The 72,089-nt window shown below is 36.8% G+C and overlaps 3 protein-coding genes across 3 annotated transcripts; 2 read left to right on the forward strand and 1 right to left on the reverse strand.

Annotated features, from left to right (window-relative positions):
- The first annotated feature begins 10,239 nt into the window (after nt 1-10,239).
- On the forward strand, nt 10,240-11,175 carry LOC143690565 (olfactory receptor 8S1-like). Its single transcript, XM_077168237.1, has one exon. The coding sequence runs from the start codon at nt 10,240-10,242 to the stop codon at nt 11,173-11,175; it is 936 nt and encodes a 311-aa protein (XP_077024352.1).
- A 25,955-nt stretch (nt 11,176-37,130) lies between these two features.
- Nucleotides 37,131-38,063, forward strand: LOC143689934 (olfactory receptor 8S1-like). Its single transcript, XM_077167964.1, has one exon. The coding sequence runs from the start codon at nt 37,131-37,133 to the stop codon at nt 38,061-38,063; it is 933 nt and encodes a 310-aa protein (XP_077024079.1).
- A 27,820-nt stretch (nt 38,064-65,883) lies between these two features.
- LOC143690566 (olfactory receptor 8S1-like) lies at nt 65,884-66,858 on the reverse strand. Its single transcript, XM_077168238.1, has one exon. It carries the CDS (start codon nt 66,856-66,858, stop codon nt 65,884-65,886), a length of 975 nt encoding a protein of 324 aa, XP_077024353.1.
- Between the last annotated feature and the right edge of the window lie 5,231 nt (nt 66,859-72,089).

Genomic DNA, 72,089 nt, shown 5'->3' on the forward strand with positions numbered 1-72,089 from the left:
GATGGGAAAAAAAATGATGGGGACAGTGGTCCTGGGGGGCTGAGTGTTTGTAGAGGGTCTTCAGTGATTCTAGGGAAGGAGAGGAGTGGGAGAAATGGGGCAGAGAGAGCAGGGTGGGTTGGATCAACAGTGATTCCCCCTGGGGTTGTATGACAGTACATGGGGAGGTTCAGATTGGAGGGAACTGACTTCCCTCTGCTCCAGATTGCCCCAGCTGCTGACTGAGGAAAATGTCCTGTGCAGGTCCATGGCTGGTGGTGCCCATGAGAAGCACAGATGTGGGCTGGAACATCCACAGTGAAAAGCTGGGCATCTGGGCACTGGGATCCATTGCCTGGCCACACATTGTGAATGGTCAGCTCCTCAGGCATGGTGTGTGGCATATTCACCAGGCACCAGATGCTGCAGATCAGCTGTTCCCCCGTCCTGCACCAGGACCAACTGTGCCACCATTGCAGGCCAGAAACTTCCCCACCAAATACATACTAGCATCTCAGCCATCTGCTGCAGCTGAGGAGTGGCGAGCCTGAGATGACGAGGTGCCTCAGTAGGGCTACCTGTGGTTGAGAAGTGGTAAGTGCAAGCAGAAAAACTCAGGGTTTTTTTTTTTTATTTCCATTTTTCTATGCTTTTCTGCTTTTTTAAATGCATTTTTTCTGTATGTATTTTTATTAGCAGTATTATTCTTATTCATATATATTATTATATATTTATGCTTTTATTGAGTTATTATTTTTATTTTTTATTTTATGGTTTTTTAAAATAATTTTCTCTCTCTTTTTCAGGTGGGGACCTGTCTGAGTTCATTCTCAATATATCTTGGGGTGTCTTCTTCTGAATTTGAAACTACTACTGTTGGAGTGTGGTTTTTCTTTTCTTTCATATTTTTATCATATTTCTATTTTCTATTCTTATTTTACTTAATTGATTAATTTCTTGAGGTGTACATGGGCTAGGAATTCAGCCCAAGTCTTCAGCATGGCAGGTGAAAGTTCAGCCACTGAAATACCCCTTCCTAGCCTTTGATAGACCTGAAGGTAAACTTTACCCTCTACATGAGATTTGGGCCTTGGATTGGTGGGAAATTACTGACAAGCCAAGTCCAAAAGAAAATCATCAATGCAAAGCCAAATGAATATAGGGCGTGCTATGATGGTTCAGCAGGCAGAGTTCTTCCTGCCATGCCAGAGACCCAGGTTTGATTCCTGGTGCCAGCCCATGCAAAAAAACACACAACAACAACAAAAAAAGGTGAATACAAAAGTTTAGATGAGTGAAGGAAATCAACTTGTAAAATTACCTTATTAAGATAATTAAATGCCCTGAACACAACCAAAAATCACAAAGCATGTGATGATCCAAGCAGGAATGGCACAGGCAAACAACCAAATCAAAACTCCAGGACACAGAATATGGAGAAAACTACTCAAGCATATTTATAAAAGAAATAAAGGATGAAAGGAAGACACTGGAAGACCATAAACAAGAATTTGAAAGATTAAATTAAAAAATGGAAGATCTTACAGGGATGAAATATATAGTAGACCAAATCAGAAACATACTAGAGACACACAATAGCAGATTAAAAGAATCAGAAGGAAGAATAAGTGAGCTAGAAGATCGAGCAAGTGAAGTAGGGTACACAAAAGAACGAATGGCAAGAAAGATGGAAAAATGGAACTGGATCTTATGATGTGTAAGTGGCATTTATTTTTTCTCCAATGAAATTGCCTCTTGCTAGGGGATAGGGATTGGGATCCAGTTCTATATTATCTTAAATCCCTGAAGTGTCACAGCAGAATGAGGGAAACATGGTGGGTTCCAATCAATATTAATTGATGAAGAAAGAACAAAATGATGACATAATGGGACTGACCATGCATTTCTCTACTTGAGTATTGTCCCCAGCTTGAAATTCCAATTTCAGAAATAAACAAAGCATGATGACAACTGGGAAGGGGAAGAGAAAGGAAAGGAAATATATGGATGAAGACTAATTTTGTAGTAACTGCAAAACTCATTTTGTGCCAGCTGTGTAGGGCTGGTAAAAGACTTGCCTTCTAATGCACTAACCAGCACCTAAAGGTTTCTTTCCAACAAGGAAAATCTTATACCTACTAGCTCCTTTATGATCACATGTGCAGGGTTGCTTAAAACTATGGCATTTACTTATAACTATGCTTTTAAGAGTCACCCCAGAGAACCTGTTTTGTTGCGCAGATGTAGCATCTCTCTCTACACCAACTCTGCTGGTGAATCCTCTGTCCTCCCTGGTACTTGGGACATGATTCCCAGAGATGTAAATCTCCCTGGTGACGTGGGATATGATTTCTGAGGATCAGCCAGGCCTTAGCAACATGGGAGTGAGAAAGTCTTCTTAACCAAAACGGAGAAGAGAAATGATATGAAAGAAAATGTCAGTGGCTGAGGGATTTCAAATTGAGTCAAGAGTCATTCTGGAGATTATTCTTTTGCAATATACAGATAACCTATTCTGTTTTTGGTTTGATGGAATAGCTGGAGGGAAATACCTGAAACTGTAATCCAACAGCCTTGATAATTGAAGATGTTTGAATAACTATGGAGCTTATAAGATGTGTCTGTGTGATTGTGACTGACACTCTCTGTATCTAGTTAATGGACAGATGAGTAAGGAAAAAAAGAAAAAAGAAAACAATACGAGGTACGGGAAACTTGGGATGTTCTTTTTTGCTTTATTTTTATTCTTATTCTTTTTTTGGAGTGATAAAAATGTTCAAAAATAGATTATAATTATGAATGCACAGCTTTATGATGATGCTATGAACCACTAATCATACACTTTGGGTGATTTATCTATAATATGAATATATAATATTTCTCAATAAAAAGAAAAAATTTTAAAGCAAAACCACAGCAATTATGCACCTCTTGATTTTATGATTTATCTATTGCTTCAAAAATTTGATTTTCCTATCAACCTTACAGTTAGCCACTTTCATCATCCATCCTATCTCACGATTCAGTTATCTTTTCATCTATGTCTCCACCACTCATTCATTCATTCTTTCATTTATCTAGTTATTTGGATATTGATGGTTTCCTGTTTTAAGGCCCTCTTATGACAGATGGGGCAAACAAACTTGGGTAAATTGGTTGAACTTTTCTGTAAATACATTTATTTGTTCTGTTTTCTAAATTGTACTTTCCTATATCCAGGTCTGATGTCCTTGCTATTTATTATTATAATTATTTATTATAATTATTATTATTCCTAACTAGCCAGCCTATATCTCATTCCCTGCTTTTCCTGGCTTTCCCCACTTTTCTCCTTAGTATATGCGCAAGTTTCCATAATCCAAACCCTAGCAGAGCCAAATTCAAATTACCATCCAGTTTAATATTCTCAATTATTTTAAGCACCGCATAGTGGCCAAAAATCAATTCAGATTCTGCTTTTGGATGAATGACCAGATGGAAAATCTAATTTTCTTTTCTTGAGATTTTAAAATCTGTTTAAATAAGCAAATTATCTATATTTTTCAGCAGGAAAACAGCAATTGAATTTAACCCTTTCACTTTAACTGAAGATTTCTCAGCTTCTGGAATTTACTGTCTGATTTTGTCCAGATATTTACCTTAGATTTTCAACATATACTCTAAATATTGACCTGGCAATGACTAATTTTTTATCATAGTAACCAGCCTGAGAATAATCCAATATCTCCAAGGGCTCTTTGGAAAAGCTGTGAGTCAGAGATCCAAAATTTTGGTCCCAATCCCATGCTAAAAAGCAAACAATCCATCAACAAGGCAAGCAGAAACCCAGCTTGTGGGATTCCATAATCTGCTCAGCCTGATTTTTAACAGGCTCTCTGATTATGACCAAGTGAAGACAGGATTCATTTCAAACTTACAGCAAATGGTAAACCCAAATTTATAAATTCTATTTATTTACCTTACAAGAGGGAACATGGTGGCTTCACTTCACGCTGAAGTTGAATGCCTATTTTGAAATTCAGAAAAGGGGGAAGAGATGTTTGCTTTCATGGTGAAGACTAAAAGAAAGGGAAGCTCTAAGTAAATCTTTTTAATAAGGTGTGCAAGTCACCAATCTGCCTGGGTAATCACGTTAGACACTTTCTCAACAGATTGTTTTTACATATCCTGTATATGTTGATGTCTGACATCATTGTGAAGAGATGTGGAACAAGAGATTGCATTATTGGGGTCACAAAGAATAGTCACAAAGTTGCCTTCCATCCTATGGCTTATGACTGACATGTGTATACTGAAAACTCATTACTCTTCAAATAATGTGCCTATATATAAATTCATAAACTATAAGACGCAAAGCACATTAATTTCATTATAAAGTATTAATTCCTTTACATTTCTTGATCACATATCAATTCCAAGGAGATAATTCTTGGAAGTCACACACGCCAAAGTGTGTGCGGAAGTCACACATGCCAAGTCACATACTCCAAAAGAGTTAATTACATAAATGGTTGAATTGGTACACTAAGGAAGATAAGATGAGAGACAGGTCTAGTGCTGGAAGGCATATAGGTCTCTGTAACTCATAAGGAGAATACAAGAAACTCAGAAAAGTATTAAGAACTTGGGGGAGCCCAAGGGTATCTAAGATGGGGAGAAGGACCACAATGCTTGGAAGACACATTTCATCTACCTCAATATTTTCCCTAGATATTTCTCTGGATCCTGCACTTCTCTCTTCTACTTTTAACACTAATATTTTTGGTGACTAAATTTTATAGAATCTTTAGCACATTTATTTAGGATCTAGAATAAGAGATTTCTATTTATCTCATGAACCAAATTTGAATCCCTACTCCACCACTTCAAAACCGTGTGAACGTAGTCCACTGCCTCAGTTTCCTCATTTGTAAAATGGGAACCATAAGAGCTTTAATTTTAAGAACTGTTGCATGGAATGAGTCAACACAATGAAACCAAGTAAATCAAAATCTTGCATCTGGTAAGTAATAAATATTGACTATTAACATTTTGTTGCTCTGCTCACAACCTCTTCCAAAATTTTGAAAACGTATCTCTTTCTCAACACCAGTCCACATCTAAATTTTCTTCAATCTCAATAATGAACCCACCATTCCTTATTGATAAAAATTAGACTCCACTTCCAAAATCCAATGGGTATTTTTCAGTTCTACATCTTCAAGACTAAACTACAGAATTTGTCACCGTTTATCACTCATTCCTGTGGCTTTCTTTCTCATGGCTTTCATCTTATGGTGTTCAAAAGTTTCTCTAAAATCTTATCTAATCATTGACACACTGACACTAAATTATTCTTCAGAGAGATGTTTATAAATCAAATCCTTTGGAAGAGGAAATAACCTGCAAGGCACTTAAAGATCAATGCACAGCCTTTTCGTGCTTTCCCTAATGAGGTTCACTGACAGAAGGATGTTGCCACTCACATACCCTCTTCAAAGAGCACCACCGTCCAGTGGTTTCCATCCTATTTCATAGCTTCAACATAGAAGTTCCAAAAGACCATTCTAAACAGAATTCCCTGAGGCCATGACAAATTGTTGTGTTAATGACTATAAACTTGGGCTTCAGGCCATGACTCCAGAGAATAAAAGACATCAATTCTTCTGTTTCTTGGGCTGACAGGCTAAGCCATCCAATTACTGACTTCCTAATCAGGGGTATATGTGTGAGTCACTCACTTCACAGATATTCTTAGCACAGTATTTAGGAAAAGAGAGTGAACTCGATAAAATTATGCCCCTATGTTTGTGCCTATAGCTGTGGCACAGATGCTCCTCCCATGTTTCTTTTGATATTGTGTTTTTCTGAGGATGACGGAGGTCTAGCGCTAGTGGAAGAGAAAGACAAGACCAAGTTAGAGCTTCAAGGATGCCAGCCCTGAGGCTTTGAAGTAACCCATGGTGATGTCTTTACTATGATTTTGCAAGAAAGAAAAAGTCATCAGAAGTCCCTGTAATTGGGCTATAAAACAATAGATCCTCATGACCATAGAGAGTCCTGGCTCTTGGAAAAGACTAGAGGAGTAGGAAGTCTTCTGAGCCCTAAGTGCTTTGAAGTTGGTAATGCCCTCTATGATTCATTGAGTTTTGTCTTCTTTCTCTCCTGACCACTTCCTTCTCATTCATCATATGCTCTCTCCTTCTGGCTCACTGGGATACATGTTTACACCCTGAGACGTTTGCATGTTCAGACACCAGGAATCGAACCCAGGTCTCTGGAATGGCAGGTGAGAACTCTGCCTGCTGAGCCACCATGGCCCACCCGCTATCACCATGAGACTTTTAATAGACTTTCTATGTGCCAGAGAATAAGCCCCTCAAATCACTGCAGACATCTACATTTTCCATTTAGTGTGAGCTATGTGTTCAACTACTTTTCATCTTTTTTTTTTTTTTTTTTTTGCATAGGCAGGCAATGGGAATTGAACCTGGGTCACCAGCATGGTAGGTGAGAACTCTGCCTGCTGAGCTATTGTGGCACTCGCCGATTGTTTTCATCTTTAAAGTTGATCAAACTAATGTAGGTACTGAAACAAGTAGGAATAGAGGTCAAAACTAAGAATATTAAAGAAAAAAATGGTATTCACTGATGTTATTATGCCATGCAGACTTATTTTCACTACTCTCTAGTCTAAAGAGTCCCCAAGCCCATAGAATTTATGTTGTCTCTGAGTATCCAAAATCCTCCATTTAGAGCACATTTCCATGCTCAGTGACTGAACGAATTAGTGAACCTTATTGTCTGCACCTTCTAAATAACTTCTCAGTTCCAGCGTTAGTGAAATTATTGAAAATTTTAAACTGGGATTCATTTGAGACTGACAAAATATTAGGAATCCTATGTCCCATGTCTCTTGTGCAAGTGATATTTTGTGCTACCTGGCCCCATGGAAAGGATGTGATAAGTTACACACCGAACTGCTGGGCTTAAATTCCAATTCTACTGCTTGCTACCTCTGTGAATATTTGGCAAGTTTCCTACCAGCTTCTTGCCTAAATTCTTTATCTGTTTAACACAAGAAGGGGAAAAGATATAAACGGTCACTATATCATAAGTATGAGAAATAGGTAGTTTAATACATGTGAGATACTTAGAAAGGTGTTTTGTGTTATCTTCTTCATTATCATCAGCATCCTCCTCTTCCTCATTATTCAATAGGATTAAAAGCGTTTTTATTGGGTCTGGTTTTGAAGGGTTGTCATGGAATAAAAGATATAATTGAATGACTCTTAGTGTAACCCCCAAATTCAATACTGACTGCTCTGCAAAATGTTATTATACTGAATGCCCTCAAATTGCAGTTGCATGCAAATTGTCAACTCGAGCTTCCCATTGAAGAATCAAACTCAATTAACTTCTGTGTTGGTCCCCACTTTCACTGTAAAAATGCAGATTATCTCTTCTACAAACAATATGAATCTGTGTTGAGACACTCAATTTGAGTGAAAATTGAAGACACTGTGATCCCTGTTGAGAGGTAAGTGAGCATAAGAGGAACGAAAACCAAATTAACCAAAGCAATTTTCTGTTTAATTCACGCAGAAAATATCAAATGTATAAATGTCCATATTCTTAAAGGCAGTGGCCTCAATTTATGTTTTCACTTTATTGTTGTTCTTGATTCTAGGTTAGACACCAGAGAAATTCTTTACTTCCAACAAGATTTGACAAATGCAGAAAAAGAGGCACTCTTCAAAATAGAATTTTAAGCAGACTGTGTTCCTTTGATGTGAATTAGAATTGATTTGAGCCATTTATGTTGTATATAATTCTACTAAACAGAACTGATGTATATACTGAACCTGAGGAGGTCAAATAGACTGGGAAATCTTATGAATAGTCGATGTTAATAGTGTGAAAACAGGTGAAAAGGACAGGATTTGGGTAGGTAGATGAGTCCACAGAGTTAAATGCTATTGTGAGTCCTTTGGGCACTCCCAATGAAAGACTCTGTGATGTGATGACAAAGATACAGATCACACAACAGAACAAAATGTCAGTGGGTCTGGGCACTGTCTGATGTGATCAACCCAGTCATGAGGTTTCATGAAAAGAAACAATCTGAATATACAGCCTGAATCAACTTGCAAGTTCAGCAAGAGTAAAAACTCTAACAAGAAAATTTACCCTGGATTTTTAGGTTTAGAGACATTAAATCTAACAGGAATTAATATAATATTAATGTCACAGTTTGGTAGTGGTCTATACTAGGTTGTCTTCCTCCTAATGCCAAACAAAATTTGATATGTACCAGAAAATCTGTGAATATTTGTTATCAGAATGAAACAAACAGAAAGGTAGATTATTGATGGAAAGGATAAATTGCAAGATGAATAGACAAATGAATTAAAGGATATATAAGTGGTGACAGATTGATGGCTGGGTGGTTGCAGATCACTATCGTGGGTTTAAGCACTTTTCTAGTATAGTCAAATGTTGGCTGGTGGGAGGGTGGTGCCTCCTCGGAGTCTGGGATCTAGTAGTTGATGGTAGATACACAAGTGAAGTCCACTACATGACCCTCCATAGTTGCAACTGACACTCCTACACATACACACACACGTTTCTTTGCCTTTACTTATCTTTAGTGCTCAATCTTTCTCAACCTTATAGATTTGAAGAGTTTCCCCCCAAATCTCAGCTACAGTCTGTACTATTAACAATTGTTTTCTTCTCTTTAGCAAATAATCATTGGAATTCTATAAAATACAATTTCCTTCACAGGGGCAGGGGTCCCAGATGCAAAATATCATAAAGCAAAATCATAGCCATCAAGAAATTATAATGTCATGGAAAGGGAAAAAATAAACATCGTACACATATGTTACACTAATTACAAGAGTAAAGAGAGTGACTCGTCTGATGTCACATAGCAAAAAGTTAGTACTGTGAGCAGATAGCTTGGATCAAACTGTGGAAAGAAGCAGAAACAACTAAGAAATCCTTAACAGGGAAGTGTTGGGCCAAACAGAAAGAGCACATTCCTGAAATCAGAGAAATCAGAGTGAAAATAATGGTGTTAAAGAGTCAGATACCTAAATACTCCATACAATGATGTGTGCCTAATTGGTTCTGGGGGTTAAAAATACAAGTGTTTAGGATGACCAATTACTTAGCAGGCAATCAGTGAATAAGAGTTGTCCAATTATTACATGTACTTTTGAGTTCAGAGAAGGATATAATAAAGGAATTTCTCAGAAGGAAGTTGAAATTATGATGAAAGGCAAAATGTTAATAAGATTTAGACGGAAAGATAGGGCATTCCATTAGGAGCACAAAGTTGAGAAAAGGGAAAGAGAAAGATAAACCTATGGGGCAGTCACCGGGAAGTACACCAGACTGCCCTCAGCATTGAGACCCTCCATAGGGTCTAATCTAAACAATCACGAAAGTCAATAGATGCCAGATGACAAAGGACATCAAAGACCAAAACTTGATGGGTACTTAATGGTAATATGACCTCTCTTTTTTGGACCTACATAACGGAGTCAGATCTTGATTGTTAAATTCTCAATTTAGACAAGTTATATAAGATATTACACTCGATTTTCTCTACAGCAAATTGGAAACAATATTATTCCCTATTCCTTCTATTCCATCCTCCAAATAAAACACAAAATAATACACACACATACTAAGCATACACACACTATTGTCTATATATTTCAGTCTTGTCCCAAAGATGAAATGGACAATTTATGTGAAAATGCCCTGTGAAAAGGCTAATAAACACAAAATAATATCATCAAAATAATAATAGCCACAGAATAATAGTCTCAAAATAATATTAGTTTTTGGATGGGAATAAAACACGAAGTGACAAAGGAAGACAAGATTTGGAACATCCCCTCTAGGAAACCCACGAGAATCTTAAAGATGTAGGGAATACTGTTGATCATAGTTATATATTAAAAAGAGATTCGATTATCAGAACACGCACCCAAAAAAAAAAAAAGAGTATCAGTCATAATCCAGATTGAGAATATTCATAAATTTCATCACCAATCGCAGACATGTACTATCAGCCATGAGGTGATATCAAGAGTTAGAAATTGAAGAAAAAAATCAGCACAGGAGCAAGGATTCAAAAGAATCAATAAGAGCATACATGAACTCTTAAGTTGATTAAGAGGAAGACCCAACCCTCTAGTAACTGAGTTCAGTCAATAGAGATCTCAAAATTGCCCATATTTTTTTCTCTAGGATCAGCCTCTCTAAATGGCCTTAAAAAACCACAGTGTCATCTTCGAATTCATCCTACTTGGACTCTCTGCTGACCCCCATGTCCAGACTCTGCTGTTTGTGCTATTCTTGGGAATTTATATCCTGACCTTGATGGGGAACTTGTTGATGCTCTTGGTTGTCAGGGCAGATTCTCACCTACACACCCCCATGTACTTCTTCCTAAGTCATCTGTCCTTCCTGGATTTTTGCTTCTCTTCTGCCACAGTGCCAACGCTTCTGAAGAATCTCCTGTCTCAGAAGAAAACCATCTCTGTTGGAGGCTGCCTGGCTCAGGTCTTCTTTGTATTTGAGTCTGGAGGCACGGAAGCCTGCCTGCTGTCTGTGATGGCCTATGACCGCTATGTTGCCATTTGCCACCCTCTGCTTTATGGACAGATGATGAGCAACCAGCTCTGTAAGGGGCTGGTGTGGGGATCCTGGGGCCTGGGCTTTCTGGATGCATTCATCAACATCCTTCTAACTATGAACTTTGACTTCTGTGGTAATAAATCCATTCCCCATTACAGCTGTGATCTGCCCTCTCTCTTCCCTCTGTCCTGTTCTGATGTAAACACCAATTTTGCAGTCCTGCTATGCTCCAGTATCCTGCATGGAATTGGGACCTGCTTCCTAATTGTTTATTCCTACATCCCCATTGTCTCCAGCATCCTGAGCATCAGCTCCTCCTCCGGTAGAAGCAAAGCCTTCTCCACCTGCTCCTCCCACCTCACAGTAGTATTCCTGTTTTATGGTTCAGCTTTTCTTCGTTATCTAATGCCAGTCTCAGGCTCACCATTGGAATTGATCTTCTCCATACAGTATAGTGTGATCACTCCCATGGTGAATCCTGTCATCTATAGCCTGAAAAATAATGAGGTGAAAGCGGCTGTGAGAAGGACCATGAGAAAATGTTTCCAATATATCATGTAGCTTACATGAGGAGGATGAAATAGAATTCGGTTAGTATAGCAATATACCTCATGAATGACAATAAGATTACGTCTTGATTTCCCTTGATATTGTATGCAAAAAGGTGCCTTAGAAATCAACAATTTTTGGGAGTGAGGTGAAGAAGGATGTTTTAAATTTGTTCTGGATTAGAGACAGGCATATAGTCAAATCACCGTATCAATCCAGTCCTTTTCCATGGAAAGAATTTTGGCTGCATTGATGGGTCTTCAATTTGTCTTGTTTCTCTTTTTCTGTACATTTCAGTGAACAATATAGTCAAGTGCCCAGCCCACCAGAGAAGGGAACATAGAGCACGCATGATGATCTTGAATCTGAGGTTAGTTGCAAGTGTTGGGAAAGGAGTGCAGTAATTGGTAAACTAGATACTTCAGTATGAGAATCCTGGGCGTAGAATAGGTGAGAGCACCAGGGGAGGTAGGACACCTCTGAGAAGGGAGAATGCATATGGGGATCCACAAAAAGCAAATTTCTAAAATCTTTCAGAAGGTGACTTTAAAGAAAAATAAAGCTATGATTTCATTAAGTAGACAATTTAGCAGAAATCCATTGGGATTCAAGAGGACAAATTAGAAAGGGCAAGTTTCAGTGGAAAAAATAAATAAAAGAGTGAGAGAGATGGGAAACAGGAATTTGGAGTTCAAGCCACTTGAGTAATGCAGAACATCTATCTGCCTTAAATTCAGGGTGTGATGAAACCAGGCATTGAACCAGTGTATACTTGGGGCCACAGTGAAGCACATAAACTCTCCCCAAAATTCCACTATAAACACAAGTCTGGGACTTGAGAATAAAAGGATTTGTGAAGGGCTGTCAAAATGATGGGGTACAATCAGCTTCCCAAGTAAGTGTCTAACAGAAAAGGTTGGTGGTGATTTTCTCCTTCCCATTCTAAGCCTCTCCCACTTCTTTTCTGTTTGTTCACTTTGGGAATGAAAGAACAGAAATTTATTCTCTCACAGTTCTGGAGGCTACATGTCTGAAATCAGGGGTTTTAGTCTGTTTGCTAGCTTTTTCTTAATTAAAAATTTTTTTGTTGAGGTTGCATATTGTGTTGGTTTGAAGGCTTTTATGTACCCCAGAAAAGCCATGTCCTTCAATACTCATTCAATATTGTTGCATAGAAACTTTTTTATCATTTCCATAGACTTATGACCTATCCATTTGTGGGTGGTAACTTTTGATTACATAGTTTCCTTGCCATGTAAGGAATTCAAGGTGGGGTTGCTTACTGGATTTCTTTAAGAGAGAGCCAGTTCGGAAAAAGCTTTAAAGGCACGAGAACCAACAGAGTAACCGGAACTGACAGAGCCAACAGAACAGACAGAGCCCAGGGGAAGCCATTGAAGAATGTTGGAAAGAAAGCTAGCAGATGTCACCATGTGCTTTTCCAGCTGAGAGTAAAATCCCAAACATCATCGGTCTTCCTGAACCAAGGTATCTTTTCCTGGATGCCTGAATTTGGACATTTTTATAGACTTGCTTTGATTTGGACATTTTCATGGGCTTAAAACATAAACTTGCAACTTAATAAATTCCCCTTTTAAAAAAATCCATTCATTTCTGGTATATCGCATTCTAGCAGTTTACAGACGAAAACATACACACACACATACAAACATATATATAGCAAAAAATATTTCATTTTAAGTGTAAAATTCAGTTGCATTAATTATATTCACTATGTTGTGCATCCACTACCATCTTCCATTACCAAAACATTTACAGCACAAACTTTGTCGCCATTCAGCAAAATATCCCAATCTCCCTCTTCCACCATTTGGCAGCCTCTAATCTTTCACTGTTTTTCTTTAAATTTTATCCTAGTAACATACACACAACCCAAAATTTCCCCTTTCAACCACATTCACATATATAATTCAGCGCTGTTAATTACATTCACAATCTTGTGATACTATCACCACTATCCATTCTCAAAACTTTACAATCAACTCCTATAGAAATTCTGTACAATTTAAGCATTAACTCCCCATTCCTTCTCCCAACCCAGCCCCTGGTAACCTGTATTCTAGATTCTGACTCTATGCCCCTCCCACTTCTTGACGTTGCTTTTTGCCCCTTAGTGCAGAGTAACCTCAATGCCTTCCATAGAATTCCCGTTTTTTCCAATTTGATCATTCACCGAAGCACAAGGAAGAGGTAATTTTTTAAGCTGTCATTTTCCCATAATGATTGATTCCTTTAGTCATATTCATTTTGACTCTTTTGTTAACAAAAAATGTTTCCAAACTTCTCAGAATTAGAATAATTGTCATCACCAACATATTGTCTGGTTCAGGGAAAATTTTCCCATTTCAGAGAATTATAAAGATTTTTAGTGTATAGGAAAAAATTAACATCCTTTTGGATTTCACATTTCAAGAGCATATTTTTGTGCTTTATATGTTTTTGAATAAAATTAGATTTTTATACACCTTGTTTTTAATTATTCTCATATTTGCTATTCTAACACGTAACTTTCTCATTCAAATTGACACCAATACTGGGCAACGGGTTGTATATTGTTTTACACCAAGGTTATGCCATAAAGAAAGAAGACTTTAAAAATGTAATGGATATACCAAAACATTTTAAAATCTTAATTACCTTATTTTTTCAAAATCCTTAATCATAACAGAAAGGGACTTGTAAAATTTACTAAAATACATATTTTGAACCATATATTAAGTAACATTTCAAATTAAAAATATCTACTAGGGTACACAGGTAGTTCAGTGGTAGAATGCTCACCTTCCATGTGAGAGAGCCGGGTTCGATTCCCAGACCATGCACCCCACAAAAAAAAAAAAAAGAAAAACCTACTAAATGATTAAATATGAAAATATCAAAGTCTTTATGATAAATTGTATCTCTGCTTCTCTTCTGCATAGCTTTCTCCTGGACAAACTCTTGTCTCAGAGGTAATCAATGTCTGAGGAAGATTCTCTATCCCAATTTTCTTTGTGTTCAATATTGGAGGAGCAGAAGTCTATCTGCTCTCAGCAATGGCCCATGACTGTGATGCTAGTATCGGGCACCCTGTGCTCCAGGTCAGAGTAATGAATAATAAACTATATATGCAACCTGTATAGGGTTCATGCAGCCTGAGAGTTCAAGACACACTCATGAACCTTCCTCTGGTAGTGAATTTGGATTTATGGGAGGACAAAATTATCTTCCATTGAAGCTATAAGGTACCATTCTCTTCCTTTTGTCATGCTGTGATGTTTCCTCACCAACCTCAAGATCTTGCTCTACTCAACACTCCTGAATACTTTGTTACATTCTCCCCAATGTCTTCTACACATGCACACTGTTTCCATGTCATGAAGATCAGCTTTACCAAATGCAGAAGAAAGGCTTCTTTATCTTACTCCTCCCACCTCACTGCTGTGAGCTTCTTTTGTGGCTCAGTTTTATGCTCTCTTCTCATGTCATCCTAGAGTTGATTTTCTTCACAAACCAGGATACGGTCACTCAAGTCTACAGCCTGCAAAAAAGAAGTTGGTGATTGCAGCTCTAAGAAGAATTTTGTAATTACATTTGTAATGTTACAAATTGCACACTACAGATAGAGATGATCAAGAATAAGTTATAACTACATGCAACTTGATATCAGGTATGTTCTCACTAAGTAGAATTATCTGATCCTGAAGATAGGACATGCTGCAAGATGCCTTACAAATTATTTTTACCAACCCACATTGTGCATATTTTCTTCCGATGTTTCCTATACTTGGAGAGGTTAATTGAATACGTTATTAATAAGACTTAATGGTATATAAGCATGAATCATTTTTTCAAATGACCTTTACCTATTTTAGAAGGGGTTTTAACTTTTTGATTGCTATTTATTGAAGTGTGACATACATAGAGAAAAGTACACAGCTCTTAGGCATACAGCATCATGAGATTTTTGCAACGGCAACACAATTAAGACATCAACAACCTGAACTACTGAAACACTATCCTAGTCCCAAGGGAAATATCTTATCTTAACTTCTAATATAATAGGTAATGCTGCCTTCTTTTTTTCTTTGAACGGTTTATATTCATTTGTGCCTGACATTTTTCAATCAAAATTACTTGGAGAATTAATCCAAGTTGTATTTGTTCATTGCTAATTTTCAATGCTGAATAGTTTGCCAATGTGTGAGTATCTGATTTATTAATCCATTCTACAGCTGCAGGATATTTGAGCAGTTTCCGTTTTCTCCCTTTATGAACAATGTGACTAGGAGTATTCTTTTATATCTCTAAGTGAACATGGATACTTGTTTCTTTGAATATAGGGGTGGCTTTGATGGTTCTTAGGGTAAGCATATATTCTGACTTAATAGACATGTGCAAGCCCTTTTCCAAATTGGCTGTAAAAATATATACCCCCACTGATAGTGTATAAGAGATTAGTAGCTCCATATTGAACTTTGTACATTTTCATTTTAGAATTCTAGTGGGTGAGTTGAGATTGCAATGTGCACTGCATTTTCCCACTGACTAATGAAGTGGAGCCCCTTTTCTCCTCCCACTCTGACTGCCTTTCATTCTCTTAATATTGTCTTTGATGAACAGAAATTTTAATTTTAATGTTTTCCCATATTTCATTTTTCATGTGTAGTGTGACATTTTTTGTTCTATTAATAGAGTTTTCTCTATTCTAAGTGTATAAAAATATTCTGTATTATCTTCTGAAAGTTTTATTACTTTACCAGTACCCATTTGGAATTGATTTGTTTCCATAATTCATAATAAGCATTGAGAGTCTTTTTTTCCATACGGAAATCAGTTGACCCACCATCAATTTATTTCACACTACACTAAAGTATTACTCTTTTTTTTTTATTATACATGGGCAGGCACCAGGAATCGAACCCGGGTCCTGTGGCACGGCAGGCAAGTGTTCTTGCCTGCTGAGTCACTGTGGCCTGCCCCTGAAGTATTACTCTTATTGCAAATCAGGCAAGTATATAGATATGAAAATCACACAAATGTATATAAGTTTATCTGTTTCTGAAATTCATATTGCTCTATTGACGATTTTTTCATATTTTTGTTTCAATAACATGAGGTGTTCATTATTATCTCACTATAATTGGTTTTATATCTGGTTGTGTAAGTGATTTTCCCAACTGTACTCTTTTTAAGACTTTCTTGGACTGTTTTGGCTATTTGTATTGTCACATAAGTTATAGAACCACCATGTCAAGAGCAAAAACATCTAGTATAATAACTGAGATTAAATCTCTAGATTGAGGTGAAAAAAGATCTTTCCAATATTGACTATTGTAATTCATTAACAAATTCTGTCTCCATTTAATTTGGTACTTTTAATGTCACTCAAAAATATTTTGTATATTACAAATTTCTGGCACACATTTTGTGGGTTATTAAGCACTTAGTGTTTTTCTTCTATCAAGTGGCATTTTTAAATATTATTTTATATATGTTTTGTCAGTATGTAAAAATGAAATGATTTTTGCAAATCCTGTAACTCTGGACTGAGTGAGAAAGAGGCCTAGGTAATAACTGATATTTATGTCACTTCAAATTAAATTCACTTTATCTAGAATTTCATAAAGATGGAATTATGTAACATATTCTTTACAGTCTAGCTTCTTTGCTCATCATACTTTTTTTGAGATTCATCCATGTTTGTACATTCTCTCACATGATGATGTACATTTGTTCATTTCCAGTTTGGGGCTGTTATGAATGAAGCTGCTTCCAAATAGTTTTAAAATTCTGTGTTAGGATATATGTTTTCATTTATTTTATATAAATATCTAAGAATGGAATGCTTGATTTTGAGGAAGTTTATAGGAAAACACAAAACCGTTTTTTAAAATGGTTAGACTTCATTCCATTGGCTTCAGTAGTGTATGAGAATTTCAGTTGCTCTAAAATCTCTTGCATACTTCTAATGTTCGTTCTTTACATTTTTCCATTCTAATGAATTTTATGATCATCTCATTATGCTTTTAATTTCCCTGTTGTTAATGATGTTAAGCTCTTCTACATGTGCTTACTGCAAGTTAATTTCTTTTTTCTAAAGTAATGTGCACTTGAATCATTTGCACATTTCTATTGAACTTTTGTCTTTTAGGATTGAGTTGTAACAATTTCTTATACTTAAAAAGATATATTTTGTCACATATATAAATGTGGTGAGCAATATACGAAGTAGACACCAATGACTTCCAGCTCCTTCAAAATCCCCTTTACAGCTTCCATCACTTGATTGTGAGCAGAAACCTGTGATAATTTCTAAAGATGTCTTCTTGAATTCTGATGGAAATTACACGAAAATTGCATGAATCTATAAATCAGTAGAGGTTAAGCATACAATTTGCAATACTAAACCTTCGAAAATATCAACATGGTGCATCTATCCATTCATTTAACCAAGTCATTTTAGCTAGATATCCAAGTTTATTTAGTATATATTATGCTTTCGATGTAACTGCAGACAACATTGTCACTAAGATGTCTGTTACTATATAAGGGTCCACCTGCTGAAAATTCCAACACCATTTTCCTCACTTCCTCTTAAGCTGTCCCTAGCAGCATCCTTGAAGTCCAGATTTCAGCTTTCTCTTTCATGGTACACAAAAACCTTCCAGCCTCCAGCAGCTGCCCAATTTCAAAGCCCCATCTACATATATAGGAATTTATTATGGCAGCACTCAATGCCTATGTGCAAAAATCCATACGAATGTCCTATTTCTCCATATATTACTCAAAAACTTTGTGGCTTAGTGCATAATGTTTATTAACTCACAGCTGTGTCAAAAATCTCTGCGACTAAGAATCTAGGGAGGCTCCGTTTGTTCACATAGCTCTGGGTCTCTCACAAAGTTGGGGTTTCCTCAAGACTCAACTGCAGAAGAGCTAATACCTGGCATTCTCACATGGTTAATGACAGAATGCATTTTCTCATGGACTGTGGGACTGAGTCCTCAGTTCCTTACAAGCTGTTGGTGGGAGAGCTACCTTGGTTCCTAGTCATGATAAACTCTACAAAAAAAAATACTTCAAAAAATGGGGTCTTGCATGGTTAGAGCAAGAAAACAAAAGAGAAGTATGGACAAAAGTCAGAGACAAAATTAGAGTTTATTTAACTTGATAAAAAGTTACTTCAAATCATTTTTGCCATATTGTAGAAGCAGAACAGTACCTCCAGCCCATATTCTAGGGAAAGGATACACAAGAACATGAATACTAGAAGTTTGGAATTATGGGGAGCCAGAAGATGCTTACCACACAATTGCATCAAAAAGCATGAAACACTGGGAGATACATATAGCAAAATGTATTCATAATCTGTGCAAGGGAAGCCATAAGACATTGTTGAGAAAAATTAAGAAGTACTTAGATAAATAAATAAACTGTGTTTATTTATCAGAAGAAGCAATCATTTTAAGATGTCAGTTTTACTCCAAATGATCGATAGTTTCAAACCAATCCCAAATCAAAACCCAGCAAGGTAAGGAGATACTCAGTAGATTAAGTGCTTTGAAAGGCTCCTGCATATCCTGGAGAGCCTAGAAGGACAAGGGCCCAGAGCAAGATGCATGCTCAGAAAACACATGGTAAGACTCCCAAGATATCAACTCTTGCTGACCTATTAACTTAGGAATAGCTGTACCCTGTCAGCTAAGCATAAGCAGAACAAATGTGCAAAGACTTGAAGCGGCTTTTCTTCTTTTCCTTTTCTTCATCTTCATCTTTTTAAAAATATATTTTTATTGAGAAATCTTCACACATGTACAGTCTACCCATAATATACAATCCAAGGCTCACATGTGTTCACCACCATCATCATTTTTAGAACATTTGCATCACTCTCAAAAGAGGAATAAAAAGAAAAGACTCAAATATCCCATACCCCTTACTCGTCCCTCTCATTGACTACTAATATTTCAATCTACCCAATTTTTTACACTTAATCCCCCCATTATTTATTGATTTATTATCTTTTTTTTTTTTAACTCATCTTTCCATACCCTGGATAAATGGAGCCTCAGACACAAGGTTTTCACAATCACATGCTCACATTGTCAAAGCTATAAAGTTATACAATCGTCTTCAAGAATCAAGGCTCCTGGAACAGAGTTCATTAGTTTCAGGTACTTTCCTCTAGACACTCTAATGCATCATAAACTAAAAAGGAATATCTATAACAATGCAAAAGAACAACCTCCAGGATAATTTCTCAACTCTGAAATCTCTCAGCCACTGAAACTTTATTTTTTCTCATTTTCTTTTCCTCCTTCTTCTCAAAAAAGCTTTCTCAATACCATGATGACAGATCCTGGCTCATCCCAGGAGTCCCGTCTGACTTTGTTACTGAGATTTTCTTCCTTTGGAGCCATGTCCCACATAGGGGCTAGGGTAGTGAGTTCACCTGCTGAGTTGGCTTAGAGATGGAGGCCATATCTCAGCAACAAAACAGGTTCTCCAGGGTAAGCATAATTACAAGCAGAAAGAAGTCTCTTAGGAATGAACCCCAAGTCTCTTAGAAATGAACTCCAAGATCAAGGTTTTGGTTTTGGGGGAGGTGGGTGACTGAGGAGCAGAACCAATATTACACCTGTCTTGTGAGACAGATGAACGATAGAGAAGAAATTGAAACAGCTAGAAAACCCTAGGAAAAAGAGACAAAATGATCTCCAGAATAAATTAAGAAAGAAAATTAGACGCCTTGATACTAGCAAAACATCACGTCATACTAGGATGCATGAAGATGCCCAAACAAAGAAGAAAACCAAATACTTAAAAGCAGATACAAGAGATGAAATAATTCATTAAAGGTGTTTATACAAATCTAAATTAAACCACTGAGTTTAAGAAAAATGTGCAAAATAGATGAAGAATATAAAAAGACACAGGGTGACCATACAGAACTTGAAAGCTTGCAAAACCAAACTTTAGAACTATTGGAATGAAAGGCAAAATAGAAAAGATGAAAAGCAAAATAGATTCATACAACAGCATATTTGAAGAGGCAAAAGAAAGGATTTGTTAACTAGAGAAAGGAAATCTGAAATCCTATGTACAAAAGAACAGATAGAGAAAAGAATGGAAAAATTTTAGCAGGGTCTCAGGGAACATCATGAAGTGCACAAGTATGTGTGCTATGGGTATCCCACAGGAGAAAAAAAGATAAAGGAACAGAAATAATAATGGAAGGGATAATCCCTGGAAATTTCCCAACTCTTAGGAAACACATAGAACTACAGGTGCAGAAAGCACAGCATATCCCAAACAGAATAAATCCAAATAGACCTACAGAAGGCCCTAATCAGATTGTCAAATGTCAAAGACAAAGAGAATTTTGAAAGCACCAAAAGAAAAGTGATCCATCACATACAAGGGAAGCTCGATATGATTAAGTGTGGATCGTTCAGCAGAAACCATGAAGGTGAGAAGGTAGTGGTATGATGCATTTAAGATACTGAAAGAGAAAAACTTCAAATTGAATATTCTATATCTGGCAAAACTGTCCTTCATAAATGAGGGAGAGTTTAAAATATGTAAAGGTAAACAGACATGGAGACAGTCTGTGAACACAAGAACTGCTCTGCAAGAAATACTAAAGTAAACCCTACAGGAAGACAGGAAAAGACAAGAGAAAGCAGTTTGGAGAAGAGTGCAGAAATGAAGAATAGCAGGAATGGTAACTAATAGGGTTAAAAGAGAGAAAGCAAAATAAAGATATGGCAGAAAATCCAAAAGAAAAAGTGGTTGAAGAAAGTAATACCTTTATGATAATGACGTAAATGATGATGGATTAAAGTCCACAATCAAAAGATGTAGATTGGAAAAATGGATTAAAAAGCAGGATCCAAATATATGCTATCTACGAGAGACTCATTTATGACTGAAGAGCAAAAATAGGTTGAAAGTTAAATTTGGGAAAAGATATTTCATGCAAACAACAAACAAAAAACAATGGTAGTAGCTATATGTATATCTGACAAATTAGGCTTCAAATATGAAACAATTAATAGAGACAAAGAAGGACACTATGTATTAACAAAAGGGACAATTCACCAGGAAGACATAACAAGCATAAATATATATGCACTGTCATGGTCAGGTTCATGTGTCAACTTGGCCAGGAGGTGGTACCTGTTTGTCTGGTTGGGCAAGCGCTGGCCTGTCTTTTGCTGTGAGGACATTTCATAGAACTAAATCATGATCACATCAGCTACTTCCACAGCTGATTCCATTTGTAATCAGCCAAGAGGGGGTGTCTTCTTTAATGAGTGATGCTTAATCTAATCACTGGAAGCCTTTTAAGGAGGACTCAGAAGACACAGTCTCTCTTCCTAATTTAGCTGGTGAGCCTCACCTGTGGAGTTCACCCGAACCCTCCATCAGAACAATCAACTTCACAGCCTGCCCTACAGATTTTGGACTTTACATTCCCATGGTTATATGAGACATTTTATAAATTTTATATTTATGCATATTTTCTATGCATAATCTTGTCTGCAGGGACCTTGATCATTTCTCCCTCCCATAAGACATCACACTGGTCCATTATATTGATGATATCATGTTGATTGGACCTAGTGAGCAAGAAGTAGCAACTACTCTAAAATTACTGGTAAGGCATTTGTGTATCAGAGGATGGGAGAGAAATCCAACAAAAATACAGAGGACCTCCACCTCAATGAAATTTCTAGGTGTCCAGTGGTGTGGGGCATGTCAAGATATCCCTTCTAAGGTGAAGGATAAGTTGCTGCATCTGACCCCTCCTCCAACCAAAAAAGAGGCACAATGCCTAGTTGGTCTCCATGGGTTTTAGCAACAACATATTCCTCCTTTGAATGTGCTACTCAGGCCCATTTAACTAGTGACCAGAAACGCTGCTAATTTTGAGTGGGATCCTGAACAAGAGGAGGCTCTGCAACAGTTCCAGGCTGCTGTACAAGCTGCTGTGTCACTTGGACCATATGATCGAGCAGATACAATGATGCTGGAAGTGTCAGTGGCAAATAGAGATGCTCTCTGGAGCCTTTGGCGGGCCCCTACAGAAGAATCACAATGCAGACCCGTAGGATTTTGGAGCAAAGGCTTACCATCTGCTACAGATAGCTACTCTCTTTTTGAGAAACAGCTTTTGGCCCACTACTGGGCCTTAGTAGAGACCTAATGCTTAACTTTAGCCCACCAAGTTACCATGAGATCATGAGCTGGGTGTTGTCTGACACACCAAGCCATAAAGTTGGGCATGTGCAGCAGCACTTCATCTTAAAATGGAAATGGTATATATGAGATAGGGCCAGAGCAGGTCCTGAAAGCACAAGTAAGTTACATGAGGAAGTGGTCAAAATACCCATGGTCTTCACTCCTGCCACATTCCCTTCTCTTTCCCAGACAGAGCTATGGCCTCTTGGGGATTTCCTTACAGTGAACTAACTGAGGAAGAGAAAACTCAGGCCTGGTTTACAGATGGTTCAGCACAATATGCAGGTACCACCAGAAAGTGGATTGTTGCAGCACTACAACCCCTTTCTGGAGTATCCTTGAAGGACAGTGATGAGGGGAATTCCTTCCAGTGGGCAGGATTTTGAGCAGTGCAACTGGTTGTTCATTTTGCTTGGAAGAAGAACTGGCCAGAGGTGGGCTTGTATATACTGACTCATGGCTGTTGTTTATGGTTTGGCTGGATGGTAAGGGACTTGCAAAGAACACAACTGGAAAGTTGGTGACAAAGAGATCTTTGGAAAAGGTATGTGAACAGACCTTTCTTAGTGGGCTAAAAACGTGGATATATTTGTGTCCCATGTAAATGCGCACCAGAGCGTGACTTCAGCAGAGGAAGGTTTTCATAATCAATGGATAAGATGACCTATTCTGTGAATATCAGTCAGCCCCTTTACCCAGGAACTCCAGTCATTGCTCAATGGGCTCATGAAAAAAGTGGTCATGGTTGTAGGGATGGAGGTTATGCATGGGCTCAGCAACATGGACTTCCACTCACCAAGGCTGACCTGGCTACAGCCACTGCTGAGTGCCCTATCTGCCAGCAGCAAAGACCCACACTCAGATCCTGATATGGCACCATTCCCCGAGGTGACTAGCCAGCTACATGGTGGCAGGTTGATTAGGTTGGACCACTCCCTCCATGGAAGAGGCAGTGGTTTGTTCTAACTAGAATAGACATATACTCTGGATATGGGTTTGCTTTCTCTGCATGCAATGCTTCTGCCAAAACTGCCATCTGTGGGCTTACAATGCCCTATCCATCTTCATGGTATTCCACATAGCATTGCTTCTGATCAGGGAATTCACTTCACAGCAAATGAAGTGCGGGAATGGACACATTCTTGTGGAATTCTCTGGTCTTACCATGTTCCCCATCATCCAGAAACAGTTAGATTGATAGAACAGTGGAATGGCTTTTTGAATCCTCAATTATGGTGCCAACTAGGTGGCAATACCTTGAAGGGTAAAATTCTCCAGGAAGCTATGCCTGCTCTGAATCAGCATCCACTGTATGGTAATTTTTCTCCCATAGCCATGATCCATGGGTCCAGGAACCAAGAGGTGGAAATGTGAGCGGCACCACTCACTATTATCCCTAGTGATCCACTAGGAAAATTTTTGCTTCCTGTCCTTGTGACCCTGAGCTCTGCTGGTCTACAGGTTTTAGTTAGAAAAGGGGAAGTGCTTCCACCAGGAGAAACAACAAGTTTCCATTGAATTGGAATCTAAGAGTGCCACCTAGTCACTTTGGGCTACTCATGTCCCTGGATCAACAAGCCAAGAAGGGGATTACAATACAGGCTGGGGTGATTGACTCTGGCTATCAGGGGGAAATAGTACTGCAACTACACAATGGAGGTAAAGAAGAGTTTTCCTGGAATATAGGAGATCCCCTAGGGCTTCTTTTAATACTGCCCTGCCTTGTGATTAAAATCAATCAAAAACTGCAACAATCCAATCCAGGAAGGGCTACCAATGGCTCTGAAACTTCAGGAATGAAGGTTTGGGTCACCCCACCAGGCAAAGAACCACGGCCAGCTGTAGTGCTTGCTGAAGGTAAAGAGAACATGGACTGGGTGGTGGAAGAAGGTAGTGATAAATATGAACTACAACCACGTGATCAGTTACAGAAATGAGGATTGTAATGCTGTTTTGTTCATGATATACTATTTAAGATGTAAGATATCAAGTTTAAGAATGAATATTACCCAAGGACGTGCACCCTATTCTGGAGAGATTTAATGTGCTTCCAGTTATATGCAGGACAGTTGGGAATTGTTAGGTGAAAAAAAAAAACATGTGTCTTTTATTGTTTTCTATTTAGATAAGGAATAGTTTAAGGTAATGAGTATAGCTGCCAAGTTGCAAGGGATGGGATGTCATGGTCAGGTTCATGTGTGAACTTGTCAAGTGGTGGTACCTGTTTGTCTGTTTGGGCAAATGCCTCCTGTCTTTTATTATGGGTACATTTCATAGAATTAAATTATGATCATGTCTGCTGCATCCACAGCTGATTCCATTTGTAATTAGCCAAGGGGAGTGTCTTCTTTAATGAGTGATACTTAATCTAATCACTGGAAGTCTTTAAGAAGGATTCAGAAGAGACAAGTTCTCTTCCTGTTTCGACTGGCAACCTTCTCCTATGAAGTTCGTACAGACCTTCCATCAGATTCATCACCTTCACAGCCTGCTCTACAGATTTTGGACTCTATATTCTTATGGTTACGTGAGACACTTTTATAAATTATATATTTATAAATATTTCCTGTTAATTCTGTTTCTCTAGAGAATCCTATCTAATACATGCATGAAACCAGAGTGCCTCAAAGTATATGAGACAAACACTAATAACACTGAATGGAGAAGTAGACACTTCTACAATAATAGTTGGAGACTTCAATGCACCCCTCTCATCAATGGACAGATCATCTAGACAAATAATAAGGAAAAAGAGATCTTGATAATACAATAAATGAACTAAACTTAACAGACATTTACAGAACATTTTACCCAATAACACGGATACACATTTTTCAATTGCTCACAGATCATTTTCAGAGGATCATTTATGGGGCACTGTCATGGTCAGGTTCATGTGTCAACTTGGCCAAGAGGTGGTACATGTTTGTCTGGTTGGGCAAGTGCTGGCCTGTCTGTTACGATGAGGACATTTCATAGAATTAAATGAGGATCATGTGAGATGCATCCACAGCTGATTCCATTTGTAATCAGCCAAGGGGAGTGTCTTTTTTAATGAGAAATGCTTAATCTGATCACGAGAAGACTTTTAAGGAGGATTCAGAGGAGAAAGGCTTTTCCTGCTTCGGCTGGTGATTCTTGCAAATCGAATCCAATGGCATATTAAAAGAATTATACCATGTAGGATTCATCCCAGGTATGCAAGGATGGGTCAACTTAAGAAAATCAATTCATGTAATACACCATATCAACAAATCAAAGCAGAAAAACCATGATCATCCCGATTGATGCAGAAAAGACATTTGACAAAATTCAACAACCTTTCCTGTTGAAAAGACTTCAAAGGATAGGAAGAGAAGGGAACTTCCTCAACATGATAAAGGGAATATATGAAAAACCCACAGCCAACATCACCCTCAATGGGAAAAAACTGAAAACTTTCCCCCTAAGATCAAAAGCAATACAAGGATGTCCACTATCACCATTGTTATTCAACATTGTTTTGGAAGTTCTAGTCAGAGCAATTAGACAAGAAAAAGAAATACAAAGCATCAAAATTGGAAAGGAAGAAGTAAAACTCTCACTGTTTACAGATGATATGACACTATATGTTGAAAACCCTGAAAAATCCACAAAAACTACTAGAGCTAACAATAGTTTATGTACAAATCCACCAAAAACTACTAGAGCTAATAAATGAATACAGCAAAGTGGCAGGTTAAAAGATGAACACACAAAAATCTGTAGTGTTTCTATACACTACTAATGAAGAATCTGAGGGGGAAGTCATGAAAAAAATTCCATTTATGATTGCAACCAAAAGAACAAAATATTTAGGAATAAATTTAACTAAAAAGAAAAGACCTATACAGAGAAAACTATAAGAAGTTCTTCAAAGAAATCACAGAAGACCTAAATAAATAGAAGGGCATACTGTATTCATTATTGGAAGACTAAATATAGTTAAAATGTCAATTCTACCTAAATTGATTTACAAATTCAATGCAATACCAATTAAAATCCCAAAAACTTACTTTTCAGAAACAGAAAAACCAATAACCAAATTTATCTGGAAAAGCTATTTACTCCAAACAGCTAAAAGTTTCCTGAGAAAGAAAAAAGAACTCAGAGGTCTCATACTACCTGACTTTAAGGCATATTATGAAGGTACAGTGGTCAAAACAGCATGGTACTGGCATAAAAATAGATATACTGACCAATGGACTCAAGTAGAATGTTCAGATATAGACCCTCTCATCTATGGACAATTGATCTTTGATACGCCAGTCAAGCCAACTCACCTGGGACAGAACAGTCTCTTCAATAAATGGTGCCTAGAGAACTGGATACCCACATGCAAAAGAATGAAAGAGGCTCTATATCTCACACCCTACACAAAAAAATTAACTCAAAATAGATCAAAGACCTAAACATTAGATCTAAGACCATAAAACTGTTAGAAGAAAATGTAGGGAAATATCTTATATACCTTATAATAGAAGGTGGTTTCCTAGACCTTACACCCAAAGCACGAACGCTGAAGAAAGAAAGAAAGAAATGGTAACCCCTCAAAATTAACACTTTTGTGCATCAAAGAACTTCGTTAAGAATGTAAAAAGACAGCCTACACAATGGGAGACAATATTTGTAAATGATATATTAGATAAAGATCTTGTATGTAGAATATAGAAAGAGATTGTTCAACTCAACAACAAAAAGAAGACAAATTACAAAATGGGCAAAAAACTTGAACAGACACCTCTCAGAAGAGGAAATATAAATGGCCAAAAGGTGCATGAAAAGATGCTCAACTTCCCTGGCTATTAGAAAATTTCAAATCAAAACCACAATGATATATCATCTCCCACCCACCAGAATGGCCAATATCAATAAAACAGAAAATGTCAAGTGCCGGACAGGATGTGGAGAAAGAAGCACACTTATCCACTGGTGGTGGGAATGTCAAATGGTACAACTGCTGTGGAAGGCAGTTTGACGCTTCCTCAGGAAACAGTATAGAATTGCCATATGAACTGGCAATACCATTGTTGAGTATCTACTCAGAGGACATTATGGCAAAGATACAAACGGACACTTGCACACCAATGTTTATAGCAGCATTATTTACAACTGCCGAGATACCCATCATAAACAGCCCAAATACCCATCAATAGGAGAGTGGCTAAACAAGTTGTGGTATATACATGTGCTGGAATATTATGAAGCTGCAAGACATAATAAAGTTATGGAGCATGTAACAACATGGTTAGACCTTGAGGACATTAGGCTGAGTGAGATATGCCAGAAACAAAAGGCCAAATACTGTATGGTCTCACTGATATGAACTAACATTATTGAATGAACTTGGATAATTTCAGTTAAGAACAGAGGTCATCAGAAGATAGAAATAGGGTAGCTAGTGGTTAACTGGAAATGAAGGGATACAGATTGAGCAACGAGACTGACTGCAAAAATTCAGAAATGGATAGCACAATACTACGTAACTGTAATACAATAAGTTTAGAACAGTCAATGAAGCTGAATGTGAGAATGAAAGAGGGAGGGAGAAAAAATGAAATCAGATGGAAAGATACATGATAAAGACTGAAATGGTATAATGTAGGAACGCCTAGATTGTATAATGATAGTGACTAAATGTACAAATTTTAAAATGTTTTGCATGAGGAAGAACAAAGAAATGTCAATAATGCAGGGTGTTGAAAATAGATGTAAATTAATATTTTAAGACTTTAACTTATATGTGAGACTAAAGAAAAAATGTTTATTTGGCACAAAATTTATATTTCAACTAGTACATTTCCTAATATAATTTGTGTGCACAGTTTAACTGAGCATCATAAGTACATCGAAACTCCAGTAGAGCATGAGATTTTGTAGATTTGTCCAGAGTGATGCCTTGATAAATCCCAGAAGGATTTGAACAGTGAATAAAAAGTATTTGTGAAGTCCCCTTGGGGGAAAGGTGAGAAAGGGGGAAAATTCAACTTCCCTAAGTGGAAAATTCTTGATATTCTCACAAGCAGTGGGGACAACCAAAACAATAAGCTGAGCCCCCAATCTTGTTTGTTCATATGAAACTTAACCCCACAAAGGTTAGGCTAAGCCTACTTAAAATTAGGCCTCAGAATCACCCCCAAGAGAACCTCTTTTGTTGCCCAGATGTGGCCTCTCTCTCTTATACAACACAACAAGCAAACTTACTCCCTTTCTCCCTCTCTACATGGGACATGACTCACAGGGATGTGGACCTTCCTGGCAACATGGGACAGAAGCCCTAGAATTAGCTGGGACTCAGCACCAAGGGATTGAGACAACCTTCTTGACCAAAAGGGGGAAGAGTGAAATGAGACAAAATAAAGTGTCAATGGCTCAGAGATTCCAAACAGAATCAAGAGGATATCCTGGAGGTTATTCTTACGCATAAAATAGATATGACCTTTTTAGTTAAGGCATAACAGAGAAGCTGGAGGGAACTGCCTGAAAATGTAGAGCTGTGTTCCAGTAGCCATGTTTCTTGATGATTATATAATGATATAACTTTCACAATGTGACAGTGTGATTGTGAAAACCTTGTGTCTGATGCTTCTTTTATCTACCTTATGGTCAGATGAGTAGAAATATGGATTAAAAATAAATAAATAATAAGGGGAACAAATGTTAAGAAAATAAATTTAGTAGATTGAAATGCTAGTGATCAATGAAAGGGCAGGCTAAAGGGTAAGGTATGTATGAATTTTTTCTGTTTTCTTTTTATTTCTTTTTCTGAATTGATGCAAATGTTCTAAGAAATGATCATGATGATGAGTACACAGCTATGTGATGAGAAAAATATGAATGTTCATATTGTATGTTGATTGGTTTCATTAATAAATTTTCTTAAATGGATTAATGAGCGAAATGTGGGAGCCAGTAGCATAATACTTCTAGAAGAAAATGCAGGAAAACATCTTCAAGACTTAGTATTAGGAGATAACCTCTGAAACTTTACACCTAAAGCACAAGTAGTGAAAGAAAAAAAAAGGCAAATAGAAATTCCTTAAGATCAAGAGCTTCCACACCTCAAAAAAGCATGGTTAAAAAGGTGAAGAGGCAGTCAACTCAATGGGAAAAAATATTTGGAAACCACACATCAGCTTAAAGTTTGAGTTCTGTGTACATGAAGAAATTATACAGCTCAACAATCACAAAAAAATCAAATAACTCAATTATAAAATGGGTGGAGGATAAGAACAGACTCTTTTCTGAAGAGCAAATATTGATGGGCAAAAAACACATGAAGAGATGCTCATTTTTTTTAACTAAAGGAAATACAAACAAGATGACACTGACATATCACCTCACACCTTTATGACTGGCTGCTATTAAACAAACAAAACTACAAATGTCGGAGAGGATGTGGAGAAATTGGAACACTTATTCACCGGTGGTGGGAATGTACAATGGTGCAGCTGCTGTGTAAAACAGTTTGGCTATTCTTCAGAAAACTAAATATTGACTTGCCATATGACCAGGCAACACCACTACTCGGTATATACCCAAAAGAGCTGAAAGCAGTGACACAACAGACATTTTCACACTGATGTTCATAGCGACATTATTCACAATTGCCAAAAGATGGAAACTGTCCAAGTGCCCAACAATAGATGGGTGGATAAACAAATTGCAGTATTTGCATATGATGGAATATTATGCAACAGTAAGACAAAATAGCTCCTGAAGTATATGACCAAATGCATGAACCTTGAGGACATAGTGCTTAGTGAAATAATTCAGACACAAAAGGACAAATACTGTATGATTTTACTACTATGACTCTGGTAAAAGCAATCTCAGGGATTGAATTGTAGAATATGACTGACCTAGAGGTACACAAAAGCTAGGGAAGGGGGAAAGGCTGCCCAATGAGGTTGAACCTAAATGCACAGGAAAAGATAGAAGTCATGGTAACTAACTAGCAGAGTCATAAGTAATGTTGCCATATTGAAGGAGAGTATGATTGAATGGGAATGTGTAGTGTCATGTATCGTATGATTAAATCTACACTTATAAGAAAGTTTGCAGGGGAACTATTTCAATGGTTTGATAGTGGGCAAGCAGTCAATAGTAGAGGAGTATGGGGGAGAATTAAAAATGCATGCTATGGTCAGCAGTTAACAGGAAGACATCGAAAGTACCACAGGAATGTCTGTGGCAACTAATTGTTCGGATAGGGAAAAGTGATGAGGTAGTTTGGTTTCATATTGATACTATGGTTGTCTGCTCTTTATCACTCTAAATCAATGAAAATTGACTAAAATTGAGAGTGCTGCTGATTGTACAACCAAGCAGGATTTTGTAAGAGATGGTTTGTTTATTTTGTACATTATCCATGATACCCAATAGACAGAGGGAGTCGATGGGTCAGTGACTGAGAAACAGAATGGTGAACTGTGATACATTTATGTGATGTGGCTACAAAATGGAAGAATGTAAAAGAGCACACAATAAACTGAATAAACCTTGGGGACATGTGTTGTGAAAAATAAGCCAGAAAAAGAAATATGTTAAGGTCTATCAGAAAATACTTACAATAAAATGGGAGCATAGATTGTAAGCCTTGATAGCAGCTACACTTAGTCTGAAGTTGTAAACGTATTTCTAGATTCTGAGAGACTGAGCTACATGTGTGTCAGCTGGTAGTTCTCTGGGACTTTGAAAAACTCTGTGACACCTAAGACCCAGAAATGGAGTGCTGCAGCCTGAAATTAGCATGACTATGTATAATAACAGTCAGAGTAGCCAAAAAAGAAATCAGGCCTCAATTAGAGCTAAAAACAAAGTCAATCTGGCTGTGTCTAAGATAAATCAGAGTACAGGGGAGAAGATGAGAATGTATGTATTCTAGATCTTCACCTGATATATGACACCCAAGGCAGACAGGTTTATTATGTCTAGAACCTAAATTTCAGTAACACATAATCAAAATCAACCTGTCTAGATAGCTCATTTAAACAAAGCAAACTCCTGGAGTCCAGAACAGGAACAAGGCCTTGTAATTCTGTGTAGTTTAATCTAATACCAGGATACATCTCAGACTATGGTGGGCTGAGTTCACACCTAGAGTTCTGCAGCTATGAAAGTCAGCATTACCCCATACAGCACCTGTTTTAAAACAGCTGAAAAATAGATCAGACTTCAATTAGGATTGAGAAGTTAATCTGGGTAGGACTAAGGTAAATCAGACAAAAGGGTAAAGGATGATAATAACTGTATTTTAAAACTGCAACTTCTGTGTGAGATCAGAGAGCTGTTTGTTTGGTACAAAATTCACATTTTCAGCACAGGATCTAATTTAACTTGTATGGTCAGTTTATTCAAACACCATCACTACATGAACCTTGAATAGGGAACGAGATCTTATTGGTTTGTGCAGGTAAGTGTGATGCCTGACACATCCCAGAGTAATCTGGGCAGAAAATTAAAAAGTATTTGCAAAGTCCCCTTAAGGCACTGTGGAAAAATGTGGAAACAATTAACTTCCCCACCTGGGGAATTCCTGATATTCCCACAAGCACAGGGGGCTACCAATTTAATAGACCAAACCCTCGATCTTGGGGCTTGCCTTTATGAAATTTATTCTTGCAGAGTTGAAGCAAAGACTATTTATTATTATGCCTGAGTTACCCTCAGAGAACCTCTTTTGTTGCTCAGAGGTGGCATCTCTCTCCAAGCCAACTCTGCAGTTAAATTCACTGCATCCCCACCTACATGGAACAGGATTTCTAAGGGTATAAATCTTCCTAGCAACATGGGTTCTGATGCCCAGGGAAAACACACAGTATGTTTGATACTGTGTCAAACAGTAGAGACACCCAAATCAATAGGCCAAGCCCTTGATCTTGAGACTTACTCTTGTGAAGCTTATATACATAGCAGAGACGCTTAGCCTACCTATAGGTATGCCTAAGAGTTACTTCTGGCGGACCTCTCTTGTTGCTCAGATGGGCCTTACTCTCTCTAAGCCCAGTTCTGTAAGTGAAATTATAGCCCACCCCCCATAGATGGAACATGACATCCAGAGGTGAAAGTCTCCCGGGAGGCATGGGAGATGACTCCTAGGGATGAGTCCAGCCCTGGCACTGTGGGATCAACAATTCCATCCTAACCAAAAGAAGTGTAACTAATAAAGCATCAGTGGCTGAAAGAGTTCAAATAGAGTCAAGAGGCTGCTCTGGAAGTTACTCTTACACAAGCTTCAGTTAGATATTGCTACCTATCATAGCTTGCCAAACCCCAACCAAAATCATTCCAGCCAATCCTAAAGAACATCTACAGCAATATATAAGATTCTACAAATGTTCCATGCACTAGAGTAACATTCCAGAAGCCTACAGTCTCCAGATGGGTCCCTGGACCAGTTAAGTCCTGAAACCTAGAGGGTCCAGCCTCTCCAGAACAACAGCTAGTTCCATCTCCCTGCCCCATATTATTGACAGCCCTTTCCAACATGAGAAAGTTAGAATGGGCATAGGCCAAATACCCCTAAAGAGTGGGATAGAAAGATCAAAGGTGATGGTGGAGGTATACAGAGAAGGTGGAATTTAACAAACAAATATGATTGCTGAATCATTAAATTGATATTTCTCTTAGTCTCCAGTATCTTAGAGCGGTTAGAAGTAAAAACTTAAAACTGTGGAATTGTAACCCATACCAAACTCTGAAATCTGTTTTACAACTAATTGTTGTGCTGTGCTTTGAAATTTATTGCTTTTATTTTTGTATATGTTATTTTTCACAAAAAAAGAAAAGTCAATTGTGGTGATAAAAAAAAATATTTGTTCCTTCTAGCCTCTTATATTCTAGTGCAGTTAGAGGGAAAAATCTGAGAGGATGGTATGGTAGTTCATGATAAACTCTCGGATCTGCCCTATAACTACTTGTGGAAGAGTGCCCAGTAGATTATTGCTTTTTTCTTTCTTTGCTTTGTATACATGTTATATTACACAATAAAAAAAGTAAAGAAAAAAAATGAATGTAGGGATCTGGGGTGACGGAATATTCCTAGCAAAGTGAGGGTTCTGAAAATCTGTGAAAGTGATTAATCTAACTGAAATTTGTACCTAGGAGGGATTGGAATGGAAAAGGTATGTTGTATATGTTTCCACAATTAAAAAAGAAAATAAGGGGATCTAAACAGATCATGGCATTAAATACAACACATTATGCTTAATGGCTCTAAGAATGGAGGAAAAAATGTTCAAAAAGACATTATTGAACTAAAGGAGAAAATTGAATATAGAATTTAAGCTTTATATTTATGTTTCTTGAACTTTTATGTACCTAAGGTGATACATAAATGAATATCCATGTTCTTAGGAAATGTATATGAAACATGATGTGTTCATGGAATATGATGTGTGCAGTCTGCTCTCAAATGTTCAAAAGATGGGTAATAGATAGATAGATAGATAGACAGACAGACAGACAGACATATGGCAAAGGTGGAAAAATGTTAAAATTGGTGGATCTGGGTATCTGCGGAATGGGGGAATATTGGAGTTCTCTCTATGGGGTATTATTAATTTTGTAACTGTTCTGCATGTTTGAAACTATATCAAAACTTTTTAAAACCTTAATAAAAAGATTTAAAAGGCAGAAAGGACAGGAACAGAATGGCTTTTAAGCATTTTAGTTTGAATGAAAGCACTATAGCCCTATAGCACATTACAAAAAAATAATTGAAAACATTGGTTTAACCTAATAGACTGTTACAATGAAAGACAATGAATTTAATAAGCAAATATTTCTCTAAATAAAATTTCAATGTCCAAGCAAATTATCATTGAGCCTCTGTGTGGCTTTGCAGCATGGATTCATCACACTAGAAAGAGTTGACAAAGCAGTTAAGGCAAATGACTGGTTATGGGATTTCTTTCCTTTCAATTTGTTATTGCTTTTTATTCATTTGATCATCAATTCACAGATACACAGCAAATTTATCTGGTGAAATTGGCTGGGAATCACAGAAAGAAAACATATTCCTTGGAGTATCGACTGAAGAACAGTCTTTTTTACAAGGAGAACTGTGAAATAACCCATTGTCTTCTCTGTTTGTGATGAACTTCTGACACAAGAGTTCACATTTGATGATCCTGGTCTCTGTTTCAACCCAGAATTTCCAAAGAACCATTCCTTTCAAGGTGTTTATTAAATGGCTTAATTCTGGACTACAAAGTCTGACATCAAGTTTTCACTATGGGGAATAATTAACATTGCCTGAACCATTCCCTGGGCTACCTGCGAATCAGATGAGCTGCCTAAACATAGCTGCTCTGAAGATTAGACAAGAGTATCCTATATATGGCTGAGACAATTTACTCAGAAAAACATGAAGTGATGCCAGAGTTATGTTGTTTGAGACCATTTGAAAAAAGGAACTGCCCTGGTGTCATTTCACTTTCATAGTGAAGAATCAAAGAGAATATCTCTTTATGAATAGAGTATTATAACCTCATTCACAAAACAAAGTGTTTGAAATACCTTCTCCAGATCATTTTTATTTTTAGTAGTTAAATCAAATCCAAGATCCTGCAGCTACATTGAGTAGCTGATGGTCTTTTGAATGGAACATTCAGGTAATGTGTTTTTGGGTTTTTGGAAGGGAATAGGGATGTGATGATGGCTGAACACTTATTAAGTAAGGACTCTGAAATTCCCTTTTTCAGGCAGCAAAGAATGGCCACGACCAGGAAATGAATTTGACCAACATGACATCCTACGCATGGCCCGAAGTCCTATTTTAGCACACGCAGAGGAAGGCTGGATCTGATGGAAAATAATCTCTGTTCAAATAGCCAGAGAATATTTATAAAAGAGACCTAAAGTTTTTTAATAAACCAAAGTCAAATGCACAGATAGGCCTTGGTACTTACATACTGAGAAAAAAGTGTTTCAGTATGAAAGTCAACAGGGAACTCCAAATTTCTGCATGCTAAGATAAATGACCTAATTTCCTGGGGTTGGAGAATACTTCTTTTTTAAAGATCTCTTCCTATGGGGCAGGGAATAGCAGCTACTGGTAATTCCTGGATCGTGTGAGAGGTCTGGTAAGCACTAAAAATTTTAGGAATATGGGCTTTTGAAATTCTATCCCTCCATTTTTTCCCTCGTACCAGGCTTTGGACACTGGCGAGGAATCCTTCAAACCACCTGTTCCTGTTTTGTTCACTCCTTCTATCACCTCTTTATTCTTTGCCCAGAAGCCTGGCATTTCACAGGATGCACACCCATCCCAGAAAGTGATTTCAAGACAGAAGGAATTGGTCCAGCTTCTCTTTTCCTTGCTCTTTCTGGAGTCTGGCAGCATTTCTTCCTGAGTAGCATTACTGTCAGTAACTTCAAGATACTTAATCTTTTTAAACAAGAGGATGCAATGGGATTTCAAATGCCAAACTTCCTTTCAACTGGGAACAAATGGGAAAAGAAGGGTGGTTACACTTGTTGTTTTCAAAATTACTTTCTTTACAACCTGTAAAACAAATTATCTTGTATTAAGATCTATTGCTCATAGTCTACAATCATAACCTCAAATATTAAAAATGGTGATGAGAATCTATACAGAGCAATAGTGTATGGATTTTTTTAATGCATATTTTATCATATTTAAGTCTCTTCACAGCTTTAAAGGGATAGTATATTTTCATTTCAGTTTTCAGAATAGAAGCAAAGGCCCTGAGAAGTTAAGTAATACTCACATGTAAAACTGCGGTTTGATTCTAGTCTGATATAAGAGCCTCCATTGTGAGTCACTGCAGTATGTTGTCTCCCCACAGTTTAGCCTCCAGCTATTAAGAAATATTCAAGTTGTCTCAAACATGCCTTACTACCTCTCAATCCTGATCCTTTGACTTGGGAAACCTCCATATAAATACGCTTGCATTCCGTGATTCCCCTGAGAAATATTTATACTTAAAATTTTCCTCAAATGTCTTCCATGATGACTACTGTCTTTTTTCGAAACCATACTTAGGTCTCCTATTGCAGTTAATCACACTGTGATTTAATTGCTTTATTTCTGTGTTCTTGTGAACTGAGGCATTTTAGATACAGGAATTAAATCATATTCATCTTTATGATCAAAGTGACAGAAACAAAACCTGGCCCATAATTTCTGTATGATTGTGATATTAAAAGGGATCCAATGTAACTGTATAATACAGTGAATCTTGTGCTGGATGATGGCTGTGATTAACAGCACAAATGTAAAAAACTCTTTCATGAACTAGAACAAATGTATGACAATATTACAAGAAATTAATAGGAGAGTGGTATATGGAAAAAATGTATATATTGTAAGCTATGGACTACATTTAAGAGTAGTATTTTGAATCAACAGTAACAAATTTACCAATACTAGGGGGTCAGTGGGCAGGCGATAAGTGATATATGATGTTTGGTTTTCTTTTTGCTTTTTGTAGTCTTTTAATTTCTTTACTGGAGTGATGAAATTGTTCTAAAATTAATTGTGGTTATGAACCCACAACTATATGAAGGTACTGTGAGCCATTGATTGTATACTATGGATGGACTGTAAGGTATGCGAAGATTTTCCACTAAAATTACATTCAAAATAAGGAAGCAAAGCAACATGAAACTTCTTTGGAGATCTATGTAACTTCACTAACCATATTTTTCTACATCCTTAGGGATCAACCAGCTAAATGGCTTTTGTGAACCACAGCACCGTGACAGAATTCATCCTTCTTGGACTATCTGCTGACCCCCACATCCAGCCTTTGCTCTTTGTGCTTTTCCTGGTGATTTACCTCCTGACCATGATGGGGAACCTTATGATGTTGTTGGTGATCAGGACTGACTCTCACCTCCACACTCCCATGTACTTCTTTCTCAGTCATCTCTCTTTCATTGATCTTTGTGTCTCTTCTGTTATTGTGCCCAAGATGTTGGAGAATCTTCTGTCCAAGAAGAAAACCATTTCAGTAGCTGGCTGCCTGGCTCAGATTTTCTTTGTGTTTGTCACTGGGGGGACTGAGGGTTGTCTGCTGTCAGTGATGGCCTATGATCGCTATGCTGCCATCTGCCACCCACTGGTCTATGGCCAGGTGATGAGCAACCAGCTCTGTGTGCAACTTGTGTGCATCTCATGGAGCTTGGGTATTCTGGACTCGCTTATTAATATTACCCTGGCAATGAAAATGGACTTCTGTGAGGCCCGTACCATCCCACATTACAGCTGTGAGCTGCCCTCCCTCTTCCCTCTGTCCTGCTCTGATGTCACCATCAACCTCATTGTCATGTTCTGCTCTGTTGTCCCACATGGACTTGGCACTTCCCTCTCAATCTTCTACTCTTATGGCCGCATTGTCTCCACCATCCTGAGCATCAGCTCCACCTCAGGCAGATCTAAGGCCTTCTCCACCTGCTCCTCTCACCTCATTACAGTGAGCTTATTTTATGGCTCAGCTTTTCTTCGTTATCTCATGCCAACCTCAGGATCACTCCAGGAGTTGATCTTCTCCGTGCAGTACAGTGTGATCACACCCATGCTGAATCCCCTCATCTACAGCCTGAAGAACAAGGAGGTAAAGGCAGCTCTGAAAAGAACAGTAGAAAAAGTATTTACAATGTTTTAGGTGACAGAATAAAGAGAAGGAATAACAGAAAATTAATATACAAATGTATGTAGAAGGATATTGAGTGAATTATCATTCAGGAGACCTCATGATTGTTTATGATAAGAAATTTGGTTAAATAAATAAAAAATGCATAAGAAAGAAGTACAGAGCTATTATAGAGTGGATCATGTAGTCAATCCCACTCAGAAAGAAAAGAATGGATTAAATATACACACCTCAAAGTATAAAATTTGATTATGAATATATTAACTAATTATTTCAATTTCTTCTATAATATATACATTAAGGTGAGTTTGGGTAAATTATACATCATTATTTGTAGTTGAGTTTGGGAAAGTCTCTAAAAGCTGTGTTGTCTTCTAAGTAGCAAAGTGCCTGAATCTTTGGAGCAGAAAGCTCACAACTAGAGTTCTTTGGGACATTGGATAATAACTTCTGGTTAGAGCTGTCAGGAGAGAAATAAACAAGCCTCCCCAGTGGAGCTGCAGCTTTCCTCTTACAAGGATTTTAATCTGGGAAGTGACCTGTGGAGAATTCCACTCTCAGGGAAGCACTGCAGACCTGCTTCTTCCCTCTCTCGGGTTTAAGTGATGATCTGGGTTTGCAGCTGAAGGACAAAAGTTCTGTTCAGGACACTTCCATGAGGCACAAAAATGGGGCTTAAATGAAAGGAATGTGTGGTAAGCCCTTCAAAATAAGCAGATACAAGTTAGGTTTCAGGGAGAATTATAAAATAGAATCTGTTTGGTCAGTCTTCCATAACTTCATGAATTCCTATATTTGTGAGAAATGTTCTTGGAGACTCCTTATTTGACTTCTGGAAGGGAGTCACCCAACTCTACCCACACCGTGAGGATGAAAGAAAATGTTTGCCCTTCAAACACAGCAATTCCCTATAAGGGGAAAGGCGTTAAGTCCCCCTCCCCCATTTTTACTCCCCCAGAATTTCTCTTGTATATTGCTACTTTTTTATTACCTGTTTATTACCAATAGCAGATTTATTCTACCTGCTGTTAGTAAACTAAGTAAGTGTCTGGCCACAGTTGTTGACAGTTGGAAACTCTGCATCAGTTCCACTCTGCAACCTAGCACCCATTACAGCCCAGCAGAAAATTTCTCATTGATATGTTTTATATCTTCTTACAACTTTATGCAGTCATGCACCATGAACCATATTATATTCAGAGCTTTTTTACTTAAAAAATGTTGTATGTACTTTTTATTAATGCAAACCTTTTAAAAATACAATTTTAGTTATTTTAATAATCTAGTTATACTCCAAGGTGTGCTTGCCAATCTCCAATTATTAGAAATACTTTTATATTTCACTACTGTCATTTATATCATCACATATTTTAGGAGAGAGTTAAGGTAGTATTTTACTTTTAAGAATTATGTATTACATTACTTGGTAAAAAGACGTTTCTGTATGTATAACTGTTCTAACCTAGCATTGGAATTACTGGATCAACGCGTAAATGTTTGTTAAGCCATGTGACTTGTTTTGGCAGATTCTTTTACAAAGTGGTTTTTTAATCACCTTACTGGGATGCCAGCCATGCATCCTCTGTGTCTCTATCCTAACCTGTATTAGCTAAACTGCTTTTAAAAGATTTCACTAATATGATAGACACAGATGACATATTCACATGGTTTTGTATTTCTTTCAGAACTGCTGATTGAGCAATGTCCATATTTGCTCAGCAATGATATTTTCTCTTGTCTAACTGGCTTATTCATCTATTTTTCCTATTTTATGCACAGTCAGTGGTTGTTCTCAATTTGACTAATGTAAAGAACACAACATATGTATTACATCTGGGCTATTACAGCTGATTCCAATTTACAGATTTCCTTGGAATATCTTTTAATTTTATGGGTTTTCTTTATTTTACGAAACATTAAATAAAATATTTATTTAATCAAATTAGTTCACTTTTCTTATGAAGATTATTTTTCCTCTAACCTTCGAAAATTTTTTAAATGAGGTAAATAATAATGTCAAACATGCTGAGAATTCTTAATTTTTCTCAAGACTTAGTTAAACATATTACATTCATCATCTCACTAAATGGTGACACTATTATTCACTGTGTAAAATGTTAACTTTGATTAATCCCATGATATGAATGAAGAAACAGGCTAAAAGCAGCTGATAAAAATAACCCAAGGACCCATATTAAATGGTGTAACTGGAATTAAAATTAATCAACTCAGAATCTAGAAACTATGTTAACTATTACAAAACAGAAAAATTGAAATGAATTTGAATTGGTTCCATTTACTGATGTAACGAATTACTTGCTCCAGCTTTTAAACAGACATGCAAACACCTACATGCAAACACACACACACACACTTTTAGTGGGAACTCATCATGGTCTACATGAAAAGATGAATGACTTCCACTTAGCACATGTAAGTGGAGATAACCCTAGCATGTATATGAATGCCTGTAAAGTCAATTTATGATGAATCTCCAAGCCCCTATATCCCAGGTATAAAATCTCCTAGTGATAGCTGCAATAAAACTGACAAAAGGGCAAGAAATTCTGCCTGGGAAGGAGCTTGGCAATATAATCAGTTCGGATGATATTGAACATTTAACCATAGGTACACTATGTATTTTTTATCTTGAATTATTTTCCTTTTTTTCTTTTATTAATGTAAAATACATGCAGATATATGTGCATATGTATAATGTATATGAATTATGCCAATAATAGAAGGGATATATGTATAATTTTGTGAATATTATATATGATTATATGTATAGATATACAATTTACATTTATATGCAATGTCAAGAAAAATAGTGGAATGGACATGTCTAGCTTAACAGCAACAGCAATAAAGAGGACCCTTACCAATATCTTAGAACTCAGCAATGTGCTTCCTATTGATCACCTACCCCTATCCATACCTAGCACATGTAAAACCTACCTTGAGCTTGTCAAATACATAACAGACAAAAGGCAAATGTTTAGATTTCGTAGATACTCCCAAACTGTATCCCACAATAATTGTATTATTATACACTACACCTACAGAAAAGTTTTAGTTGTTCAACATCCGTACCAATAATTGATAGGACCATTCTTTTTAATTTTAGACACACTGGGTGGGGGTATAGTGTAATCTCTTTGTGGTTTTACATTTCATTCTCTGATTAATTATGGCATTGAACACTTTTGATGATTGTTGACCATTTGGATCTCTTTTTCTCTGAGTGGACAGTTCAACTGTTTTGTCCATTTGTAATTAGGTTGTCTTTTTCTAATTGATTTGTAAGTGTGCCTCAGATTTTTGGAAAAGACTATTTGATGGTTGACCAAATTGAAAATATGTGTTCCATTGTATGGCTTGCCTTTTCATTTTCTTAATATATATTTTGATGAACAGAAGTCTTTAATTGCTAACATGACAAATGTGAAACATTTTCTTTTGTGTTGCTAATGGTTTTTACTTTGTTTTGCCTTCTAAGAATTGTTGAAGATCATGAAAATATTTTCCTTCTAAAGTATTTATTGTTTTATCCTCATCTTTAGGTCTCTGACCCATAAGGTTTAAGTTATGTTTATAATGTGCGGTAAGAATTGAGGATCCTCTTTATTTTTTTCCATCACACAATATGTATCACTTGTTGAGAATACTGTTCTTACCTCACTATTTTTCAATATAATCTTTGCTGTAAATTAGGCAAATTATATGGGTCTATCTGTTTCTAGACTGTCAGTTCTGTACAATTGATCTATTTTTCTCCACCCATAGCACTCCATGTTTGAAAGCCTCTAACTTTGTTTGCTCAAGATTTTGAGAATTCTGGGTCTTTCTCATTTTTATTGTACATTTAAAATAATATTGTTATTTTATATAAACTTCTGGGGTTTTTTTTTGTATTCATTGATTCTAAAGATCAATTCAGGGGAAAAGGAGACTTAAACTTATGAAGTCTTCCAATCTATAACATGGTATTATTTCTAAGTTTGTGGGGGACATCTTTAATTTCTCTCTGCACTGTGTTGCTGTATGCAGTACAGATCTCATCTGTATGTTTTGTTATGTTTACTCCTAGGAATTTGATATATTTATTCTATTTAGTTGCAAATATTCTTTGGTTTATTTTTCAAGGGTTCCTTGCCAGTATATATGGGTAAATTTTGTTTTTTGTATTTTGAATTTATAGCAAGTAACTTTGCTAATCACATTTTATTACTTACAATGCCCAGTTTTAAAATATATATATAATGAAATATGTGAACAAACAGAAAAAATTAGCCATACAAAGCAAAATAAGCTGTTAATAAAAACCTCTGAGAGGAGCCAGATGCTGGAGTTAATATGAAAAGACCTTAAAACAGTAATTAAAGTGGAAACATGTCAGCATTCGGATGAACTCAAGTAGGTTCCAAGGAGTGTGACAGCAAATTAGTATATATATATATATATATATATATATATATACACTAATATATGCATGTCACACACATACATATTACATATAAGATATATATAATATGTGTGTATATATATAACAAATACAATTATACTGAATATATAGGTAGGAATATAAGTATTTCATATAAAAAATAATGCTTATTATATTACTAAATATAAATAAAATAATGTTAACATCCACATAGATTTCCTAAAGAAATCCACTGTCTGTCTTCCTTCCAAGGTAGAACTCCCCTTTTAGTCCTCTACCTAATTTAGCTAAGTTTTTACTGAAGATAATTTAGCTAAAGAAAGTTCTGAATACTAATCACTTCCACATGCAAAACATTCACAGAAGATTTAAAGTGATTTAATTTCAGAATTTCACACAAGATAGAAAAATTTTAACTACTTTCAATACATTGTCCCATTTTTTATGTTTCCCCTTTAGTAATATCAAAGTTTCAAGGCACTTGCTTTTCCTATCAAAGATTGTTTTAAAGAAGCATTTATCATATGTTTGACTTTTAATATTTGATTCATCAATGTTACATTTTATGAAGAGTCACAATTTCATTTATATGCTTATCTTTTTTCCTCATATTTTTCAATATATGGAAGTATATAGCAAGTAAGCAGCTATTTATCTTCTCTTCATATCATGCGCCAAAAGGTTGAAATTATTTTATGGATGTAGCTAAGTATTTTAAATTATCTTATTATCTAATTATCTAATTATCTTAGAGCAACTAGAAGTACTAACCTAAAATTGTGGAACTGTAACCATAGCAAACTCTGAAATCTGTTCTACAACTAATTGTTGCAATGAGCTTTGAAATTTATAGCTTTTTTGTATATATGTTATTTTTCACAAAAAAGAAAGGCAATTGTGATGATAAATGCACAACTATATCACGATATGGTGAGCCACTGATTGTACACTTTGATTAATTATATGATATGTGAATATATAATATATATAAATAAAAAATAAATAATTAAACTATAATAATTATTTTAAAATGTAAAACATTGAATCATTTTTAAAATCTGTGCCTCCATTCATGATTGCCCAATCCAGGACTAATGGGTATTCTTAGCTGGCTCATATTGTGAAGTCTTTTCTTTAAATGAAGGTCTTTGCTTTTCAATGGATCTTGATATTAACCATAACTCTCTGTTTATAAACAATTCCCATTACTTTTGTAGAGTCGATCAAGCATTTAATTTTTTGCGAGATTGCGTACAATTGCTGCACAATGCAGATACACTCAGGGCAGTGAAGATCATTAACTTTCTTTCACTTATTACGATAGAAAACTTAAGCATAATTATGATAGAAGTTTCAGCAGTAGAGCACACTTACATGAAGTTATAGATCCTAGGACATGAATGTGGAGTTATTAAAAAAATGTAAATGCTTATTTATAATCTGAGAACTATAGCTCTCCTAAAACTTCCTCATTTTCACTCTGAAAGATTTCGTTGGGAAATTTCCCAAGGACAAACTTGAGCCCACAGTTTACCCTGTAGTTTCTCAAATCCTTTCTAAAGAACAAGTATCTTGGAAGCAAAGAGACATATAAAATAGAGTTCTTACCATTTTGTTCAGTCTCAGATGTACTTAATTTTTTATACCCATGAATATTGCATGTGTGAAGGGTTTAGAAATGTAGCTATGATTTTCTTTCACAAAGGACCAATATGCTATTTAATTCTTATTTTGCACAGACAAAATTAAAATGTAATAGTTGAAATGCTCAAATAACCAGTAGGAAAATTTCAACGCTTGACTATTACAGTGAAAAATATTCCTCATTGGTCCTTGGAAATCACATCAATTGAGCAAGAAACAATCAAACACCCTAATTATATGCGACAAGCTGTCAAATGTATGACATGTGCCAAACAATAAAATTAAAGCACTATAGCAACTCTGTATTAATATCACTTTCAGATATCTTCGAAAACCTTTCAGTAGCTTTTAGTTCTTGCCAAAATAACCTCAGAAATCTCCAGGTCTAGGAGACGTACATCAGAAACATGCAAACACAAATCAACAACAATTTAGCTCTTTGTTCTGGTTTAAATCCAGAAATGGTATTTTGAAGTGAATGTGCCCCACTTGTTTGTCCACCATTGACTTCCAGGGCAGGGGATGTCTTCTACTATAGCAACAGATTTGGGTTTTATCATTTATGCCTTTCTTTCCTCTGTATATTGGCTCCTTTTCACCTAAAAAAAGATCCCTATGTCAAATCCTTAACTGAAGTTCCACATTTCAGACAATTTAGCATGGTGACAAAAGGCATATCTGAAGTCTCTTGATTTGAGTTTGAATCCTGACTCTGACTTAATAATTTTATGTACTTAAGGCAGATGTTTCAAATTTCTGTGCTTCATATTCCTCATCTTTGAAAAAGAATAGTAAGAGGTTTTAACTCATAGAGTTGTTGTGGTCTATTAGTGAACATGTCTAAAGCACACAGAACAAAATATCTGGCATTTGATAAGTAATTAATAGACACTGATGACCACTTTACTGCTGCTCTAGTCCCAGTCTCTTCCCAAATTTTGAAAATGCACCAGTTCCTAAGCATTAATACATATCTTCCTCAATCTGCTTTTAATGCACCCACCATTCCATCCAGAAATAACAAATTGAGCTTCAAGGCAACAAAGGAATTATTTCAAGGTCTTGGATGAGCACAGACTTAGGTAGCAACTGAAATTGTCTTCCATCTTGGAGCTCCCAAGTAAGGGTTTTAAAAGAAAAGGAAGATCACATATGTTGTTTAAATTTAGTGGGTATTCAGGGTGTTCCAAATATCCTCCAGGTTAGGTAGCTTACTGGTTTCTTTATTCTGTTAGGTAGTTTACTGATTTCTTTATTCTGTAGTTTGGGTATAGTAGCCAAATGGCCTCAGGGTTTGCTGCTCGGGGCTTGCATACACTGGCAGTTAGGGATACGTGGTTGAAATGCGTATAAGATTAACTTCCCAAATGACTCCTGTCTCCGTTTTAAATCTCTTAGCCACAGTAACTCTATTTTTTTTCATTTCTATTCACACCTTACTGAAAACAGTAAGACATGATTCCAAAGTCCACGAAATATTTTTTAGTTTTCTACTTCAGGATTTAATTATGGTTTTGTTACTGTTTGTAACAGTGCTTAATTTCCTTTTCAATCATAAATACTGTGCTGGGATCATCCATGAAGACAATGATTTACAGATAAAACATCTTTTCCTTGGCTTTCATGGCCTGCATTTAGCTGTTTCCCTGAAAGCCTCACTGGTTGTTGATACAATTAATCACTAAAATAATCATGTGCCTAAAGCCTGTAAATTCAAAATCTGTGCACTAAAGAAAACATCCTGAAGATCAGTTAAAGGTCAATGCACAGCTTCCCTGAGATTTCCCAAAAGAGGCTTATAACAACTAAGCAAGCAAAAGGATGTTGCCATCAGTTTACCATCTTTAAAGCTCATCAGACATCCAAAACTTCTCATCTAAAGTCATAGTCTCAACACAGAAAGAAGTTTCAAATTTCCATTCTAAATAGAATTCCCAGAGGGCCTTAAAATTTGAGTTGTTTTGTTATTATATCTCAAACTGGGCTTCTAGTTGTGGTTCCAGGTGATAAAAGACATTGGTTCTTCTTTCTCCTGACCCTCAAGGGTCAGCTGGCAAATTACTGATTAACTAACGTATACCTGTCCTTCGGGAGGGTTTTATCTGAAAATCATTCTCTTCATGGATTTTTCCAGCACAGTATTTATGATTGGAAAGAAAATTAAATAAACAGATGCCCTCTGCTTGGGCATGAGAACACTAAAAAAAAAAAAAAAAAAGCTCTTTATACTTGTCTTTGAAGACATCAGTATTTCCACGTGTAGCTGTAGGGAGGAAAAATCAGGCCTATGCCAGTGCTGAGACTTGTATATTCTTCAGCTTCTGTCTTTAAGACTTTCTACATATGGTAATCAGTATTCATGTCTTTACTGTGACTTCCCAGTAGAAGAATCCTCTGCACTGAAACTTTGTCCCTCATAAACATAGAAGTATCTTGGTCCCAGCAGAAGACCAGAGCATCAGGATGTCCTCTAAGCCATCAAAACCAAAGATTGGTCATTTCTTTGTGATTATTCTTAAGTTTCTGTCTCTCTCCTGAATACTTCTTTCTCTCTGCTCCAGTGACCTTTTTCTGGCTCTCTGCAGTGCTTCATTCACCACCAGTCTTCTCACAGTTTTTCTATGTGCTGAGATTGAGCACCCAGATTTACAAAGACTATTATTTTCCATGCAGTGGATTTCATCTGCTCAGCTACTCTGAGCAGCATCTGGGGTAAAACTCTTTGACCACAATGACTGATTTGGGCCATTGGAAATATGGATTCCATGCATTCTGAGTCCAAAGAGTTTTAGTCCAAGTTCTAGGAATGCAATAAGAAAAGAGCAGAAGAGCTGGGAGCAAACTATTCAGGGGGTGAGTAGAGAGCATTCATCAAATTAGATATGGATATGGTCCTTCTTTAGGGCCCAGTCACGTGTGTTAGAAAATTTAATTTAATGCTGTTACTGCATTAAATTAATTTTGCATGATTGCGTAAATTGCATAAATCTTGCAATCTCCAAATTGAGCAAATGAATGACTTGTTAAATCGAACAAGGGAGAGGTAAAGCCGAGAAATATTTAAGAAAACAAAATGCACTGATTTCACTGCACCACACCCAACTATTTCCACCATTTTCCCTATTCCAAGGGCCTCCCAGATACTCATGGGATTGAAACAGCCTTAGAGTATAAAAGTCCCCCATTTTTGGTCATTTAGAGCACTCTCCCAGTTTACCTCATTTTTCAATATATATAATAATACATACTGGTAATTGCAATGCTAATTAATAGGAATTTCTTTGAAAAATATTTAAATTGAATTTAAAATATCAATATATGCTAAATAAGTAAACACGAAAAATAACCAAACAGAAATTTCACCATAAAGGAAAGCCATTATTAACTTTGGATACATGTACCTACTATGTTTGTTTGTTTGTTTCCCTCCCTATACATAAGGGTTTTTTTTTTTTTTTCGTTTTTACTTGGGCAGGCACTGGAAATTGAACCTGGTTCTCCAGCATGGCAGGCAAAAATTCTGCCACTGAGCCACCATCTCACCACGCTACATAAGGTTTTAAATGCAATTGTTTGGGGTGGTGCAACGGTGACTCAGTGACAGAATTCTTCCCTAGCACGCCAGAGACCCAGATTCAATTCCTGAAGCCTGCCCATGCCAAAAAGAAAACCCACAGAAAACTAATAAATGCAATTGTTTTATTTAACAGACACATCATATCAGGATGTAACCGTGAAATGGCTTTGTATCCATGCTGTTTTGAATATCCCTCTGCCTGTATTGTTTACTTTTTACTTTGAGATTTGTTCCATTTTCCAATGTTTGAACTACCTTTCAGTTAAATAAAGAAAATCATCAAGATAGCCAATATTTTTAGAATGCCTAATATCTTGTTTATTCCTAAAAATGACTGTATCAGATTGCCTTTATTATTCTCATTTTACGCTTATGGAATCCAAGACTTAAAGAATCTTACTAAACTTGGCATCAGTCACAGAGACAGTCTGTGGAAGAACTGGAATTTAAGCACAGACAATTCTAATCTAGATCCCTTATTTTAAAACACAACACAAAATTGAAATAAAATGGAAATGATTTGTAGCTAATTCAGTTTACTAACCTCAACATATTTTGATCATAACCAATTGTTTACTGTCTCCAGATATAACCATCTTTGCCTAATGTTCAAATGATGGATGACACGTGTGAGAGGATATACTAAGATGTTAAAGGCCAACAATACCTTTTCTAAAAGAGTCTTCATTTGGCACTCTAGGAACTTTTGCTCTTTTTCATCATGTTTCTCATGTGGACTGATGTTAACGTGGCCATTTGCCATGCCTATCCCCTGGATACAAAGTTTGGGGAAGAGTAGAAGCATAGGTTCTCTGTCCTCGGATGTGGGGCAGAAAACATGTGCAGAAAGAGGATTTTTCACCAATACCCAATCACTGGGAGAGGACAGAAATATTTGTTTGCCTAATAACAACCACAGATACAAGGCAGAGTTTGGCTGCCATTGGAGAAATTGGGCAGGAAAATGAAGGAAGTCACACCTATGAGTCCCAGGTATACGTAGTTTGTCTAAGACTGAGAGTGCCTTAAGACAATGAAAAACATCTCCTGTTGCTAAGAAGAGACTTGAATAGAGTATAAATCACCATCAAGGGGTGCATAGGTGGTTCAGTAGTAGAATGTTCGCCTGCCATGCAGGAGACCCAGTTCAATTCCCAGACTATGGACTGGCCCCTCTCCCACCACAAAATAACATCATTCTACCACTGAGGAATGGGAGAAAGTATGGTGAGAGATCTCTAAAACACAAAGTTGAGATATGAGAGTGGATCAGTGTTGTGGGGCGCACTGAAAGTGAGACCACACAATTAAAAACTGCAAGCCAATTGGGAGTCTTTATTAGCTGGCCGGCGACTGCCTCAGAAACCTCCAAGAAGGAAGATTCAGAGAGCAGCCCCCAGAGGTTTTCGAGGTGTGCTTATAAAGGCTAAAATCATGTTGTGGTTTTGCAGTTGCTAGCAAGCAAGCATATCATAGAAGCAGAAAAATGCCATTAGCTGTTGCCAAAACACATCCCGTTCCCTCAGTTTCCTAACATTGGTTATTGTTTAACTCTTGGGGACATTCTGCCCCAATGTTATGGGGATTCTCCCTGCTTGGGCCTGATTGATTACTCCTGCTTGGGCCTGACTGATTGCTCCTGCTTGGGCCTGATTGATTGCTCCTCCTTGGGCCTGATTGATTACTCCTGCTTGGGCCTGATTGATTGCTCCTGGCCCTCCACATCAGGAAGATTGAGAAAAACCCTCTAGAAGATGATGTCCACACCCCTTTAAGCACAAAGTAACAGCAGTTAGTCAACGGAAGAAGTTAAAGATTGTGTGCACTGTAAGAAAAGAAAGCAACAACAGAGCCAAGAGGTTATCCTTATGCATTATATAGATATCACCTTTTTAGTTAAGGTACATTGGAGAGGCTGGAGGGAAGTGCCTGAAAATGTGGAGCTGTGTTCCAGTAGCCATGTTTCTTGAAGATGATTGTATAATGATATAGGTTTCACAGTGTGACTGTGAGATTGTGAAAACCTTATGTCTGATGCTCCTTTTATCTCCAGTATGGACAGAGGAGTAAAACATATGGATTAAAAATAAATACATAGTAGGGGGAACAAATGTTAAAATAAATTTAGTAGATTGAAGTGCTAGTGATCAATGAAAGGAGGTGATAAGGGGTATAGAAAAAATAGGGGAAACAAAAACTAAAATATATTGGGTAGTGGAAATACTAGCAATCAGTGAGAGGGAGGGGTAAGGGGTATATTACGTATGAGGTTTTTTTTCTTTTTCTTTCTTTTTCTGAATTGATGCAACTGTTCGAAGAAATGATCATGGTGATGGATATACAACTATGTGATGATATTGTGAGTTATTGATTATATACACAGAATGGAATGATCATATGGTAAGAATATTCACGTTGTATGTTGTTATGCTTAAAAAAATTAAAAATTAAAAAAAACAAAACAAGAAAACAACAACAAGGAAGCTCACATAAACTTCTGGCTTATTGTCTCAACGGCCACATGAATCTACTGAAAAAAGACAATCCAGGACCATTTCTGGGCATATATACTTTTTTTTTTTTTAATATTTTTGCTCTCATGTCTTCAAGTGCCATACAGTCAACCCAAACTATACTCTCAGTGGCTCACAATATCATCACAGAGTTGTGTATTCATCATCATGATCATTGTTAGAACATTTGTGCCACCCCAGAAAAAGACAAACCAAAAAACCCATACATCCCATACCACTTATCCCACCCTCTCGTTGGCCACTAGTATTGCAATCTACCCAACTTTTTTATCCCTTATCCCCCCTATTATTTATTTTTTGTCCTTATTTTTTTTTATTCATCTGTCCATACCCTGGTTAAAGGAAGCATCAAACACAAGGTTTTAACAGTCACATGGTCACATTGTAAATGTTGTATAAGTATACAAGCATCTTCAAGAATCAAGGCTACTGGAATACAGTTCAACGGTTTCAGGTATGTCCTTCTAGCCACTTCAATACAACAAAAACTAAAAAGAATTATCTATGTAATGCATAAGAACAATTTCCAGGGTAACTTCACAACTCTGAAATCTCTCAGTCATGAAACTTTATTTGTTTCATTTCTCTCTTCCCCTCTTGGTCAAAAGACTTTCTCAATCCCATGATGCCAGGTCCTGGCTCATTTCTAGGAGTCATGTCTCACATTGCTAGGAAGATTTACAGCCCTGAGAGTCATGTCCCACATAAAGGAGAGGGCAGTGAGTTCACCCGCCATTTTGCTTGGATAGAAAGGCCACATCTGAGCAACAAAAATGAAGTTCTCTAGGAGTGACTCATAGGCATAATCATCAGTATGCTTAGCTTCTCCTTTGAGGAATAAATTTCATAAGGGTGAACCCCAAGGTCAGGGGCTCAGCCTATTGAATTGTTTGTTCCCACTGCTTGTGAGTAAATCAAGAATTCCCCAAGTGGTGAAATTTAATATTTCCTCCTTTCTCCCCAGTCTCCCAAGGGGACTTTGCAAATACTTTTTTATTTTCTGCCCAGATTACTTTGGAATGTTTCAGGGCATCATGCTAACCTGTACAAACCAACAAGATCTCATTCTCTATTCAAGATTCAATGTAATTATGGTGCTCAAATAAACTGACCATTCTGCATTAACAAAAATATAAATATTGTACAAAATAAATATCCCTTCCTTTGCTCTCACACAGAAATTGAAATCTTAAAATAGTTCATTTCATCCTTTACCTTGTATTCTAATTTGCCTTGGTCTTATCCAGATCAGCTTCTCTTGTCAAAATCTGATCCCTTTTCCAACTTTTTAAGCAGTTGCTCTGTGGGGGTAATACAGCCTTTCTTAGGTTCAGAGCTCTAACTCTGAGTCTCAGGTGTCCCACAAATAACCAAAGTTCTAGGGAATGACCAGGTTAAACACAGAGAGCACAGCATCTCAGAATTTAGAAATAACAGTTATAACTCTGGAATATGTGTAGCTGGTGTAAAAGGTTGTAATCTAGGAACATTTACAATAGGCCCAAACCTGATAATCGACGCTCTTCCTTTCAATTCTCCAAGCTTGTATGATGTCATTAGTCCATATGAATGAGGCATGATAATGTTTGTTTTTTTATTTCTAACATTTCATTCATTCAACATACTGTCCTCAAGTTTCATTCACCTAGTTGCATACCTCACACCTTCATTCTTTCTTGCAGCTGCACAATAGTGTCTGGTATGTAGTCCTTTAATGCTGATTCAAAATTGTTTGGTGGAAGCCCTTTGGATTAGATTATCTCCACAGAGATATAGCACCCTCAGTTGTGGGTGTGATCTTTTGAGAAAATTGTTCCCATGAATATTTGGCATGCCCAATTGTGAGTCTGGCTATTTGGTTAGATGGAGAAATGACACCACCCATTCAAATTGGGTCTTAATTAGTTTACTGGAGTCCTTTAAAAGGGGAAGCTTTTTGAAGAAACCTTAGATGCAGATGCTTGAGGAACAGTTGCTTCAGTGCTGAAAGAGACACAGCTGCTTGGATTTGATTGAAAGGCTGACAGAGAGAACAGATGCCTAGACATGGGCAGAAGGCCCAGCAGATATTGCCTTGTGCCTTTCTGTGAGATGGTCAGCAAGCCAGAACCTGGAGAGAGCCAAGGGAAGCCAAGAGATGAAAGACAGCCCAGGAGAAGCAAAGTGAAGGGCCCCACAGGAACAAAGGTTGAAAGCAATGAAGCCCAGGAGTAAGGGACCAGTAGATGCCACCCATGTGCCTTCGCAGCTGACAGAAGTGTTTCATATGAAATCAGCCTTTCCTGAGTGAAAGAAACCCTTTGTTGTTGTCTTAAATTGGACATTTTCACAGCTTTAGAACTGTGAACTTGTATCATAATAAATTCCCTTTATAAAAGCCATTCTATTTCTGGTATGTTGCATTCTGTCAGCTTAACAAACTAATGCAACCATAGATTTTAAAAGCCCCAAAGAGGAAAGGGTCAATATTCAACTTTTCCTCTTGGAGAATTCCTGATAGTCTAGCAAGCAGTGGGGACAGCCAAATCAATAGGCCAAGCCCTTGATCTTGGGGGTGGCCCCTATGGAACTTATCTCTCTAAAGGAAAGGCTAAGCCTACCTAAAATTAGGCCTAAGAGTCACCCTCAAAGAACTTCTGTTGTGACTCAGACGTGGCCTCTCTCTCAGCCGCCACAGCAAGTGAGCTCTCTGCTCTCCCCCTCTATGTGGGACATAGCTCCCAGGGATGTAAACCTCCCTGGCTATGTGGGACAGAAATGCCTGGATGAACCAAGATCTGGCATGAAGGGATTAAGAAAACCTTCTTGACCAAAAGGGGGAAAAGAAAAATAAGATGGAATAAAATGTCAGTGGCTAAGAGAATTCAGAGTGGAGATGTTATCCTAGAGGTTATTCTTACACATTATGCACATACCCCTTTCTAGTTTATGGTGTATTGAAGTGGCTGGAGGAAAGTACCTGAACTATACAGTTGTGTTCCGATAACCTTGTTTCTGTTTCTTGAAGATGATTGTATAACTATATAGCTTTTACAATGTGACTGAGTGATTGTGAAAACCTTGTGTCTGATGCTCCTTTTGACTAAGGTATGGAAAAATGAGTTAAAAATATGGATAATAAATAAATGACTAATAGGGGGAACAATGGTTAAGATTAATTGGGTAGATGGAAATATTAGTGACCAATGAGAGGGAAGAGCGAGGGGTATGGTATATATGTTTTTCCTTTTTATTTCTTTTTCTGAAGTGATGAAAATGTTCAAAAAAATGATCATGGCAATGAATACACAACTATGTGATGATATCGTAAGCCACTGATTGCATACCGTATAGGGAATGTTTGCATGTTAAGAATATTTGCATGTTTGTATGTTGTTTTATTAATAAAAATATATTCAAAATAAATAGGTAAATAATTTTTAAAGCCCCAATAATACAAAGCAAGCGAATGCCTTTTTAAAAAGAAAACAAAGAAAAGGAAAAGAACCTATACACAGCATGATCAAATGGTTTAAAAAGCACAGATAAAATCTTACAGCAGAGAAAGAAAACAGGAATATCACTACAAAACAATAAAAATAAGAAATATACCAATTTTCTCATCAACATCTGTGCAAGCCAAAAGACAATAGAGTGACTTCTTTAAAGTAGAGGAAGAAGAAATATTCAACCCAGAATTCTATACTCAGCAAAAACATCTTTCAAAACTGTTCCAGGACAGTGTGACAGTGGCTTAATGACAGATTTCTCCACTGCCATGCCATAGACCTGGGTTTGATTCACAGTGTCAGCTCATGCAAAAAACAAAACAAAACAGTGTTCCAGTTTGCTAAAATTGCCAGAACGAAAAGTACCAAAAATGGGTTGGCTTTTACAGTGTGAATTTATTGGTTTACAGATTTGCAGTTCTAAGGCCATGAAAATGTTCACATTCAGGCATCAAAGGAAAATGCCTTCTCTGAAGCCCCAAATCAATCCACCAATACTGAGACTCACCCATGCTCTGCAGCTTCCATCCCAGACCCCCTGAAGGGGTGGGGCTCAGAGAGCAATACATTGTTTTGCACCGTCAGTAACATACAGTGTACTCCACCCCCCCAAAAGCTTAAAGCAAAATGAAGAGTTTTTAATAGAAATAATAGCTGTGATCATTCATTTGCTGGGAATGGAACTATATTAACTGTCAAAAGAAGTTCTTCAGGCAGAAGTGGTATTTCAATCAACCAAAAAAATGAAAGGCTTGAGAAATAATAAAATAAAGGAAATGCATAAAATGTTTTTTTTTCTTATTTGATTTGCTTAAAAAGAATGAACTGGCCAAAATAAAAATGTATTATTGGATTTATAATGGAAAGAGAGGTAAAGCGTATGATTTTGATAGCAAGAAGAATGAGTGGGGAACTTACTTAAACCATACATGAAGTGGAATAATACTACTGGTAGGTAGATCATGAAAAGGAAAATATATACATAGTAAATCTTACAGCAACCAACACACAAAAAGGAGACATAACCAATAAGCCAATAGTGGAGCTAGAATGAAATCACAAAGTAAGATTAATACAAAGGAAAACTGGAAAAAAGAAAATACACACAAATAGAAAGCAACTAGTAAGATAGTAGGCTAAATTTAACCATATTTTATTAGTCAGGGTTCTTTAGAGAAACAACTAACTGCAGATATCTGTAAATATTATGAGATTTTACAAAATTGTCTCATGTAATTGTGGAGATACACAAGTCCAAATTCTGTAGGACAGCCTGCAAGCTGGAAATGCCAAAGGATGTTTTTGACAAATTCTTCAGGAGAAGTTGGCTGGTGGAAGTAGAGATGAAAATTCTGTCTTCTAACTGCTGAAGTCATCAATTCTCCTCTTAAAGCTGAGAAACTGATTGGATGAAAACGTACCTCACTGGTGAAGGCAATCTCCTCAGATGATTGTTGATGTAATCAGCCATAGATACAACCCACTTACTAATGATTTAAGAACATGAAATGTTCTTGCAAGTAATGCTTGACCAAACAACTGGGCACCATAATATTGCCAAGTTGACACAAGAGCCTAACCATGACATATAATAATATTAATATAAACTCAATTGGCCTAAATACTTGTGTTGGTAGAATAATGGTCCTTAAAGGAATCCAGATTCTAATTTTTTGAACATGAGAATGTTACATCATATGGTAAAAGGAACTTTACAGATGTGATTAAGTTAAGCATCTAGAGGTGAGGGGATGACTTTAGATGAGATGTTTTTGGGTGTCTGATGAGCTTTGAAAGATGGTAAACTGATGGCAACATCCTTTTGCTTGCTTAGTTGTTATAAGCCTCTTCTGGGAAATCTCAGGGAAGCTGTGCATTGACCTTTAACTGACCTTCAGGGTGTTTTCTTTAGTGCACAGATTTTGAATTTACAAGCTTTAGGTACATGATTATTTTAGTGATCAATTGTCTCAACAACCAGTGAGGCTTTCAGGGAAACAGCTAAATGCAGGCCATGAAAGCCAAGGAAAAGATGTTTTATCTGTAAATCATTGTCTTCATGGATGATCCCAGCACAGTATTTATGATTGAAAAGGAAATTAAGCACTGTTACAAGCAGTAACAAAACCATAATTAAATCCTGAAGTAGAAAACTAAAAAATATTTCGTGTACTTTGGAGTTATGTCTTACTGTTTTCAATAAGGTGTGAATAGAAATGAAAAAAATAGAGTTACTGTGGCTAAGAGATTTAAAATGGAGACAGGAGTCATTTGGGAGGTTAATCTTATACGCATTTCAGCCACGTATCCCTAACTGCCAGTGTATGCAAGCCTGGAGCAGCAAATGTTCCTCAAAACCCTGAGGCCATCTGGTTACTATACCCAAACTACAGAATAAAGAAATCAGTAAACTACCTAACAGAATAAAGAAACCAGTAAGTTACCTAACCTGGAGGATATTTGGAACACCCTGAATACCCACTAAATTTAAACAATATATGTGATCTTCCTTTTCTTTTAAATAGGTAGGCCTTAAATGTAATCACAAGTGCTTTATAAGAGGAAAAGAGGGAGACAGCATTGCAGGAAAGAGAGCTGGCATGTTTCAGAGATTAGAATGTTCTTTGAAGATGGAGGACCAGGCCATGAGCCAAGGAATACAGGAGACTGCCAGGAGCTGGAAAATGCAAAGGAATGGATTCTTTCCTAGAACTTCCAGCAGGAACCAGACCTGATAACACTGACTTTAGCCCTGTGAAACGGATTTTGGACTTTCAGCGTCCATAAGTGCCAGAGAATAAATTTTTATTGTTTTAAGATTCTAAGTATGTGGTAATTTGGTACAGAAGGCAAAGGAAATTAATACAGATTTTGGAACTTGAAAATGGAGTATTATGTAGCATGTATGTATGTGAAGTGGCCCTAGAATTGACAATAGGTAGATGTTCGAAGAAATCTAAGATCAAGGTAAAAAAAAAAAATGGCTAGATTTTCTTGAACAGACGATTGATAGAAATATGGATGACAAAGCTACTGGCATAAAAAAGAACACAGGGAAAAATTATATTTTGACTTACAGAACAATTATATTTTGACTTATCCTCTAAGTCAAAATATAATTGTCTTAAATCGAATGTTTGTAGAAATATGAACATTCAAGTGTTGCTGGAAGGGGGGTGTCAGAAGGAAATGAGGAACATGTAATTAGAAACTACACACTGAATTAGAAAGGGGAAACTTGCTACACACTGGCAGAAATCTTAGAGAAACTGTGTCCTGTAGCTATGTGGAAAGAACTTTCTTTGAGGGAAAGTATCAAGGTTCTCATAATTAAGTTTGATGTAAGATGTAGGTTTTTTTCAGATATTCTTTTCAAGTGAAGGTATTTCCTCTCTACTCCTAGTTCTCTGATAGTTTTGACAATGAAACCTGTTGGATTGCATTAAACGCTTTCCTTGCATCACTCGGTATGATGATAAGATTTTTCTGTAGCTAACTTGTTGATATAATGTATTACATTACTGAATTTTCAAATACCAAACCAGCCTTACATATCTGAAATAATTCCCACTTATTCATCATGTAAAATTCTTATTATACATTGTTGAATACGATTTGCTGATATTTCGTTGAGGACATTTACATCTTTGTTCATGAGAGATGTTGTTATGTATTAGTCCTTCCTTGTAAAGTCTTTACCTGGTTTTGATATAAGTGTAGTGCTGGCCTCATAGAATGTGTTAATGAGTGTCCCTGCTGTTTCTATTTTCTAGAACAGGATGTAGAAAAGTGGTATCATTTCTTCCTTTAATGCTTGGAAGAATCCACCAGTAAAATCACCTGGTCCTGGTGCTTTTCAAAGGTTACTAATTATTGATTCAATTTCTATAATACATATAGGCTCATTCAAATGACCTATTTCTCTTCATGTTTAGATAGACTGAATCTTTAAATTAACTGGTCAATTTCATCTAAGTTATCAAATTGTGGTCATAGAAATTTCAAGATATTCCATTAGTATCCTTCTAATATCCATAGGATCAGTAGAAATCTAGCTGAAAGATAAAGCAGTATTATAACAAAAATTATAAAATAATCACCAATATGTTCATGGTGACAAAAATCAATTATTGAATTTTAAATAAATTGGTCAGGGGGAGGAATAGACAATTCTCTGTGCAGAAGAATTTGAGATAACTGATGTAGTTACTCCATCTTCACGGAGGTGGAATAGAGTTCCCCACCTTTAAATGTGGGTTGCACATAGCAATTTCCTTCCAAAAGTATAATATCAAAAGGGAGAAAAGGAGTTACTTTACAGGGAAGACACCTGACAAACACCCATCTCAGCCAGATGATCAAGGTCAACATCAACAGTGGTTAAGTCACGTTAGTCATATGTACCCTTTACAGGATGTCATGGGAATGGCATTTCACCTCTCAGGTCTCCCCAGCCCTCCCCCCGCAAACTCTAGTTAGCCTGAGGACAATATCAGGCAAAGTCAAAGTGAGAAACATTCTACAAAATAACTGACAAGTACTTCTGAAAACTGTCAAGGTCATCAGGAGAAAGAAAGTCTAAGAAACTGTCACAGCCAAGAGAAACCTAAGGAGACAGCACAATTGAATGAATTATAGAATCCTGCATGGGATCCTGGCATTTACCTTATCTAAGGTAAAAGCAAAGGAACTTTGAATAGAGTAAAGGTTTTAGTTAATAATGGTGTGTCAATATCAGTTCATTAATTGTTACAAATGTCCCAAGTGGATATAAAATGTTAATAATAGGAGAAATAGTAGAAACTTGTTATAGGGTATATGGAAACACTATACTGTATGCACAAGTTTTCTGTCAACTTAAAACTATTCTAAAATGAATGGTTTACTTTTAAAAATATTCTATAACAAATGGCCAATAAGTACAGGAGAAGATACTCAACACCATTACTTAGTAGGAGTATGAAAATAAAACACAATGATATAACATTTCTAACTACTAAGATGGCAATGTTCTACCATGAGCATATTGGTAACTATTTTATAATTTTTGTTATAATATAATACTACTGTATTTTCTTGCACAAATTGTCCCAACTTTGGACGGTAAGAGTTCTTTCATTTGGTTTCTCTGTTCCTTTGTGTGTTTCTTAAATACTATTTACTTTCTGGCAATATAGGCTTCAGGCTTATTTGATTCAACCCTTGTTTCAACCCTAGGATCAGCCATTTGTCCAAGGAGGCTTGGTTCCTTTTATTGGAAAATGCTATTAGAAGCCAGATCTTATTGCTGGATATACTCATTGACCCTGGGGTCTTATTGCTTCTAGGCTCTCTCAGCTGACAGAGCAAGGGAATATACCAATTCATGTATATGCAGGTATCTATAAATATTTCTCTGTTTATCAGGGAAGACACAATTTAATTTTCATTTCTTGGATTAAGAAAAAGTGACAGACAACATATTGAAATTATAAGTGAACTTGACTCTTTTATCCTTTTCAGAATTCTTCGTATTTTCAGACATAGAACTGCATAAATTTTATAATTAAGGAAATAATAATGTTAAATACTATTAAAATGATTGACAAGTTATAAAAACGTTCTTTATCAAAATTCTGGAGGCATAACTGGCATGCTATGTTATATAAATCACATAAATTGCCCAGGGTCATTATTGGTGCACAGTAACAGTTCAGGAAATAGCAGTTTCCTTATTTCTCTCACGTAATGACTAAGAGCAATATAATGATAAATATATAAATAAAAGATTTGTGACTTTGAAACATATCATCTTGTTGCCCCACTGATTCTAAGGAAAAAAACAACACATTTTCTAATGAGCTTAAGTCTCCTTATTTTCATAGCCCCGATACTCACCCCCAAAAAACCTTGGGGCTTCAGATTCTGAGTGGGCAAGTGTGTCATTTTTTAAAATCAAATGCGATCAAGGTGAATCACTCAAGAACGGCAGAAAATGGAGTCTACTCAGTGAGTGCAAGAGGTGGAAGTGTCTGGGCTAAGAATATAAACATAGTTTTTGAAGACATCACAAGAGTTGGAGGCCTGACCCTAGCGTACATCAAGTGCTTCCATCCTCAAAAAGGAAGTTTCCTTGTGATGCCTGCAGAGTGCATGCACAATGCACTTAGATCTGAAGAGGGGCTCAGGGGTGTGAGAGCAAGTCTGTGGTCAGTGGAATGGTCCATTTTGAAAGGCATCCATGTTCTTCTTTGAACAGAGTGTCTCTCCTATGAAAAAGACCCAGACTTGTTCCTTTTGCATCAGGCAGCAAAAGGAGCAGCAATGATGAAGAAAAACAGGGACTAAGCATTCAGGCCTTTCATGTTTTTCTAGAGCCAAAAAGGCAGAGAGTTCATGGGTGAGTGTAGGGACTTACAGTAGGAATGAAAGTAAATTTTCTTCATTCATAGGACCAGAGGTTTTGAGAAAAGAAATGAAGGAATATGACAATCATTGAGTGATGGAAAAAGAATCACTACCACTACATGAACACAATAAGAAGTAATTTAACAGTGAATTTCTATCAACATGGGTGAATGATTTACTGCAACTTGCTGGAGCAATATCACAACAGAGCAACATTCAGATTCTCCCAGATAAATATTCTGCTTCTTAGAAGAAACAAAGTTTGCCAATGTGGGCCATGACTCCCAGGGATGAGTTTAGGATTGAGAATACCTTCTTGATCAAAAGGGAGAAGAAAAGTGAAACAAAATAAAGTTTCAGTGGCTAAGATATTTCAAACTGAGTCAAGAGGTCATTCGGGAGGTTACTCCTATGCAAGCTTCAGCCAGATACTGCAAATTGCTATACTAAGCCAAGTCCCAAACAATAGTATTCCTGAAAACCCTAAAAAATGCCCTGGGGTTTATATAATGCTCTATAAAAGTTTTACATATTAAGTTTATTTTACAGAAACTTAAAGCCTCCAGATGGCTCCTATGCTGGATAAGCCCTGAAACCCAGAGGTACCAGTCTCTCCAAGAACATCAAACAGTTCACACCCCTTCTCAGTGCAAGAAGTTAGAATGATCATCGCCCAGATATCCCTGAAGATTGAGAGAATGAGCCTATGACAGGGAGGATTGTAATTGAGAAGTTAGGATTTCACAAGTGATTATAGATATTTCTTTTTAGTTTCTAGTGCATTAGAATAGCCAGAAGGAAAAACCTGAATTTGTTGAACTGTAATCCAGTAACCTTGGTATTTGGTAATGATTGTGTAGCTATATATCTTTTATCTGTGGCCATGTGATTCTAAAAACCTTGTGACTGACACCCCCTTTATCCAATGTATGGGTAGATGAGTAATAAAAAAAAGTGCATGAAAAAATGATCAAATAAACAAGTTTTAGGATTGATTGCACTGAATAATACCTGCTAGACAATATAATACTGATTTACATACTTTTTATTATCTTTTTATTAATATAAGCATCTAATTAAATGTTTTTAGTTCTATTATTTAACCCTACTATACTTTGTCTTCCTTGTTTATCTAAAAGAAAATCATACGAAATGCATAGCTGTACTATTTTTCCACATCATCATTATGTAAATCAATAAATATATTGAAATGATGATGTGCTCTACGATATCAAATATCAATATTATTAAACTAATTTGTAATGCACATTATATAATGAAAATAAATTTAAATGGAATCATAATACAATAATAGAAAGATTTAGTGAAAAATTAAATAATTTACACCTTCTAAAAGAAAGAGAAACAAATGTGATAGTCAAGGCACAATAGATATGAGCTCCAAATCAGATTTTTACAAATCAGCTTGTAGTAAGTTACTTTCCATTCAATAAGACAAGGATGACAAGATACTGTCACCATTAATGTGAGGTGACATGGAAAAGCATCTTAGAGATGAATATTTTTGGTCAAGGAATAAAGATAACATGAGAAATTAAAGCTGTTACTGCCACAGAGACTCCTCATATCAGATCTGATGACAAGAATTAATGGTATCAGCAAAAAAAGAAGTGTGAAGTTAGTTTTTAGAATTTAATGTAAATCAACATTTATACAATAAAGGAACAATTTCAAATAAGATAAATACCAAAAATTTAAGAGAAAATTGACATATTATACTTAAAAATGTTCATGACAATATAAATATAATGGTTAATGTCTTTATTATATAAAGAACTCTATCACATCTACGAGAAAATCATTAAGTACTTATTAGTTAAATAGATGAAAGAATGAGTCAAACCACTTCCATAGATAATTCAATATTAGGACACCATACTAAGTATTAATTATGATTAGTAAAAAGCACAGAATATAATCAGCTTCATAAATAAATGAATATGCATTTTTTCATTGTTATAATATTGTGATCCTTAAACACAAGTAAAATTAAAATTAATGAGTATAGGTAATTTGCCACAACCCTTGTTGGAAAACTTTGGCCAAGGTGTCATAATAGTTTTCATACCCTTTGACATACTAATTCCTGACCAGAATATTTACAAATTACAGAAAAACTAAAATGTTTAAATATATTAATTAATTATAATAGTGAAATTCTAATATTTATCTTTTATAATCAAGGTGAGAAGTAAGGGAGCAGCTGAAGAACTTCAGAAGGTGCTTACCAGCATGCAATAAGATAAGCTTTTTGAAGCAACAAGAGAGAGGACAGACAGACCCTAAATGGTTGTTGGAATGACAGCAGAAAAGTTAGCACAGGCACAACAGAAGGCAGAACAAGAAATCATCACACCTCAAAATCTAAAAGAAAAAACTATCTACCTAAAAGGATATATCAATCAAGAATATTGTTCATGAATAAGACAAATAAAGATATTCACAAATAAACAAAATGGGAAAAATTTAGACTGTGATTACTTGCTCTAAAATAATTTCTAAAGAATGTATTGAAGAAGAAGGAAAATAATCCCAAAAGAATGTTTGAGTTGCAAAAAGAAATGGCTAATGTATATAATGGTTAAATTTAGGTAAAACCTAATGAATGCTAATATGTAATTAGTGTTTGTTTGTAGTGTTAGTAAAACAAATGAAATATTTGCCAACAATATTGTTTGGGATGGAGGAAGCCCAAGATAGATCCATCTTGTAAGCAGTAGTTTACTTTTTAGGCCAAGTGGTAGTGTCAAAGAGAGTTTATAATATTGTTAAAAGCAAGCAATTGTTCAAAAAGGTAAAATAAAGTAAAAGATAGTACAGGTATGAACCAATAATAATTGAAATAATGGTTAATTCAATTCTGTGATATAATGTCCTAAAGGGGGAGAAAGAAAGAAGAGAAGGAAGAAAGGGACAAAGGGAGGCAGGAGGGAAAGAAGGAAGACAGAACTCTGACCTTAAATATTTTGAGCACTTGCATGATGAATAACATAGGTCTGTAGAAAAACATTTAATATTAGGGGAATTCTTAAATATGGAATAGCCTATTAACAAAATATAATAGAACTTAAAAATTACATTTTGAAACGTGGATATATTTATTCATGTTAAGATGCTGGATAATATTGCAGAAAAATGTGATTGTGATTATGCATAAGGATCCATATTACTGATTCTTCCAATAGAAGAAAAATGGAAGAACCCTGGAACTAAATGTTAGCAATGATTTTCATTGAGAGGTGTGGGTTTTTTTTTTCAAACTTTTAAACTGACACACTTTTAGAAATTAGGCAAAAATGAGTCTTCCTTATTATTGTATAGAAATGAATATTGTTTCTAAAAATTAAAGTAGTGAAAAATAAAGCAAAATGGAACTTAAAATGCTAGCAATATTCATCACATATTTTCATTATTATGGTAGGAAACAGCAATAAAATTTGACCACATGCTATTTTGCTTCATTTATGCTCAGTGTAAAAATGCATGCAGGTAAGATATTAGCAAAAATAAGGCAAGTATCCTCAAAATGGGAAACTTTGTGGAATCATATATTAAGAATTGAATATTTCATAAATATTTGTTTAAATAATGACATTAAAGAGAAAAGGGGAAACCTTTGATATTCTCAAAATAAGTGAAATGGGAAAATACATATGTCACAGGGACAATGGGGAAAGCCCTGAAACACGCCGTTGGAAAAGAAATTCTGAAAATAGGCAATGAAGATTTTCAATGAATGTTTATCTGGATGAATAGATAAAAGTGTTTTAATCCAATTCTCCTTTAGCAGAAGAATTTAGGTGAATTTGGAACCTCTCCCAACCCTGGGAGAGGTCTGCAGAGGGCAGTACCAGGTGAGAACAAATATGCATGTATGTGAGGGGTACCAAAAGGGAAAGAGGAGGCCAGCAAAGTGAGCCTGTGTCTCAAGGCTGCTTGGCAATTTCTAAGATTTTTAGAGTTTGAGGAAAGATCCCTGGCACTTACAGCCCAATATTTTGCCTTAGCACAAGGATATAATTGAGAAATTACGTCCACCCTGAATCTTCCCTCTGCATGCACTGAGGAGCTCAGAGCATATACAGGCCTGGGTTTGTAATTCCTGTTATCCCAAAGATATTACACTTCCTCACTCTTCTTGCCCTCTTTTAATTTTTCTTCTTACTTAATTTCCTCTTCTTCCTCCCACTCTCCCTTCCATCTCTCTTTTTTCTTTTTTCATACTGGTCTTGTCTGTACTAATCTCTTTCTTTTGCCTGAGGAGGCTCCTACAACCATGATTATCTTTTAAGCTGGATATTTTCTGATGGCCCCTCAATCACAAGCTCTTTGTGTGTGATTGACTTTATATTGCTCGGACTGGGTACCTGCAGAATACAGACCATTGCTAGCTGGCTTCTATTTATACTTAGCCACTGGACAGTACAGTGGGAAAAGGAAAAAGCAGCTAATCTGGTCCTGGCATCGCCTAGGCAGTATGTCTTCAGCTGCCAAGCATCAGCTGAAATTTTCCTTCCCTGGCTTTAGCACCTCCTCATCAGTCCCAACACTGGTATTCCCTGTGGCACAGGAGGGCTGCTGAACACCCCTTGGCCACCTTCCTTCCATGTGAAGGTGCCAACAGAGACAGAGAGTATGGAAGGATTCTGAGAGTCTGGTCTTCACCCCAACAGGATGACTCCATCCCTCAGATCCTTCTACCTTTTCCCCATGCCCCCTTCAGTCCAAGCTCTAAACCTCTGAGTCTTGTTATGCGTCTTTATTTTTTAAAACATTTTTTATTGTATAGTATAACATATATACAAAGCAAAGAAATAAAAAAGCAATAGTTTTCAAAGCACTCTTCTATTACAGGATAGATCCCAGAACTTGACATGAGCTGCCATACGATCCTCTCTTATTTTTCCTTCTAGCTGCTCCAGAATATAGGAGACTAGTAGGTTTAAATACTTTTGTTTAGCATCACAATCGACTTTTTTTTCTTCTTTTTTTGGTGAACAATAACATATATACAACAAAGCTATAAATTTCCAAACACAGAACCACAATTAGGTATAGAACATATTTCAGACTTTGACATGGGTTACAATTTCACAATTTTAGGTGTTTACTTCTAGTGGCTCTAAAATACTGTGGACTAAAAGAGATATCAACTTAATGATGCAGCATTCATATTCATTTGTTAAATCCTATCTTCTATGTATAATTCCACCATCACCTTCGATCTTCCCATACCTCTCATTGGGGTTGTTTGGGCTATAGCAACTCTAAAGTTTTGATATTGAAAGGGTCAGTCAGTAATATGGGGTGGGGAGATGGAAATATCAGATGTTCTGGAGAGGTTGGGCTAGATTTCAGGACTTACCTGGACCAGAGGCCCATCTGGTGGTTGTAGGTTTCTGTATGCCTCTTTATTATCAGAGGTTCTGTCTTTTTCATTTCTAGCAAAGCTTTTCTAAAAATCTCAGGCCAGCTTTGAATCCAAATAAGAACTCAGGTCATAGACAATGTTCTCAGGGCTTAGCCTAATAAGCATTTCACAAATGAAAAGGAGAAAAGCCTATAAACACATTTTCTGCATTATAATGACCTGACCCATTCCTATGCTCCTGAATAAATTAAATATGTGCAAGTAGCTTTTGGCTTTCCCTGAGCATTTCAAAAGAAAGAGGCTTTTAAAAGGTACTTGGCCATAACATTCCATGAGCAAAGAAAATTTCAACTTCCTTGACATAATTCAGCCCTGTATCCCAATCATCCTCTGCCTGTTCTTTGCTATCTGAAATGTCGCACATTTTCTTTGCAACATTCTATTCAGAGCTGCTTTTACCTCGTTGTTCTTCAAGCTGTAGACAAGGGGATTCACTAGAGGAGTGACCACACTGTACTGCAAGGAAAACACAAATTCCAGTGTGGAACCTGAGGTTGGCATATAGTAGCGAAGAAAAGCAGAACTATAGAACAAACCCACTGCAGTGAGGTGGGAGGAGCAGGTGGAGAAGGCCTTGCTTCGCCCTGTTGTGGAGCTGATGCTCAAGATGGTGGACACAATGTGGGCATACGAGAAGAAGATCAGAAGAAGTGTTGCAGAGGCATGCAGAAGGGCAGAGCAGATCAGAACAGCAAAGTTGGTGGAAACATCAGAGCAGGACAAAGGGAACAGAGAAGGCAGCTCACAGCTGAAGTGAGACATAATATGAACCTCACAGAAGCCCAAATTCCATGCGAGGAGGGTGTTGATAAGAGCGTCCAGAAAGGCTAGTCCCCATGAGGCCCAGACCAGACCCTCACACACCTGCTCGCCCATCACCTGGCCATACAGCAGTGGGTGGCAGATGGCAGCATAGCGGTCATAGGCCATCACTGCGAGCAGACAGACTTCTGTCCCAGCAGTGGCAAACACAAAGAAGACCTGAGCCAGGCAGCCCTCGACTGAGATTGATTTCCCCTGAGAAAGAAGGTTCTCCAGCATTTTGGGCTCAGTGACTGAGGAATAACAGATGTCCAGGAAAGAGAGGTGACTCAGGAAGAAGTACATGGGGGTGTGGAGGTGAGAATCAGTCCTGATCAGCAGCAGCAGCAGCAGGTTCCCCATCACGGTCAGGAGGTAAATCCCCAGGAAGAGCACAAAGAGCACAGCCTCAGTGCGGGGGTTGTCAGACAGACGGAGGAAAATGAACTCTGTGATGAGGCTGTGATTTTCTAAGGCCATGATAGAAGATGTTCCTCTGGTAAAAACACAGAGTCAGAGGGACAGTTCTCACCTACACTCATGCCACCTCAGAGTTCCTTTCTCTTTATATGGAAACAGATCTCTGTCCTCAGCCTGATAGTTTTTTCCCATAGGTTTCTTTTGTATTACTTCCCTCCCTGATATCATTTCTGAAAACTTAATCAGCCCATTTATAATCTTTTCCCTTGGAGCTCCTCTCCTACAAATGGCATACTGCCTAGTTCATGACTAATTGGTGCCATCTCCTTGAATGTTGGTCCCTGGTTTTATCCAGCAACACCTCTCGTCGATTTGCATTTGACACTTCCTCGAGAGGCAGTTTTAATCATCTGCTTTGTTCAGTCACAGTCTTTTCCTCCCCTTGGAAAATGTTGTCATGGTACAATACTATTTAACTACAACACACTGTATTCGTAATATTTTACTGTTTACATGATATATTTCATTATTCAATACAGTGGGCAGTTTTAATATATGCATGGGGGAGTGGAGAATGTGGATGCAAAGAGAGATTGATAAATCAATATTTCCAACAGTTTAAAAAGCAAAGCCTTAGAATTGAGAGCACTTATTCGGTTCTCCAGTTTGCACATCCAAGATTTGTATCCACTATACATGACCCTAAGGCAAGAGCTCGTTCTACTAATCCAAGCGCCATTGCCACAGCTCCAACTGAATACAGACGAATATCTCACATTTCATTTAAGGACTAGCCATCCTTTATGGTAATAATTTCACCAGCAGTGATTCTGCTTGACCTAGTCCTGTGGAGGTCCTGGTGATAGATTAAATGGTTGCCAAGTAGTTCTCATGTGCCTCCAGGCTGAAGCATGAAATTATTTAGGTGCACCAATTAATTGGTCAGGCCACTCTTGCCCTCTTGCCCTCATGACATTTCTGTTGCTCTGTTATTGCTTCAGCTGATGCTTTGCTGAAATTTTCGGCCATCCAATACTGAACTCACTGTCCTTTACTCTTCCACACTCACCCCATTTTCTACCCCCTCTATTACATTCACCGTGATTTTTTCCTTCTCTACCCTCAAAGATTATGAAAAATACTGACACCTCTCATTACTTGGGTGTCAATTATGTTCAACCTATTATTAAACATTTTGCTTTTCCTCTATTTAATGGTCACAGCAAAATTATGGAGGCTGCATTTTCCCAAATATTAGAATGAGAACCTGAAGTTGACAATGCTGCAGAAACTTGCCTTTGTTCGGAGAACAAATGGATGGATAAGCTTTACAGCCATCCCAGGGCTGTCTCTTTTTTGACACCCTGACTGGCTGACATGCATTTTCTAAGCATGTCTTCTTCACTCCACTCTCTGTTCTGTCTGAGTCCTTATTCTCTAAATTGCTTTGTGCCTTCACTTGGATATCTAAATTGCTCTAACACTTAGTAGAATGTGGAAGTGCAATTTATTATTTCTCCAATGAAATTGTCTCTTCCTGGAAGATAGGGATTTGGATCCAGTTCTATATATTACCTTACATTCCTGAACACACAGCAGAATGAGAGGAACACGGGGGTTCTGATCATTATTAATTGATGAAGAACAAAAGGATGATACAATGGGACTGTCAATACATTTTTCTTCCTGAGTATTGTCCCCAGCTTGAAATTCCAATTTCAGGCATAAACCATACATGATGACAACTGGGAAGGGGAAGAGAAAGGAAAGGAAATATGTGGTAGAGGGCTGATTTTGTAGTAGCTGTGAAACTCATTTTGTGCCAGCTGTGTAGGTAATGATTTACCTCCTGCTACACTAACCAGCACCTAAAGAGTTATTTCCCAACAAGGAGAAGCTCTTACCTAGTAGCTCATTTCTCACCACACCTGCAGAGTTCCTTAAAACCATGGCACTTACTTATGATTATGTCTAAGAGTCACCTCCAGAAAACCTGTTTTATCACTTAGATATGGCATCTCTCACTAAGCCAACTCTGCAGGTGAACCCCCTGCCCTCCCCTCTATGTGGGACATGACTCTCAGGGTGTAAATATTCCTGGCAACCTACGATATGACTCCCAGGGATGAGCCTGGCTCTGGAATCATGATATTGACAAAGGCTTCTTGACCAAAAGGGAGAAGAGAAAAGAAACAAAATAAAGTTTCAGCAGCTGAGAGAATTCATACGATGACAAAAGGTCATTTTGGAGGTTATTCTTATGCAATATATAGATATCTCTTTTCAGTTTTTGGTGTATTGGAGTAGCTGGAGAGAAATGCCTGAAACTGTAATCTAATAGTCTTGGTTCTTGAAGATGTTTGAATAACTATCGAGCTTTTAAGGTATGCCCATGTGATTGTGAAAATCTTGTGAATGATACTCCGTTATGCAGTGCATGGACAGATGAGCTAGGAAAAAAAAGACAAAAAATAAATAAATAGACAATAGGGCATATGGGGGTATGGGAAGTTTGGGGTGTTCTTTTTCACTTCTGTTTTTATTCTTATTCTCTTTTTTGGAGTAATGAAAATGTTCATAAATAGATTGTGATGATGAATACATGGCTATTTGATGATACTGTGAACCACTGATCATGGCACTTCGGATGATTCTATTGAATACGAATAGATAACATAGCCCAATAAGAAGAAAAAACATTTTTAAATGAAACCATGGCACTTATGTACCTCTCCATTTGATAATTTATCTGTTTCATGAATTTGATTTGCCTGTTAACTTTATATTTAACCACTTCCATAATCCAATCTATATCACAAGTCAGTTATCTATCCATTTGTGTTTCCAACCATTCATTCATTCCTTCTTCATCCATTCTTTCACTTATCTAGTTATTTGGATATTTATGGTTTCCTTTTGTAAGGCCCTCTATTTATAATAGATTGGACAAACTAACTTGTGTAAACTTGGTTGAACTGTCCTGTGAATACATTTATTTCTGTTGTTTTCCAAATTGTAATTTTCCTATATCCAGGCCTGATCTCCTTATTATTGTATTATTTATTATTACTATTATTTAATTTCCTACCAAGCCAGCTTATATCATACTCCCTGCTCTTCCTGGCTTTCCCTACTTTCCTCTTTAGTATTTGGGCAAGTTTCCATTATCCAAACCCTAGCAGATCCAAATTCAAATTTGGATCTTCTAAGCTATTTTCAGCACAGCATAGCAGCTATAAATCAATTCAGATTCTGCTTTTGGATGACTGAACATATGGAAAATGTAATTTTCCTGTCCTGAAATTTGATAATATGTTTAAGAATTTATTTAATTTATCAGCAGGAAAATAACATATTGAATTTAACCTTTTCATTTTAACTGAAAAATTCTCAGCCCTTGGAATTTACTTCTGATTTTGTCCAGATATTTACTCTAGATTTTCAGTATGTATTCCAAATATAGATCCAGCAATAACCTCTTTTTGATTATAGTAACCAGCCTGAGAATACCCAAGTATCTCCAAAGGCTCTCTGGAAAAGCTGTGATTTAGGGATCCAATATTTCAGTCACCACCCCATACTAGAAGGCAAACAAGCCACGAACAAGGCAAATAGAAACCCACTTTGTGGAATTCCATGATCTGATTGACCTGATTTTCAACACAGACTCTCTGATTGTGATCAAGTGAAGATAGGGATTCATTTCAACCTTGCTGCAAATGGTAAATGCAAATTTGTAAATTTTATTTATTTACCTTGCAAGAGGGAACATACTGGCTTCACTTCACACTGAAGTCGAATGTCTATTTTGAAATTCAGATAAAGGAGTAGAGAAGGGAAGTTTGCTTTCATGGTGAAGAGTAAAGGAAAACAAAGGGAAGTCCTACTTAATCCTCTTAATAAGGTGTCCAATTCACCAATTTGCCTGCGTAGCTATAGTTGGACTTTTCTCAAACAGATTACATTTAAGTATCTGTATACATTAATGTCAGACATCATTGTGAAAAGAAGTGAAAAAAGAGATTGAACTTTTTGGGTCAAAATGAATAGTCACAAAAATAATGGCCTTCCATCCTATGGCTTATGGTTGATATGTGTACTACTGACAAATTATTGCTCATTAATGAATATGCTATATTTAAAATTCAATCAACTATAAGAAGCAAAGCACATGAATTTTGCTATAAAGTATTAACTTCTGTACGTCCAATGATCACATGTCAAGTTCAAGGAGATAATTACTAAGGATGTTCCAAGGAGAAATATCTCACAATTTGTCCATTCAGTGTAGTACAAAGATAATGTTAATTGCATAAATGGTTGAATTGGTACACTAATTAAGATAGAATGAGAGACAGGTCTAGTGTTGGAAGGCTTAATAGGGCTCTGTAACTCATAAGGCTAATACAAGAAACACAGAAAAGTATTAAGACCTTGGGGACCCCAAGGGCACCTAAGATGGGGAGAAGGACCACACTGCTAGAAGTCTGTGTGCATGATAAACAAACTTCATCTACTCAATATTTTCTCTAGATATTTCTCAGGGTCCTGCTCTTTCTTTCTTCTTTTTACCACTAATATTTTAGGTGATCAAATTTGGTGAGGTGGTTAGTAATACCAGAAAAGTACAAAATCTCCAGCATATTCATTTAGGATCCAGAATAGATTTCTAAATTTCATGAATTGAATTTGAATTCTGATTCTATCACTTCATAACCGTATGACCATGGGCCACTGCCTCAGTTTCCTCATCTGTAAAATGGGGACCTTAAGAGCTTTAATTTTAAGAATTGTTGTGTGGAACAAGTTACCACAATGAAAGATTGTAGACCAATACCTCATATTTGGTAAGTTATAAATGTTGTAAATATTTGCTGCAACCGGCGCAGCTAATTGTCGGGACCGTCGGGAGGTGACCGGGAATTCAGAAAGAAACACAAGAGACAAAGATATAGTTAAAGCTGGGACCAGGTGTGAATCTGAGCTGGGATGGAGACTCAAAGACCCTGAGAGGTTCAGCACTGTTTATTTCATAGGGCTGCAAATAAAGTAAAAAATGTAGCTAAAGAACTGGATAGAAGGAAACACCAGCTGAACCATCGGCTTCCTTGTGCCCTGATGAGTCAAAAAGTTAGGCGTTTCAGAAGCCCTCCTTCTGTCCCAGACTCAAGCAGCTTTGCAACACTTTAGTCTTTTCAGGACATCAGGTGCCTTTTCCCACAGAGACAGGTTTGCTATCATCTCTGCAGCCAGGGTGCAACCTCTGTCTCATCAGCGCCCGACAAATAATT

This window comes from Tamandua tetradactyla, chromosome 7 (genome assembly GCF_023851605.1).
Source record: "Tamandua tetradactyla isolate mTamTet1 chromosome 7, mTamTet1.pri, whole genome shotgun sequence".
Taxonomy (NCBI): domain Eukaryota; kingdom Metazoa; phylum Chordata; class Mammalia; order Pilosa; family Myrmecophagidae; genus Tamandua; species Tamandua tetradactyla.

What these genes read in the sequence shown, in the direction of transcription:
- LOC143690566 (XM_077168238.1), bottom strand. Translation starts at nt 66,858, where the DNA reads ATGGCCTTAGAAAATCACAGCCTCATCACAGAGTTCATTTTCCTCCGT.
- LOC143689934 (XM_077167964.1), top strand. Translation starts at nt 37,131, where the DNA reads ATGGCTTTTGTGAACCACAGCACCGTGACAGAATTCATCCTTCTTGGA.
- LOC143690565 (XM_077168237.1), top strand. Translation starts at nt 10,240, where the DNA reads ATGGCCTTAAAAAACCACAGTGTCATCTTCGAATTCATCCTACTTGGA.